Source organism: Carya illinoinensis, chromosome 13 (assembly GCF_018687715.1).
Source record: "Carya illinoinensis cultivar Pawnee chromosome 13, C.illinoinensisPawnee_v1, whole genome shotgun sequence".
Taxonomy (NCBI): domain Eukaryota; kingdom Viridiplantae; phylum Streptophyta; class Magnoliopsida; order Fagales; family Juglandaceae; genus Carya; species Carya illinoinensis.
The window spans coordinates 15,619,188-15,691,276 of NC_056764.1; the positions used below are offsets into that span (position 1 = coordinate 15,619,188).

Below are 72,089 nucleotides of genomic sequence, written 5' to 3' on the forward strand. Positions count from 1 at the left end.
AAAAGCGGGTCATCACATCCTCCCCCCTTAAAATAAATTTCGTTCTCGAAATTTGCAAGCTCAACCACCAACTTAAAACAAGCCACATTAAATCACATAAACCATCTATGACCAAGATTAAGATACGTACCTTCATTACTCAAACAAGTATGGGTATTGTTCCCTCATGTCCGCTACTCGCTCCCAAGAGAAGTCTTGAGCTAACGGATCTCCCCATGCCACTTTAACCAAAGGTATTGCCTTGGACCTCAACTGTTGCTTCTTCCAATCCATGATCTGCGACGGAACAACCTCATAAGTGAGATCCGGTTGCAACTAAATACTCTCTGGGATGACAAAGCGTGGCTCTTGTTATCCATAGCTCTTCTTCAAGGACGATACGTGGAAGACATCATGAATATCCCCAAAATACTCTGGCAAAGCAACTTTATAGGCGACGGACCCTACCTTCTCCAGAATCTGAAAAGGGCCGACATGCCTCTGATCCAGTTTCCTCTTCTTACCAAAACGCTTAACACCCCTCATGGGAGAGACTTTGAGATAAACCCAATCACTTTCTTCAAAAGATAACTCTCTCCTCCTGGTATCAGCGTAGCTTTTCTTCATTCCATCCCACCAGTAATTTTTCTTCAAGTCCCGGTACATCTTTGTACTGCCGGGATGAACTGAATAAGGGGTCGCATGAGCTTCTGCCATGATCCGCTCCTTGAATTCTGAATCTTTGGGGAACACTCTGCGATCTTGGAACCGAAGTATTCCATTTTTATCCATGCTATAATGCAACGGCCCTCGAGATTTTCTGACTATTTTTCTGATATTCAGCAGCTTCGGATCCTTCCTTTGAAGAGTCTTCAATTCCTCAAAATCAGTTACCCGAATGTCAAGAACTGAAGATAGAATCTCTTCTTGCTGTGAACTTTCAATAAGGAGCCTTCTCATCCCACAAAGCAAAGAATCCAATTCTGATGGCTCGGCTTCATCTTCCAAGTGCGATTTTCGGCTTAAAGCATCAGCAACTATATTGGCCTTCCCCAGATGGTACTTGATCTCACACTGGTAGTCACTGATTAGCTCTAGCCATCGCCTCTGCCTCATGTTCAGATTTTTCTAAGAAAACAAATGCTTCAAGCTCTTGTGATCATTGTATACCTCACATGCTTCCCCATACAAAAAGTGCCGCTAGATCTTGAGAGCAAAAACAATCGCAGCCAATTCCAAATCGTGCGTCGGATAATTCTTCTCATGGTCCTTTAGCTGACGAGATGCATAGGCAACAACCCGTCCTTCCTGCATAAGGACACAACCCAAACCGAATTTAGATGCATCACTGAAGACTACGAATGGCTTATGCGGCTCTGGAAGCGCTAACACTGGTGCCGTCGTCAACCTGTTCTTCAATTCTTGGAAGCTTCTGTCACACTTATCTGACCAAACAAATTCTGCATTCTTCCGAGTCAAAGCTGTGAGAGGTCCGGATAGGCGAGCAAATCCCTCCACAAATCTTCGATAATATCCGGCAAGCCCCAAGAAACTTCGGATCTCGCGCACTGTAGTCGGACGCTGCCATGACAAAATGGCTTCCACCTTACTAGGATCAACGGCCACTCCGTCTCGGGAAATCACATGCCCAAGAAATCTGACTTCCTCCAACCAGAATTCACACTTGCTGAGCTTGACATATAACTGGTGTTCTCTCAATTTCCCAAGTACCAGACGAAGGTGATACACATGCTCTTCAACATCTCGGGAATAAATCAGAATATCATCAATAAACACTACCACAAAGGAATCCAGATAAGGTCGAAATACTCGATTCATTAAATCCATGAAAGCCGCAGGGGCATTAGCTAACCCAAACGGCATCACCTTAAATTTATAATGCCCATATCTCGACCTGAAAGCAGTTTTGGGCACATCCTTGTCTCTGATCCTTAGCTGGTAGTATCCCAACCTCAAATCAATTTTCAAGAACACGGTTGCTCCTTGAAACTGATCAAATAAATCATCTATCCGCAGGAGAGAATATTTACTTTTGATGGTCACCTTATTTAATTCCCGATAATCGATGCACATACGGAGGGTTCCATCTTTCTTTTTAACAAACAAAACTGGCGCACCCCACGGCGACGTACTAGGTTGAATAAATCCCTTATCTACCAGCTCTTGCAACTGAGTCTTCAACTCTTTTAATTCAGCCGATGCCATGCGATAAGGAGCTTTATGCACAGGAGCCGCTCCAGGTTCCAAGTCTATAACAAACTCCATTTCTCGGACTGGAGTTAGTCCAGGCAAGTCATCCACAAACACATCGGGGAATTCTTCTACAACTGGAATGTCTACCAAAGACTTCTTCTCGGACGGCGTGGACACCATCTGGACTAAGAAGGCTTCCGCTCCCCATGCAATCTCTCTTCTTGCTTGAATTGTCGATATAATTACCGGCTTTTCTTTTAACTTACTCCCCGCAAATTCCAGACAATCACCATCTGGAAGCTGAAAGGTAATTACCCGACTTCTGCAATTAATACTCGTAGAATATCGGTATAGCCAATCCATCCTGAGGATGATATCAAAACCCAACAGCTTAAACACCACCAAATTAGCATCCAAGAACCTTCCATCAAAATTTAACGGGCATCCCAACGCAACCTTGGAGCACCACACCATTTCACCATCGGGTAAAGCCACTACCAATGACTTTGGTAAAGGTTCCGTGACCAAATTACACATCCGCGCAAAAGTGGAAGATACAAATGACTGTGAAGCACCCGAATCAAACAAAGTGCAAGCATAAAGCTCATACAAACAGACTCTCCCTGAACCAAACACATAACCCATGAAATCCAAAAAAAACAAAGGAGAAACCAAATACACCAAAAATTAAGTCCAACATAAAATTAAATTAAATTAATCCATACCTGTAATTATTCCAGCATCATGGGTCGCTGGTGCCTCATCATCCACATCTCCGGGTGTGACAGCATATACCCGGGCTTGCACTGCTTGCCTTGGAATTGTTCTTCCACCGCGTCTACCTCCACGGCTTCCTTGAACTGGTCTTGGACATTCTCGGGCAAAGTGACCCTGTTGGCCACAATTATAACATCGAGCCCCACCAGAAGGGGACTCACCCACATGGGCTCTATTACAAACTCCGCAAATAGGCACACGTCCTCCCATGCGAACACCTGAGGATACTTACGGTCGAGTTCTGATTTGTTGAACAAATTTCTGAGGCGAACCCGAGCTGCTTCCTTCACCAGAAAAACTCCGCCTCTTATGACCCGGAGGGGAGCCCATACTCAGATTATTCTCTCACTCCACAAGGGTGGCCACATCCACTAAGTCCTGAAAAGTGGATATCCGGTGGCTGACCACAATACGGCATATATCAGGGCGTAGTCCCTCCTGAAAATGCTCAGCTCGCATCTCCTCTGTGGCGATGAGGTGGGGAGCAAATCGCCCAAGTTCTATAAACCTTCGGGCGTACTGTTCCACTGTCATGCCTCCTTGGACCAACTTTGAGAACTCTCTTGCCTTTTGCTTCCTTACCGATGCGGGAAAGAAGCGGTCGTTAAATTCTTTCTTGAAGCGCTGCCGGGTTACAGCAGCGTATGATCCCAACTCTGCTTCTAGCATCACCCTCTTGGTATCCCACCAATCAAAAGCGGTGCCTTGCAAAAGATAACTGGTGTAGAGTACCTGTTGCGCTTCGGTGCAACCACACACCTCAAAAGTTCTTTCCAGGTCTTTGATCCACTTTCCAGCTTGAAGCGGATCCTCTTCTCCAGTGAAGTGTGGGGTCGTATGCGCCAGAAAGCGCTCATAGGTGCATCCGGCTTGCACCATGCTACTAGATCCTCCCGGGTAAAGCCAAGGCCCTCCCTGATGTGGCTAAGGACCTCCTGGTTGTGGCCAAAGTCCTTTTTGTTGCGGACAAGGCCCTCCTTGTGGCGGCCAGAGACCCCCTTGTTGTGGCCAAGGTCCTCTTGGTTGTGGCCAAGGCCCTGCCTGCTGTGGCCTAAAATTTTGCTGCATAAACTCCGTCATCTGCCGTATTGCTTGGGCTATGGAGTCATCTCTTGATGTATTGTCCCGTGGCTCCTGAGTAGATTTCCTTGGTCTCACCATTTTTCCTGCCACCACAACCTTTGACCCCCTTTAAGAAAACAAAAACAAATAAAACCAACAACAAACAAAAACAAAAACTAAAGACCAACATCACATAACAAGAAACAAAAAGAAACCAGCTTGCAAAACATAACTAAATAAATAAAAACAAGCAAACAAGTTCAAACAAATAAAACAAATTAAACAAACAAAACCAATCAAATAACAACTTTACTTAACATAATTTTTAAAACACAACCTTAAAAACATTCTGGTACTACCATGTGGTTTTACCCAGAGCCAAACCGCTCTGATACCACCTGTGACGCCCCCAAATCCCCACGCACGAACACGGGGAAATCGAGACGTCCGAATGATGACATCACGGGTCATCATCCTATCGACGTGTGCCAAGTGTGTGTATAAACGACGAATGTGCACGAGAAATACGCAGCGAAAAGCAAGTCAATAACTAAGTACCAGAATTTTTCTTGTTTAATACAAACCTATTCAACACATACTTAAATAAATATTACAAAACACAAACATAAATTTAAACCAAATACAAAGCATAACATCAGCATCCCGGCGGAGCCGCATCCTTGGGCTCAGCCTCCTCCTCCTCATCCTCGATCTCTGTACCAAAATCTACGGTACCAAAAATAGTGCCGCAGGTAAGTAAACTCCAAACACCACTAGATAAAAACATATAAAACTCAAACAATATGCATCAAAGGATGCCAATGCACAAAACCCATAAAATCATATTTTTCCACGCACGCCAAAAACCCATTTGGCCCACAAAAACATATCCTTAAAACCAAGCCTCGCCATTATCCCAGATAATGGCCCAAACTACCATTTTCCCATAAAATGGATCAAAAGCCTCAAAAACCAAACATCGCCATTTTCCCAGAAAATGGCCCACATCCGAAAACCATAAAAACAATCCGGTTATGCATGCACCATGATCTCCCCTAGGGATCACCCGCACACCCTGGCTCTATGCCAAACTGCAGGAAACGACTACGCATGTGACACCTAAACGAGCGATGCCTAGACTCACGCCCCGCGCGTACCTGGCCATGCCATCCTCTAGTCCCCGCCACTCTAGGGACCATAGAGTCGTCACGACAGCGTTATCGTATCGTGCAATCCGGTCGTCGCCCTGCGACAACCCAGGGGATGTCACTCAGTATTATCCACTCCCGAGTGACCAGAGGAGCTCCACCGAGATATTAACCCATCCCGGCTTGGGCTCGTGAGACACACGCACACAAAAGCATTTACGCCAATAAAACGGGATTTTCTCGATTAAAACAATATGCACTTAAACACGAAATGCAACTCACGCCTCATGGCTCAAATAATCAAGCAAACACAAACAAGTAAAACCAAGCACTCCGTCCTCAATCCATCCGACCCCCGAACTCCTCGGACTCAGTTCGGAATCAGCCAACCAACAACAATTAATTATTGAATGAGTAAAATATATTTAAATCTAAAAGTAGGGTTTGAAAAATACTTACAGCACTATATGGTATTTTTAGAAAACACGCGGCGTTGCAAACGGCAGAAGGAAAGCAACGTAACAGTGCAAATTCACTGTGGCCGTGGGTTGTAAAATATCCACTTTTGAACGGGGACAAATCAAAGCTTGGGATTCATAGAGAATGGTCTAAGGATGTTTATGAAGCTAGTGGAAGTGAAGTTTGGCCGTGGGTGGTGATGGAAATGGCGGTCGAAGGCCAAAAAGGGACTGAACGGATTTGAACTCGTGGGAGCTGCTCCGGCAACGGATTGAGGCTGGAAATGGGTGGTTTAAGTCAGCAAGAGGTAGGAGAAGAAGTTGTGAAGAGATGGTGGCTAGAGGTGGTGCGACGGCGCCGGAATCAGTGAAAAACCGTATGGCTTGGAGGAGCTCGTGGTGGCTAACGGTGGCTCGGATAGAGGTGAAACTTGGTGGGGATGTTCACTGGTAAGAGGTAAAGAAAACTGGGTTGGTGGTGTGCCGCACGGTGGCCGGCGGCGGTGGGTCTGGGCTGAAGATGGTTCCGGAGTGGGAGAGGAGAGAGAGAGAGACGAACGGGGAGGGTTACGCGCGGGAGAGAGAGGAGGAAAAAGGAAGAAGAAAAAAAGAAAAAGAAAAAAGAAAAGGAAAGAAAAGAGAAAAAGAGAAAAAGGAAAAAAGGGAAAATAAAAGATGTAGGAAAAAAATGAGGTCCAATTCTCACTCTGGAAAGCAAAACAAATCTGCCGAAAACGAGATTAAAAAACCCTAAAACGACTAATTAAATAAAACGCAACATCAAATAAATAAAAACCAACTAAAATACATTAATTTAAAATAAAGGAACCAATATATTAATTAAATTAAAAACAACCCTTCAGTGAAAATACACATAAAAGCAGGTCATCACAGCAGCAAAAGTAAACATATTAGGAAGGGAAAAGAGAAAGAACCTGAATGGGGTGAATGAGACCATCAAGAGATTTGATCTTCCTATGTGGCCAATGAGGAATACCTAATTCTCTACATTTCTTCTTGAGAACTGTAAGTCCAACTTTCAAATTTCTTGAAGCTTCTGTGATTGGAAGATCAAAATACTTGGTTAGATCTGATAGAGCAATGCTTGCAATGTGTTCACTGGCTACCCTCTTTTTCTTATTGTCTACAATACCTGCACTCTTCCATCCTATCTTTAAGATATCAAATCTGAAGAATTCAGTAAAATTCTGAAGTCAAAAGGAAGAATGAAATGAAACTTTCAAATTTTTGTTTTCAAGAGGAAACACTCTTTTCTTGCATAAGGTAGATCAAACAATATATCGTATACAATAACCATTTGTGATTTGCTTTCATAACAGGAACTGAATGGAGTCAACAACACCATTGCAACAACAAACTACGTTGTCAATATTATGACAGATATTGACATTATCAACCTACTCTCTCTCTCTCTCTCTCTCTCTCTCTCTCTCTCTCTCTCTTCATAATATTATTCTATTGAACATTAATCAAGTTCTAGCATTCTGATTTGAGTTGTTGCTGAGATGAAACCTTTTCTCTTTTGTATATAAGAATTGCCAAGATCAATGCTTGACTTCAGCTCCACGATATTGCAATGCTTTATACAGAGGGAAAAAAGAGATGGTCGGAAAATAAAACCAAGGATTTGACTCAATGTCTAAAAGTTATACAAAATAGATAGACAAGCATTAAACCTGTTGAACATTGCTCCTTATGTTGATCTTCAGATAATTTAGACATGCTCTCTCTATAAGGAAGGTAGTTAAGATCCTGATGAAGTATAAGTTAATATTATTAAATTACAGCAAATTCAAAGAGGAGAGATAGATAAAAGGTTAATAAACATGGACGTGTGTTAAAGCTTCACTGTATGAACATTGAAAGCAGCTAATAATTAGGTGCACTGTAGTATTTAAGGAACACACATATAATGCATGCATGCATGCAGCTTCATAATTAGGTGTCATATTTTGTTAAAGCTGGAAACATTACTTTTCATTATGTAACTTGTATTAGAAACATGATCTTTCTCCTAGCTAGGCCAAACATTCTTTTTTTTTTGGTAACGTGCAGAAACCTTTTTAAAATTAACCATGCACATGATGATCTCATGACTTATAAAGTGTTATACTCACCATCATATTTAGTTTATTTTTTTCTCAAGCATGACCAGGTGTCATCCTCATCACAATTTTTATTCTTATTACAAGATAATTAATAATATTGTATTTCATATTGTTTAATTGACTCTACAAATTGAAGTGAATGCACCACTAGAAGTAGTATTGATCAGGATCATGCATGATCATGATTAATTTCGAATTATGTATTAGTAGTCGTAGATCTGGCCCTCTGAGCATTTATATTATATATATAAATTTATTAAACAAACAAACAATATATTCCCACACTTAAATATTTGACCCATTAAATTACAATAAATAAAATGTTTTAAAAAATATTACCATGAAGCCATCAGATCATTTGTCTGTTGCATCACATGTAACTTGTCTATGTATCAATAATGATGATACATAGATAAATTCCAAGTCCTTCCATAGAAGATTTTTATATGAATTAATCGACTTATAATAGAATGTTTTAAATTATTGCAGAGAATAATGATTCAATTAATATTGGTATCTTTTTTTGGAATGTTTGAAAGTGAAAATATGTGAGATGTTGGAAAGTATACGAGAATTTTGAGAATAAGCTTAGTGAAGAAATTTTGTTCATTCATTATTTCATAGTAATGAAAAATAAGTTTGCATCTACATTAATGAGCTCTTTCGTATAGTTTTATTGATTTCAAGTCTGAACCGTTTGTGATGATATTTACTACAAGCGTTCATTTTGGGATGTATAAACCCACTATATTCAGTGTTCATATAAACTTAAAGGTACTCATTTTGTTCCATAAAACTTTGTCCCAAGGACCTGGAGCATTGGCTTATTTTCAACTTTGTATGTTTTCAAACTTGGCTTTACAATATGAAGTGGTTTGTTAGTGAAGGGAATAAACATTTTCAGCCCTTTAATTTTGCCTCCTTATTTTTTTATCTGTATTTTCTATATTGATTGTAGCGCATCCAATAATGCCAACCAAAACCTCCCTCAATTTTTAGAAGGGGGACATACTAGAAGATATTAATTTTATTTTTTTATTTTTTGGGTGGTAACATGCTAAAAGAATGTTAACTTTCATTTTTTATTTGGTTTAAAAAAAATCACTGCAATTGATGACTTTTTGCAATGTTTTATAACTCCTTGCCTTGCTTTCATTGCAATAGCCCACTTTAAAATAGGCGGTCACTTTTTTTGCTTGTGTTAGTTGCATAAGTTCTTTCCCCACAACAGATAATGTCTTTGCCCTTGGTTCTGACGAGTCAGACATATCACTCCAAACACTTTTTTACACTAGATACAATAACTGATTAAGATAAGTTGTACTCCACCAAATCCTTGGTCTTGATTTATGTCAAAATAACATAAATCCTTTACTTAACGGCAACAACCAAATCTGGAAATGAATATTTGCAAATCAATAACTAGAGTTTATATTTGTAAGGATGTTCTTATCTAGCAGATTAGTGTATATCCATGTATCATATCCAATCTCGTGTATGTCTATAAATTGAACCAATAGGACACAGTCTGTGTATCTGCCTGAAACTTTTTGTCTGAATTTGATATCTTCATTTAATTAACTATATTTGAGAACTATATATAGGCATATATATATGTATATAAGTAACCTTCATCAGATAGTACTTGAAATTATTACTAGGAATATTGACATAGATCAGATTCACACTCGGGCTTGGTGACGTACTTTAAATAATATACTTATATTGGATGAATATAAGTAAAAATATTCTGCTGTATAGCTAGGGTTGGGTGTTTACGTATAACTTAGTATGTATACTCGTGGATGTGTTAGCTGGTTTGATTTTCTTGGAGTTGGCATACCATCATTTGTTTTTAAAGTCTCTCCTTTCAAAATTTACATGAAGAGGTTTGAAGAAAAAGAGCCATGTTTGCTAGCTAGCTAAGTTGTGTATGTACAATTACATACACAATCTTAAATTTTGATTTGTTGTTTGTATATTTACCTTTTGTCTATGTGGTGCTCTGGATTTTGTCATTTATAATTATTTATTTCTTTTGCTTCTTAAGGCTGAAACACTTCCTTTTCCTTGTATAATTCACTGCCCCTTTCTTCTAACTTATATTCTGTAAGTATTTAATGATCAGGGATAATGCATATGGAAATGGAATTAGATTTTGGAATACCCATTGGTTATGTCCAAATCAGCTTAAAGTAATTTGAGCTGTTTTCCCAAGTATCTTATGGACCTTGAGCTATTCAAAAGGCCATATTCCTTTCCCTGTCCTTTCGATCAGCTGCAATTGAATTATGTATCTATCTCTCTTCAATTCTAAGTCTTAGAGTTGAGTCAAACCTCTAAGTACTTCTATCTATCTGTGATACTGCAAAGAAATTCTTTTCTGATTGCTTTCTAAAACTCTAGCAGTTTGATTTTATTTTATTTTTGTATTTGATAACCTTAGTTTGGTGATAACTAATTCTTATTTGTGTATGCAGGATTTGGTGATCTCTTGAGTCGTGGACCGAACTTTAGATAATTAGAGTGTGAAGGTTAGAGGTACAAAATGGGATCTGCAACAATTAACTAGCTTGGAACTATATTTGCAAATCCTGCACCATTAAAGTGAGTAAATGAGAAAGATAGGTCTCATCTAGATAGTGCATCTCTCATACTCTAGGCCTTAGTGTTCCACTAAAATAACTCTGGTTTAATCTGAGTTTGCTACATACTATAATGTGCTTAAGGGACTAATCCTTTTACTTGTAATATTATGCAATATTTATACCCAGTTATTATAAATTCAAGTGTTTATAAATAAAATCATAAAACTCAGACCAGAACATTGATAGGTCCAAATTTGAATGTTGTGATTATTAGATCGATCCCTATATATAAATCATTGTGAATTCAAGTCACAGTTTTTTGGGTTTTAGCAATATATAATCTCGTCCAACATGCACCTACATATAGAAGTCCAAATGAGTTAATCTCTCTTTCCAACTACGTACCTATATTTGTTTTTAATATGTTATAATGCTGAATCTCTCTCTGACAGGTACAAGACAGAATCCAAAAATACCTGCTATACTGGGTCTGTTACTGAATCTAATACTCAGGTAATCAATGTTTATTTTCTTTTATTCAATCCATTTTTCCCGGGAAAAGTCACAAATTTGACTGTCATTGATTTTGAAGGTGTTAAACAAAAGAAATGGAGCTTCTTTAGAATGCAGCATACATACATGTGTTTGAGTTATAACTTGCACCTTGATCTTGATTTGAGTATATAGATCATTAATAAATCAGCAGATACACATTTCTCATGAAATCAAGCTGGTTCATTAACCATATGTAAGATTCATTATACTAACTGCAATCTGATGTTAGTGGATTTTCTATGTGAGGAAACATTTGATCACCAATATCTACATAATTACTAACCATTGAAAACATGATAACCAATATCTAATTAATTACTAACTTTCATAGATTTAAAATAATCTATGACTAACAAGGAATGTTGAGAAGTAGTAAGACTTCCCTCTCCCCCAACCACAACCCCAATTTTGCTTATTTTCCCTTTTCTTTTTATGCTTTCTATTTCCTGCACAACTCGCGCGTAAACTTCGTGGTTAGAATGATCATTCATTGGCAGAAGAAAGATATGACGAACCCCTATAAACCAGTTACCTGTTGTGAAATACCTTATATGTTTCACCATTTTACTTAAGAAAATAAGTTGTTATCTTCTTGATCTATAAGAAATTTCTAAATACAAATATGGAGTTCATTTTAATTCATGTGTATCTAGTTAGGACGTTGGGTATGAAAGAGCATAATTTGTGACATATTGATCTAAATGCAAAAATTTTGTTAACGTATTTCCTTGTATGCAAACATATTATATTAAACCCAAGCAACCCTTTACATGAATTAGGACATGGTCCATGGCCACATGATACATCACAAAATGTATCACTGGAGCCTCGACAACTGAACTCAAACTGCACATCTATCTAGCCTCACATGAGGACATAGTACATGGATGAGATATACCTTGACCCCTAGAATGGTGGTTTCTTATTGACTTGAAATGGTGCTTGATGGTAATGGGTTTTTGCAATGTCAATGGTGTTTTGGCCTAAAAGTATAAATGAATGTACTGATCATGACCTTACATACTTTTAATGCAAATTTCTGCTTGACCTAATAGTACTTGATTAACAATTTCTTCCTCAGTTCTACCAACGAGAGGCTGCTGATCTGCGACATTAGATTCGGGTTGTTCAAGAAGGAAACAGGTAATATATACATTTATATATTAGTATCTCCCACAAGTCATTCTCATCATTCAGTAGTTTAATTTACATGAGTACATGCAATTTTTATGCAAATTGATGCTGTCATTCTCGTAAACTATAGCTGCTTGCATATGGAGTAGTTACATTGATCCCTCTCAAGTTTTAAGTCAAACATGCTGCTAAGTTTTTTACAGGAAAGTGACATCATTTGTCCTGCTTTTTTCAATTTGATAAGATAGTCCTGAACACTAGTTTTAAAACATGAAACGATTTTAAATAATTATTTCGTAATCCTATTCAAACTAAAATCTGTAGAACATATTAGTTTCAGAATACTAAATCATACTTATACTAGTATGCTTATCTGAATCCAATACTAAAATAGTTTGCAATTCTTACTCCTTAATTTTTATATGTAGAGCCTCCCCCTCAACTATACACACACGTCTCTCCTTTTACAATAGTTAGATAAGCATGAGTGGTTGATGCTTCACGTGTAGTGACTGGGGTGATTGGACCCTACCTATTCTTAATAAATGCTAAATTGCCTGAATATTTTGTCACCTACACTTGGGAAAAGAGCCCCTTCATGTAACACTACAAAAACAGCGAAATATTTGTCTTGGTGACAAAAAGAAATACTTGTCATAAGTATTTCTTTTTCTCACTAGGTACAATTGCATTGTGAAAATATGATTCTCCCAAAACATTTAAAATAACAAATACTATTCCTAAGTAAATAGGGGATATGAAAACCCCCTTGCACTACACATGGTGTCTAAGGGAGAACCCTAAAATCGTTATCAAAATAAGCTGCAAACCTGTAAAGGACAAATGTATTACTAACTCAAAAAAGTTAGTAACCAGTGAACAACAAGGCCCAGCATATAAATAAGACAACATTATACAAGACAACACAAATGTATTCTGCGTAAGCTAAATACACCTGGAACAACTTTTGGGCTTATAAAACATTATAAGCCAAAAATCTAGCATGTCCACATCATCAAATCCAACGTTGTCAATATCATAGAATCACAGTGGCTCATAATCACATAAATTGCGGAACAAAGTTATTAATCACGTTAAGAAATCACAGAATCACATTATTTACAAGTGTATTTCATATCAAGCTGACGCAATTTATGGGATTGTATCATTGTTTTTCTTATATGTAAATGATGGTACTTGAAGTATACCAACTACATGCTTTGATAACTTCCAAGCTACTTCCAACTCTTGTTAGCATCTTTATATGCATTAGTCTGCCATATACCAACAAATTTCCCAAATAGTACCATGTTTAACAAGATGACGTATTCTGCAGCACTACAATACTCTTGGCATAGACACACCAAACTGTTCAACACAACCTTCATCAATCCTCACCGATCTGCATGACAACCCCGGTTAGTATCATCACCTTCTTCTTCTCTTCTGATCCACTACATGTGGCTACGACTCATCAACTTATTTTTCTCACCAATTCACTTTCTCAAATTCTTTACCCATCTTTCGTATAGCTAAATTGAACCCTAAATACTATCTGATATCCTAATATGCCGATTTCAACTATTTTAGATGGACAAAAGCTGGATGAACTTGACCGATAGACTTCGCTTGCCTGCATACGCCGAGGGGGTTAACACTTTCCTTAACTTGGCACGAAACCATTCCCAAGGAAGTGATCGCATCCAATGTCCATGCCGTTCATGCTGTAATCTAATCTTCTTGCCAATATTTGATGTGGAGACTCACTTGTTCATGAAAGGGATCAATCCAAATTATACCCAGTGGATCTTTCATGGGGAGGAGGAAACATGAAGTTACAATGACGAAGACGATGATAGTATTGCTGATTATGCCGATGAGTACATTAATGATATGGACCATATGTTAGATGACATTTGGGCAGGCACATTTGCTGATGTTCCCCAAGATCCCCATAATCCATTGCCAACTGGTGGATCAATACCAGATCCCTCCGTAAGTTTATCTTTTGAGCAGCTACTAGAAGATGCCCTACGTCCACTTTTTGTTGGCTGTACAAAGTTCTCAAAACTTTCCTTCATTGTTAAGTTGTTACACATCAAGACACTCGGTGGCTGGTCAATAAAGTCGTTTGATATGCTACTTAACCTGTTGCGGTCTGCCTTTCCTGATACTGAATTGCCACATTCATATGAGGAGTCCTGATCATTGGAGCGGGGTTTGGGCATGAATTATCACAAAATTCATGCATGTACCAATGATTGCATCTTATTTTGGAAGGAAAATGCTGCTCTTAATGAATGTCCTATCTGCAAAGCTTCAAGGTGGGTGCCTAATACACACGGGGCTCGTCTTATCCCTCAAAAAGTGTTTAGGCATTTTCCTTTGAAGCCAAGATTGCAACGTCTCTTCATGTCTGCAAATATAGCACGTGATATGAGATGGCATAAAGAGCAACGACCAACTGATGAGTCATGTATGAGACATCCTGCAGACGCAGAGTCTTGGAAGAGATTTGATGACGACCATAGTTGGTTCGCACAGGATGCTCGCAATGTAAGACTTGGTTTGGCAAGTGATGGTTTCAATCCTTTCAACAATATGGCTAAACCGTATAGCATTTGGCCAGTAATCTTGGTTCCGTATAACTTGCCGCCGTGGTTGTGCATGAAGGACCAATTTTTCATGACATCTCTTATTATTCCTGGGCCAAGATCTGCAGGTAATGACATTGATGTGTTCTTGCAACTGTTAGTCGATGAATTGCTTGAATTTTGAGAACATGGGGTACCTACGTATGATGCCTCTGCAAAGGAAATGTTCATGTTGCACGCTGCTTTGATGTGGACTATCAATGACTTTCCAGCATATGGAATTCTTTCTGGGTGGTCAACAAAAGGAAAATTGGCTTGTCCATCTTGTAATGACGGCACATAATCACAGTGGTTGAAGAATGGCCGAAAACATTGTTACATGGGATGTCGTCGTTTCTTGCCTCCCGATCACATGTGGCTAACGAGAAAATATTTGTTTAATGGTAAAGAAGATCACCGACCACCACCAAGGAAATTAGAAGGATCTGAAGTTTTATCTCAGCTGCTGATGCTTGGGGATGTGCAATTTGGTAAATCTCATCGAAAGAGAAAACGCACTGTTGAAGAGTTGAACTGGACAAAATCTAGCATTTTCTTCAAGCTACCATATTGGGTAACCCTGCGCCTTCGACATAATTTAGATGTCATGCATATTGAAAAGAATGTTTTCGATAACATATTGTGCACTTTAATGAACATGCCTGGTAAAAGTAAAGATAATATCAATTCTTGACATGACTTGGAGATTTTTGGCTTCAAAAAAGAATTACATTTGAAGTATGACGGTGAACGTGTTACAATGCCACATGCATCGTATACATTACACGGTGACGAAAGGAAGCAATTTTGTTCATGGCTGGCCGATGTGAAATTTCTAGATGGCTTCGCTTCGAATATTTCGCATTGTGTTTCTGTACGAGATTGTAGAATCTCAGGGTTGAAAAGCCATGACTGTCAAGACTACTTCCTATTGCTGTTGGGGGGTTTTTACGAATAGATATTGCATTGGCCTTGACTGAATTGTGCTCCTTCTTCAAGGGGTTGTGTGCCCGAACCTTGGATGTGGACCAAATATCTTAGTTCCAAACTGATATTGCTACAATTTTATGCAAATTGGAGATGATATTTCCTCCATCATTTTTTGATATCATGGTCCACTTAGCTGCCCACTTACCTCGTGAGGCCCTACTTGGGGGTCCAGTACAATACAGGTGGATGTATCCATTTGATAGGTATCTCGGCAAGTTCAAGCGGTATGTTAAGAATAAAGCCTGCCCAGAAGGCTCAATAGCCGAAGCCTACATTCACATTGAATGCCTGACATTTTGCTCATTGTATTTACAAGATGTTGAGACGAAATTTTGTCGAACGGACCGCAACATTGATGGTGAAGCTGAGAATATAGATGGGTTCAAAGTCTTCAACCAGAAAGTTCATCCCATTGGTACAGCTTCTCACTGGTAATTATCAGATAAACTCCTAACGGAAGCAACTTGGTACGTCCTCAACAACTGCACTTAGATTGGACCCTACCTAGCGTAAGCATCCATTATCTCTCAACAGCAAACATAATTTTTTATGGCTTTATGGGGACAATCCATTTATGTTGTATGTCCTTAGTGTATCTTACATATAATGATCTAGAATTTTGTGATCTCCAAATGTAGGGAGCACTACGAGAAATGTAAGGTGCCTAGCCAAAATTCTATCGATCGAACACATCAATTTGAATTTCCAGCTTGGTTGAAGAAACGTGTAAGTTAGCTTCTTCCCTCCCTAGTTAGATGAACCCGATCCTTCCTGACTAAGTTGAAAAACAATAAGTGATGACATTACAACTATGTATTGTTGTAGGTTCAGGACCAACGTATCACTAACCCACTTAGTGTGATCGATGATCTATATGCGTTAGCTTGCGGTCCTGAATGGTGGGTTGCATCCTATGCTGCTTGCATTATAAATGGCAACAGGTTCCATACGAAACAATGTGAACTTCGGCGGCGTACACAAAATTCAGGGGTGTTGGTAACTGGAGATGAAAGTACTAATAATGTGGACTTCTACGGTGTTATTAATGAGATCGTAGAGTTACACTACATGGGTTGGCGTAGGGTGTACTTGTTCATGTGTGATTGGTTTGACATTGGTGATCCAAGACGAGGGGTATGAGTTGATAACCATATAAGCAGTATCAACATGGACAGGATTTGGTATAAGAACGAACCATTTGTGTTGGCATGCCAGGCTGCCCAGTGTTTTTACATCAGAGATATCAGGGCAAAAGGGAGATGGTTTGTGGTGCAAAAGTATACGAATAGGAATGTATATGACATTCCATCGGTGCCAAGAGTGTCAAAAGACAATGAATCATCATCATCAAGTGATGATGATGCATATCAAGAAACTGAGGAGTCATATGATTATGCACCATTGCAATGCGATGCATGTCCAGTGTCAGCTCCAATGAATAGGAATGATAGAGAACCTATTTTGATTGATGCACGAGAACTGACAAGTTCGGCATGTCATAGCGAAAGGCCTATAGAGTTTATTGACGATGGCATGAGTGCTTCTGGTTCAGGAGATTATTCTGGTGATGGGGAATATTCAGATGAGGAGGACCTTTCCACAGATGAGGAGTCGCTATCAGCCTATTCAACCAGCTAAAATAGTTGCTTTGTTTGCAGTATTGAGTTTACCTTTTTTGTAATGTATATAACTGCAATATAAAGTATTTCGTGAGACATGTATGTTTCAGGTCAACTAAGTTATAATGACCCAGTTAGTTTTGATTCACCATTTGGACCAAGTAATGGAATATTTGATATTTGGGTTTTTTGTTAGATCGCCTACAGATGCGTAATGCCTACACTATGAATGATCAGGGGCATATATAATGAAAGAATTATTAGCAATGCATTATTGTAATTTGTAATTACTAGCTTGTGCATGGATGTGTATGGAATGATGTTGTGTAGGTTAAATAGGAATTTAACAGCTATTGGTTTTGTTTCCTCTCAAACCTTTGTATATGCTTATTTTGTTAATCAATTTGTATATTTTAATTGATATCATATATTTTTCTCAGCTGTTGTATTTTTTAACTAGCTCCAATTCCATAGCAAAATTAATTATAAATCAAGCATACTACATATATATATACATGATTTTGTCCATGACAATGTGAGCTTATTGTTGTTCTATGACCAGTAACCAGGTCTTAAGAACCACTCAGACGATAACTGTAAAAAGTTTGACTATTCCCAACTTCAGTCTGCAAGGAATGAGGAGGATCAACCCAGGAGGTAAATATCTCGACAATTGTGTACTTTCTTATAGTTGGCAAAGAAGGCCCTTTTCCATGCATGGCATCTTCATTTGAAGTGTTTGTGGGAAAAATATTCAACAATTGAACATTCATGCATCATTAATATTCAATAGTTTTTGAATAATGGATTACTATATGTGTGTATTACACAAAATATAGCAATAGAATATATGTAGTAGATATTAGTCGTATAAAAATTACTTGGCATTAGAGTGCCTTTTTATTTAATGTGGATCCCATGCAACTAATATGTCAGTTGGATATTCGTCCTAACTTAAATTTTGTCTTGTAAATAAATGCAGGTGACACGATGGAAGGTAGTTCCCGAGGAAGAGGGGCTGGCCGAGGTTTCCGTGGCCATCGATTTGGACCATACTCATCTAGAGCACGCCATCTCCCACGGGGCTGTCGTATTGCTTCATACCATAGCCCTTCAAATGAAGATCAATCAGGCTCAGATGATTCAACTCAGCCTCCCAGTCATCCATGGGAGCCTCCTTGTCCCATTCAAACGCCCCCACCCGAGCTGAGCCGAGTTCTGTCACCCGTAAGAGAACCCCCACCTAACGGGGACAATCTTGTTTCGGTTGTCACCCCACCTAACGGAGACAATGTGGGTACGGTTGTCACTCCACCGAACGGAGAGAATATCGGTACGATGACTACATTTCTATTCTATTTTCACAAAAAAACTGCTAGGACATGTATAAACAACAAAAGCTGCATGAAGACTCATTTTGTTATCTTCTTGTAATACAGATGCGGTTGCCCCCACAATGCCCGCAACAAACTTGGAATAGACAAGACAGAGATGTGGGCTCGCTAAATGTATTGAGTTCAAGAAGATGAGAAGGCAAAGAAAATTGATTTTGAAGATTAATGATGGCGAAACGGCACCATGTTGTACCAACTCATCCATATTCACGGCACATGTTACGTAACTAATAAAACAGCATTGCGACATGAGCTATGCGAGATGGACTGATGTGCCACAAGCACAAAAGGATGAGCTGGCTGACCGTGTGAAGGTAACGTATGATGCCTTTCATAGTGGTTAATTGGAGTGGGCGTACAATACAAGATGATGTTAACGTGATGTGTATTCATCTAGGGTGATTTTGTGTTGGATTGGGATCGGGAGAATCAAAGGTTGACCATCTTCAAGAAGCTGCGTAAGAGGTTCAATGCATTCCATCACCAATTACACAAAAATATGAATCATATAACAGCCACGAAGAAGCATTGGCTTCTGGATGTTCGATGGTCGACTTGAATGTTTGGGTTACCTTGTGTCGGAGGTGGGGAAGCGACGAATTTAAGGTATATAATGGTTATTCAAAAAATAAACTGGAGGCACATTTCTCCCAAAATTTTACATGGTCTGTATATTATGTGGTATTGGGTAAGCTGACATTGGGTTTTAATGGCAGAAAATGTCAAGACAAAATCGGGAGAATAGAAAGGCGTTAACCATCAACCACATAGCAGGCCGGAAATCCTTTGTTAGGATTTTGGAGGAGAAGGTATGCAACTGATTTCAGCCTAGTTTGATGTCACAACCCATTCTCCAATAATCTTTCTATCACAATTCATTTGGTGATACTATTACTTATCCACGAATTCCAAAGTTCTATTTGTAAGGGTTATATATAAAATGTATAAACATGTTAGGTACCCCCTTCTCTAGTACTTGTAATGCATTAAAGGTAGTTTCATAGAAAAGCTACAACATTGCTGGTACAAATTTGAGGTCCATGCCGTATTCACGTTTCTGTTAAAGTATGATAAATTAGAATATGGCATACTCCAGTGGGGGACAAACTTATTTGTATATACGATCTTGAGGTATGGTTAATATGTTGCTTAAAAAAAAATCTGAATTTGTTAGTGAGGCACAGGAGTGGCCAAAAATGAACCCATTATGTCCATTTTTTTTGGTAGACATACAAAATGGATAAATGACAATTGCACCCATTAAGAAATGTACATGTTGATTCAACATGTCATGCTTTTGTTTCGTATTGATGTGTATGTGTGGTTGACCAAACATATGACCATCTAGTATTTAGGATATATGTTAAATGTTCCTTATTGAACATATACCTGACAAAATTACTAACTTTGTAGCGGGCTGGGAATGCGAACTTGGTAGAGTTCTATAAGGAGACTCATTGGTCAAAGAAGAGCGGTAAATTTGTCACTGCAGCAACTGAAGCCACATATGTGAGTATTTCCCAATTGTGTTAGGCTATTTTTATGGTAGAAAAGGATGGTTTCCAACTTGGTATTTGAACATGGTTTATTCATATGTCACAACACAACTTAACGATAACGATTTTAAAATTTACACGTGCAGAACGAGATGGTTGGGAAGCTGGATGGTCTCGCGCCTGAGGAATGCACCAACGAAGCAGCTGCAATTGTATTTAGGGAGGTCCTTGGCTCTAGACCAGGATACTCAAGGGGCTAGGAGAGATGGTCATCCCGGAGTCAACAAGACAACGGGACATCCAAAGAGAAAAAGAGTACCTTGCATTGGTTGAGAAACATAGACAAGATGCCGATAATTACAAGAAAGATGCTGAGAATTACTGGAAAGATGTTGAGAAGTACAAGACGCAGCTTGATGCCATTCAGGATGAAGTGCAAAGACTTCTTGAGAGGCAAAATGAAACAGATAAGTTGATGCAGTCATTTTTCCAGAATTTTCCATCCTACACGGAGTCTCTCCAGTCTCGTAGAGAGACTCCGTGAGCATCGATGTCAAAATAATTACAAAGAATTTTTTGAGTAGTTTGGGCACTTTTTGGTAGTGGGAGATGTTGGGTGGTATATAAATATATTTTGACACACATATATTATATAATCACATATAATATATATATATATATATATATATGGAGCTAAGATCACTACTTTTGCGTTGTGGGAGGCATTGGGCACTTGAGGGGGTTTATGGGATTGTGACTGGTAGTTTCGATAGCAGAATGTTGCAGCACCCCTCAACAAGAAGTATCTTCAAGATTATTGTCAGTGCAGTAGATGCAACTAATTCTTGAAGTTAAGTAAGCATTTCATTCCTTGTCATACATTATATTTTACACTAGTTGCCAACTAGTGGCTATCAATTAGCATAGTTGTTTTGGTGTTATTTAAGGTACAATAATATGCATTTTACATTTTTCTTTATGTGCAACCTTGCAACATTAATTCTTCTTGTATATCACACAGCCTTCATTAAGGCTACCATCGTTCTCACTTTATTAATGATAGTGATTTGGGCATAATTCCAAAATTCTAGGTACACTATGTTCAAATCCATAACTTGTTGTCAGGAAAGTGCTGCATTCTGTAATTAGTTTTCAATATATTTATAGTAGAGAGGTTGTGGCTTATCTTTTCATGTATTTTTGTTTTGCAATAGGAAAGATGATGCTTGGTTTGCAGCACATGGATAGGATCTTGCATCCATATTAGTTGGAGTGACCGGGGTCTCATATCTCTTGAGGTATGGTAAACGCACAAGAATTGATCCTTTATCATATTACTGTTTACATGTCAACTTGGTTCACATGACTTTGTTATTGATTTCACTAAAATCTCAATAATATACACTAGATATGTCATATGTGTAATTACACATTATCTGCATATTAGCAGTTGTGTTTTCGATGATGTTTATAATTTAATTTTGTTAGAAACTATAGGGGCCAAATATGAGAAGATCGGGGAATCAGTGAAATGGATGGGCAAGCTACACAAGGTGATGAAATCACATTGTTCTCCTCCATCATCTTTATAATTGATTTTGGGTCCATTTCCTAATTACACTTTCTGTGCATGAAGTAGGCAAAGATGGTATATAGATAACTCCATCTTCAATGTGTATTTCCTCACAATCTCTCTTACCATATAACCCCCATATGGAAATGGAAAATTGGCTTGGAGATTGACTCAAGTCACTTCATTATGATAGATTGTATTAAGATAAAGTATATTGTTCTGAGATGTGACCATAGCAAAACCACTTTTTGTTATAATTATTTTCAGCTAAATTATATTTAGCAATAAGATTACTATCTGAGTTCTGATGTATAGGCATGGATACATCATTTGTTATTAGAAGTTTGAAAAGGCACTACAAATTTCTACTCGTGTAAGTGGTTTCTTAGAGTTATTTACCTATTCTTACCTAGCTGTATTTTTTCAAATAATTGCTTTGTAAACACTCCAGCTGTAAGCTTCTCGGTGTTATTAATGAGAATATATATATATATATATGTGTGTGTGTGTGTGTGTGTGTGTGTGTGTGTGTGTGGATGTCATAATTATGTTCAGCTGGAGATTTCCCTCATGCAGTATATATTAACTATAGACCGGCTTAATGATTCCAAATTTGAAATGAACTAATTGTGTGATAGAGTATCCAATAATAAGGTAGATTAGACAATGGAGCTTCTTGATAATGAGGGTAGTAAATAATTACTACTACAGGTTTTTTAGATAATGATCATGCTTTTTATATTAGATTGAACATCAAATATAAATGCAGTGTGGGAAATCAACTTTTATATACCCTCCTTTAGTCCAAATTGGGTGGGGGCTTCTCCAACTCTTTAGTGTAATGAAAGATTTTAATTGTCAGCATGACTCAGTCACATAGAAGATGCCTTTAAACTAGTTATAGCTTCCATAAGGAAGGCTTGATATCAGCAGGTTAATTCAAGTGTTACTAAGAAGGTGAAATTTGAGGCTATAAACTTTTACTCAAAACTCTGGAAATCTGGGAGGTTGGACTCTAATACTAGATAACAGTTTCCATCTACTAAATTGGTGAAATATGGGTGTAATCTAATTTCTGTTTTGTAACATAAAGATTCTTGGAATGTTTACTGATCTTGATCTGGGAGGACACTCATGTCCCAAAAATTAGAAATTTGAGTTTACCCTTCTAAAAAACAAGAAGAACAACAATAGCAGTTATTTGTCCATCTTTGTGCACCTTTACAATTTACATGAGTTTTAAGGTTGATATTTTATGGCATTTAATGGATATTTAATGAAAGAGCATCAAAGTTAGTGAACTGGTAGGCGCATTATTGTCTTTGATTTAATAGATTGTATGCTCTATTGAATGAAGTCCAAATCAGGACATAAATTGTGGATCAATTGCAGATTTTAGAACTTAAAAAGAGATGAAGCACTAAAATCTGCATGCGAAGAGGTATGTCCATATCAAACAGAAATCTGGCATTGTACCTATATTTGAGAAATACATATTATTTAGAATTTCCAGCATCTTAGAGTTGAACAAATATTGCAATATTTGTGAACTGTGTATTGAAGTGGTGTTCTGTATTGTGTATATGTGAATGTGGATGAGGGTTGCTAGCGAAGTATTAGATGTTTTGTGGAGTTCAAATTGTGGAAAATAATTAATAAGGATGTTGGTGTTTTGTGTAGAACAAGTAGTTAGCTATTCAACTGTCTAAGTTGGGTTCCTTAGATCTCTCTTGACATGTGTAAAGCCTTGCTAACATACAAACCTTAATAAGTTGTTATATACTTACATGTGTTTCTTTAATATTTCGCATAGCACTTGTATGAATATAGAGGTGAGTCTTTCAACTGTGCAGAATCCAATAAATAAAGACACGTTGCAATATTATGGTACCTTTATGGCTTTTATTGGAGACTAGTGGATGAACTGCAAGTGAAGGAAACACATATATCAAACTTAGTACCTAGTTTGGCCAAATCTATTAAGGAAATTACCAAAATTGGCTAAAAATTCTATTGAGATATATTGCATGTATCTCTCTCCATCTCTCTCCCTAGGTCTATCTCTCTTATAAAATCAAGTGGGCAGCATTAACAGAAAATGTTTATTATACCAATATTCAGTGGGTAGAAATTGAATATTGGTTACAAAATCCAATATTCAGTTTTGCTTTGGGTCTTTGGTAGTGCATGTATGAAGAGTTGATTATGGCTATATGCTAATTAAATTACTTGTCTATGTGGTGAAGTTGTGATGGATGTTGTTCAGAATCACGTCTTGATTTATAGTAGTATCACCATGCGTAGATACTACTTTAGAATACCGGTTACGATGGCAAAATAGAGTTCACTGGGTCTTGCATTTACTTTTGGCCTTTAGATGTGGCTGTATGCTAAACAAGTCCAAAACCATTCTTTGTGAAGTAGATTTTCTCTTTTGATAGTGCAGGTTACAACAGGCCTCTGTGATTTACATGCTAAATTGCAGTAACCTTCAATATCTGAGTTTGAGTTCTCAGCTATTGAAAAAAACCAAACTAATACCCATTTTAGAAGGATCAAGAACTTAGAGTTTCAGTAGAATGCTTAATTGAATCTTCTAAATTACAACAGTTATTTAGAAGGGTCTAGGTTTATTATAACTGAATTGTTAACTACTAAACCATGATTAAAAAGAAAGAAGGAGAATCTATGGGCTGTTTTTGGGTAATGCAGAGGCAACAATGGTCTATTTTGGCTCAGGTTCTGCTGCATATAATTTGGCTGAAAGAAAGGGAAGAGGCCTTTCTGTCACAGCTAAGTAGATACATGTTACCTCACAATATTCAAGGGATATTGTGAGGTATTCCACGGAGATCAGTAATGCTGATTTGCTAACGGATACTTATATTAGAGCATCCACATTGGACTATGTATATGCATATGCAAAGTCACTTTTGCATAATATTAACATAAATTAGTCTACATTGGATTCTCTATCTCTAAAATTTTAGCTAACTATAAACAGTGTTTTTACAATTTTCCATAGCCACTATTTACTCTCCAAGTTTTATTTTAATGTTTATTTCTCTCTCCTCCCATACTCTCTCTCCCCGAGTAATGTGTTGGCTTTTAATAGAATGTTTAAATAAAGGATATTATTGATATCAAGATTATAAAGTCATATATATATATATAAATATATATTCATTCTACAGGTTCGGTTTTAATGCATTCCATGTACTGGGTGCTGATTGCATGTATAAACCAGTACATGGAAATTGTACTCTAAAAAAAAAATGTAGTTAAAAAAAAAATAATAAAATATGCATAAACCAATGTGGAAGTTTTGTTGAAATGACAAAGTGGATATGCAAAAGAGGTGAATTTGCATATGCATATCTATAGACCAATGTGAATGCTCTTAGATTCCAAGGCAGGCTTTTTGTACTTACTCAACAGGTACATATCACTTCTCTGTCAAAGAAGATACATGGTTCTTCAAAAGAAGTGATAAGTAATTTAGATCATTTGTTAGGGTAGGACTTAGGTTCTATATATCTTGTAAGTATTTTATGTTGTTAGAGGCCATGGAAGCAATGATATCTCCGACACTAGAATTCCTTAAATCCTCTCTGTGGCAAAGATAAGAATATAAACAGAGCCATTGTCTTTATACATATGCTGCGGGTTATAATGGCTTTTCACAGAAATATATCAAACACATTTATTGCACCAATTAGGAATGTTTAACATATTAAGAACATAGTCAATGAGATATCATTGAGAAGATCCCTTACAATGAGATATCTATTTGTGAGGCGAATAGCATGGTTTGTTCCTCAAATATCAACAGAATATTAGTCAAGGCATATAATTGATGTTAATTATTTATGTCGACAGTAATTACCTCAAAAGGGCCCTTGTGATCAAGATAATAAGAAGATGCTTGCGTGGAAAGCTCCAACTATTGCAGTTCACCTCATACTTCAAATTTTCCTACTTACAAACACAATGATGGCATTTGTTTAGGAAACAACTATGCGTAATAACAAAAAGGGAAGACTGCAATTCATTAAAACCTAGAGATAAATAAATCATATCAAGAGATTTAGTATGTGGTCGAGAGAGAGCGAGAGAATTTAATCCTTCATAGCAAAATAGAGTTGGTCCTCCACATAATGCTAGAATAACACAAATTTGAATCTATTTTGAAAGCCACAAGCAACAAAAGCACATATTGTAAGTTTAAGGGTTCTGTTCAATTTAAAGTAGAGAAGTTAATGATCTCATTGGTGATTCTAAGGTAGCAACTGTTTGATTAAAGTTTAAAGAAGAGATTATTAGACAGTTTTGGATATCCTTCTGTTTTTGTATGTATAGTCAAACTTTGCAAACAAGTATTTTGTGCCCTCATACCACAACTTGACGATGCTTTCCAAATAAACACAAGGTTGGGGCAACAAAAATTTGACAGGAACTTTCGTTATTATGTTACAGCACAATATAAAAAGGTGTGGCTGTGTGTGTATGTTTGTTGAAGTTGCATCACTCATCAATAATAATAGTTGATCTTCTAAACAAAATAATTAGGAATTTAACTAAATTCACATGTAGGATTGGATAATATCCTACTCCTGCATGGAGACTTTTGCCAAATTCTATATAAGAATTCAAATAATTATGAGATATATCATAAAAACCATCTCAGTCCTTTAAAGCTCACTACTCATGAACGTAAATAAATTGTTGGAAGAAAAAGCAGCAAAAGTATTGTAGTAGAATAATTGATGTTAGGTGGGAATTAATATATGCTTTTAAATTAGGAAGATACCAGATTCATAACAGAAAAACATAATAAAGTTTTTCATGTCTAAACCGTACTTAACTTTCTCAGCAAATAAATTTAGATCAGCCCTTTGTTGCAATTTACTAGCAAAGGAGATTTAATTATATCCTCTACTTATCTACTTAGCAAAGATTTTAATCAAATGAAAAAATACTAAATGAAATCCCCCCCCCCCCCCCAAAAAAAAACTAAATTAATAATTATATTTGTAATAAGTAAAAAAGAATGAATATCCCAAAGATGGCACTCAGATATCCAGATATTTTTTAAAATCAATATTCAGTATAATGTGTGGAGAGGGATTATATAATTCAAGTTCTGTTTTTGGAAGGCTGACATTTGTGAGGCATGATTATAATATAGCTTGTATACTTTTAAAGCTATATCCAAAATAGTGAAAACTTTAAGATGCAAGATTAATGCATCATCAGTAATTTCATCAGTGGTATATGCCCTATGTGAAGCTACCCAACCCGGTCACTACTTTCTAGGCACAACAGAATGGCTAGCAGCTCTTAAGTGCACTAGATAGATTTAACTACTTTATCGCTGAATAAATAATAGTTAAGGGGCCATCACCATTAAATCATATATCGACATGAAGATGATCCATGAGTTATATAATAACACTCAAAGAGTTACATATCACAGTGATTTTAAACACAACCAAATAAAAGTAAAGGAAAAAGATTATGTATGTAGTATAATTATTAACCTGGTTACAAAAAGAATTCTTGCAGAGTAGATGTCATGGTGGGCTTTATGACAATATTAAGAAGCTGGTGTGCTGATTTTATCAGTGAAATTATGTTTCTTAACAGGGAAAATGTGTCAGAAGGAAAAGGAGATAATACCAGAGAGAGGGAAAGAGAAAGGCATCACTGCATAGGGTTTTAAATTATCATACTCACTCCCCAACACTTATTATCACCAATCAATGTTAGACTTATATGAAAGCATTAAAACATTATACAATACAAGAAACCCGTGTGAATAATTAATATAAGACCAACATAGCAAGAGTACTTCAGTATTACTTATGCTATGTATAAGTACCAAGGTGACCATTTCGTCCCCATTGTGCATGTCACGGCACAATGGGCTAGAGGAAGCTCAACCAGGTTAAATATATAATTCAAGGTGGTGGCCATTACTGGAAATTGATCATTCAGAAAAATGATCTTCATCATGATCTCTTGCTTCTAGATGAAACATTGTTTATGTGTAGATCTCTATATATATCCTTTTGGGCTGGTTTGTTATGGAAGGTAACTTTTAATGACATACATGTATATACAGGTTCAAAGAATGGGAATCACATTTCGTTGCAACTACAAGTGTAAAACCTCGTCACAATTTATATGATATTTCCAGGGCCTGAACAATATATGCCCTTGAAGATGATAGACTTATTGACAAAATTACCAAAGAGACACCATACAACACTACAATCCACTGGTAAAAACCCTAAATATTTCGAGGCTCTCAGTTTTAGGAAATGACATACAATGTAAGACAGTAGTACTACGCCCTGGATAATGTATAAAAGTAGGTGATTGCTATCCATCTCTTTTTTGTTTTCTTTTGTTATTCATATTCTAAAAATACATTTGGATAAGCAAAGACTTTCCTGCTGGACCTTATGCAACACCGTACATTATGCCAAAGACCTATTTATTATGGCTGGACAGTCTTTCACGTACCTCTTCACATAGTATAAGTGAAAAAGGGAAATGCAATGTTTCTTGGCACAAGGCTACAGTTTAACAAGTTTGTTTGTGGTATATCAAACAAACTAGGGTTCCTTTCCCATTTAAGAGTCAAGGATTATGAGGAGCATATCATAATCTTAGGTAATTAGATATTATAGGTTGATATGTTGTCAGTCATATTTTTCAGGTTTTCCATATTCCAGAGTTTAGTGTTGAATGAAACCTGCTTCTAAAGAATATTCTTATTTAGCATGTATGGATAAATTCCATATGTTCGAGTTCGTTTGAACCATAAGGGAATATTGGAAAAAATGCCATGGTACAACTTGAGCACACCACCTGTCGCAAGCGGGGTCAGACCTCCGGTGGCAGATCAAGCTTATACAATTAATGGTGGCCGTGGCCCCAATTTAATCTATGAGGACATGGTGACAAAAGTTTTGAATAGCAAGCATAGAATTCACTTATAACTAACTTTTATCACAGAATCTAGTGTCATGTACACTGAATTAAAATATATTTGAATGAGCTTTAGATTCACATAGCCATGTGAATCTAAAGCTCATCACGTCAGTTAGCATACAAAGATATTTAAGTAAATGAGTACATAGTATATTTTGTAATGAACACTTATATAATAAGTGGTGTGCTTGATACCCATCAACATGTACAAAAGCATAACTCTTTCACGCATAGAGTTGCAGTATAAGTATTTCACAACACATACAATAGCAGCAAAACAGAAAACAACTTTCAGGATAGTCTTTTTTTTTTTTTTTTGACTTCATGAACTATATTATTGTGACCATGTGAATGTACAGTAAAGTAGAGAATCACGCCCAGTTAAAACAAAGGAAGTGGAAAAAGCTCTCCACTTCCTTTGTAAGAAGATCTAGTCCTTGTAAAAGTTTCTCAGCTCTCCTTCCTAAATCTGAAACATAATTCTTGAATGCTTCCACTTCAACAGGGTCGACACCATCTTGGATCATGGGATACAATTTTTGACACTTGTATCAACTGCTTCAAGTTCAATCAAAACTGAAAATCATCCACGGGACAATATATTTCTAATTTCCCCATTCACACTAGTCTGCAGGCCAGTAAAAGCTTGTGCCCATATAAATTTGTTAGCAACATCTAAATCTAGCAACTTTTTACCAGAACCAGAGAAAGCTGCAGCAAAGACGCTACAGACAAATATTGTCTCCACCTAAACTCCATACAGAGCACTCATTAAATCCTTATCTTTGGGGCTGAGTTATTAACCTTGGGAAGATCTAGTAGTGACTTCACAAGCTTGTCCAAAATGGTGCAACAGTTTTCAACTCTAGGGTTCTTTGAACTGACATGCTATCTCCAACCATCAAGTGAAGATCACGTAATGAGTAGATCACGTACGTACTCATTAGTGGATTTCCATAGATAGCTGATCAGTGCTCATGATCCTCTATAGGAGAACCAAAACTACCACGGTCCACCCCTGCTGGGTGGGTGGGTGCTGGGAGTGCAAGAAGCTAAGGCTCCATATTTGGCAGCTCTGGTAATGGATTGCAATAAATAAAAAATAGAAAAATCTAAATGGGCAATGGGCATTTGTAGGATTTAAAATGTTTGAAATCAAATCTCAGTTACCACTGTGGTAACCGAGAATCTCAGGACCAATTCTGTTGCACATAAAGAAACATTCCCCCAAAAATGATGGGGGCAAATTGAGGACACAAGGCTACAAAGATGCTTTAATGGAACCTAGAAAGGATGGTCCAGCAAAAATTAATCTATATCTGTATTGCTTGAACATTGTCTGATGTTCACTTAGCATAAGGCACTAGTGATTAGGTTGTAAGTATAAACAAATATAATGCATCAAAAAAAGTGGATGGAATCCTTGTTAAGTAGTCATGTGATCATTGGTGCATTTCAGCAAGAACCAAGAAAAATAGTTGCTAGAGTTGGAATACTACAAAAACATGTGGGAGATGAGAAAATGAAAGAAATCTAATTTTATAAGTATTTAACTGTCTTATGCACACATTTGTTCTGCTCTTTTTTCAGTATGAGGATAGTGGGAAAAAAGGTTCAAATCGGGAGGTTTGTAGGCAACATTATTGGGTGTAATTCAGTTTTTAATATAGTAACTTACCCATCCATGAAATATTTTAAGAAATGCTCCCTAGAATATATATAAATACCAATATAATTGCAATATTGACTTATGTCAGCAAGGTATTATTATTGTAATAATAATAAGACAGCAAAGCTAGAGGGGGGAAAAAGGAAATACTATTATGTGAGCTAATCTATGCCCTTGCATCTTAAAACAAAGCCAACTAATTATTTAAACAGTTAAAACAAATAGTGATGAAGAAAATAAACAAATAGTAAATCCAAAAGCTAGGCTTGAGAGTATGATAGGCAGAATACCATCTAATCTCAGTCTCCATGCGCTCACAGTAGCATCCATGATCTCACAGTGGATAGAAACAGATGATGAAGCTTTCTTATAACAATTTTGGTTATAAGAAAGCAGCTTTGTTTGACAGATCTATATGCCATTTGTATAACTAGTTTTGCTGAATCAACATAAAAGGGTAACTATCCAATGGTGACTAAAAAGAAAGGAGGAAATAGAAAGAACTAGTTTCTAACATATAGAACCACTGTTTAATTACATCCTAATGAATATATTTATAGATATATATATAGACTGATCAAATATATTTCTAAACCAAATTAATAAGTTGCTGCTGCCTCTTTCACTGCCATAAATGTTTTCAGCCTCTATTCTCTCTCTCTCTCTCCCCTAAATTATTGCTACAGTCTTGGACTAGCACTACAATGCAAATACTTTATATGAAAGGCAAAGAGGTGAGAGCTTGCTATATTTATATAGAATGGAAACTATACTAGAGAAAATTAATTAGGTTAAGATTCTGGGTTTGGCTCCTCTAAATTAGGTATCAACTGCAAACATTGCACCCACCGGCAGTCAGGTGGGTAGTTCTGCGCATACTATCATATTTCAAGTGATGGGCCAATGCAGTATAACTTCTCACCTGAATTACTTAAATTAACCTAGACCCCACTTTAAATTCAAACTAAAACAAGTAATCTTTGCAAGAAAAGGATAGAAAACTCTGGATCATTCAATTTAGGGACATAAGCTAGCTATGGAGTGTCTGTCTCCCGTTAATTCTATATCCTCTATCACACAATTAGTCTCTCCGCTCTCTATCACAAAACATGATACTGTATTTGAGTAACAAAAAATAGATGTTTTGTTTCTAAAATCTAATAAAAGATACTGCATAATGTGCAAATACTTTAGATTTTCATGCCTCCAAGCATTCATGTTGGAATCAGCAAACTTTTGATGCAATTTTAATTGAACCTAATATACACTTTCTTCCAATTTTTCTAGGCTATTGAAAACTTAACTTCATATGGGATAATTAGTCATAGAATTAGGGATTTGAAGAAAAAATAGTCAATCAGAGGACACGCTACAAATTTAAACTACCACTGCCAAATTATGAACAGCAAATACCCAAAAGCACACGTAGCCAAAATGCAGATATAAAAAAAATTAAATTTCAATAAAAATGGTGAAAGAAAGGAGATGCTGATAGATTCAAACATCTAACATAATGTCTACAAATAAAAAGCTCCCATTTTTGTAAAGCATCGAGTGCAAATGAAGGGGGAGAGAGAGACAAATGAGTTGCAAAGATACCTGTGGTGGCGGAAGGTAGAACGAGAGAGTTAGGTTCGACAATGTCAATGTCCGCTACAAAGAGAAATCGGTGTCAGAAAATCACTCCGACAGTAATGATGGAGGAACAGAGCGGGATGGGGAGGAAGCGATGACCGTAGCTTCCGCAGAAGGGAAATGAAGTGGAGGAGAATCTAGGGTTCTAGTGTAGTCGACAATGGAGGTAGATTTCCAGTCGTGTGTATCAAGTTGGTCTCACTCACACTGGTAGGAGAAATGGGCAAGAACGTCGAAGTGGAGAAGGGCTACGGGGTAACAGAGTGGTTTCAGGGGGAAAAATAAAATTTCTGTGAGATTTGGTGCCCAGAACCAATAGCAACGACATTACCCCGCTGTAACAACTTATTTATTATTGCAAGGCACATTTTCGCCGTAGCTGATGAAAAATTTGCTGCAAAAATTAAAGCAAAGCGCCCGCCTTCTCGAAACAGTATATTGATGTCAAAATATTGCAACAATAATAATATTCACTGCAACAGATTACTTATTGCAATGTTTTCAATTGCAACAAAATAAAATCGCTGCAATAGGCCAAATTTCTTGTAGTGCCACTAGGATTTTTTCTCTCAACAAACAATTGCTCTCTAGCCAAAATAAAATGTCAACTGCACACCTTCGACCACAAATTTTCCATTAAAGCTAGATTTATAGTATTAATGGTTAAAAACAAACTCAATAGAGGAAATAGGGTGCGAGATGGGATTTGAGGGAGGGGAGACAAAAATAGATTTGAAAACATCCAATGTTATTTCTTTGTATTTCTTGTTTTTCTATCTTTCTTTCTTTTTTCTTTTAATAAAAAAGTACCGACATGAGCAGGCCATGTTAGGTTGGTACACGACTTCATCCCCAATTCATCTATACGTTGACGAACTCCCTTGACCTTGCCTGTTGTGACCACATTAATACAACAGGCAAGGACGAAATTAGAATTCTTTTATAGGGGGCTAAATATCTATAAAAGTTTGTACAGTGCAAAAATTAAAATTTAATGAAAAGCGTACCTAAGTATATATTTGATGAGTTGCAAGTTTGAATGCAAAATAACAAATAAACTTAATGTAAGGGGGTAAAATATCATAATGTCCAAAATGGTTCTCAAGCCTAACTCATTAAAGGTCAATCACTAGAGGACAAAAGAAGAGAGAAGTAGAGGGTATAAAGAGGTAAAAGAAGGTGTTAAGGTGTCAGGATGTCAAGAGGAGAGGAGACATAAAGTAGGGGTGATGTGACATAAAGTAAAAGGAGTACAGGAGATAAAAGGCAGAGGAGCTTACAACTTCGAGGGACTTTTTGGCCAAGCTTCTCATGGAAGGCTTCTTCAACCTCAAGACAGGGGTTCCAGTGATGTCGTTTGGACCAGGAAGAGAGACCTTCGAAATCTATTATATAGTGATGATGAGAGACCTTGAGAGACTGTAAAAAAAATCTTATTATAGCTAATTCTCTCCCCGAACCCCTATGGACGTAGGCTCAGTGCCGAATTATGTAAATCTATGTATTCATCTCTTTTTACTTTCATTGCATTTATTTACCATTATCACTATAGATGTATACATCAACACCGTACAACCATACCGGACCACTGTTGAGGCCCCGCACAACCCTGATTTTCTAGCACAACCTTAACAGGGCCGGAAATTTCAGGTTTGTTGTGCCATTTTTAAGCTTTAATACTTAAACATTAATCTTGTCTTAACAATGTTCATTTCAAGAAAAACTCGTTTCGTTTATTTTATTCAAAATATTGTATTAATGATATTTATGATGTAAGGTTTTTGATTGACTTGCCCATATTGTTTAACATAAGTTTTCAAAAGAAAAAAAAAGGGTCTTGATCAACTTAAAAAATCATGTGCAACTAATTTAACCATACATGTAACAGAATTAATCGAAAAAAGTAATTTATGTTTACATAAATTACTGAACAAGAATAGAGTATAATATGCCATGACTACCATGTAACATTAATGTATAAACACTAATATATAAATTTATAATAACATGTAATACTATTGTATAATAACATAAGTATAATGTAATTGTAACGTATAATAACTAATGTAAAACTAATGTATAATAACACTAGTATAATAACATATAATACTAAGTCTAGTATATAATTACGTTAGAAATAAGTTAGAAATTAATATAATAACTTGTAATACTTTAAGTTTAGTATAATAACATCATATTAAACACTATAGTATAAGTCTATAATAGGAATAAGTTAGACATGAGTATAAAATATTGTAGGGAGTGGCATGCTTAGAGGATTGTTGTGAACGGATAGTTGGGAATTGCCATATTTACGTTTATGAATTTTGTTGATGTATTGGGCTATGTCTTTTTGGAATTTTTGGCATCTGAGGTATACCTCAAGTGTGATGGATTGTTTTTCATGGTATTCCTTCGTCACAAGTGAGGGTTTTTTTATTAATAAAATCGAGAAGAGGTCACTATTGGACATGTGATCTTCGCTCCTCATAAAAAAAAAGTATAAAATATTATATTAAGTTAATAACATGTAATTAGATAGTTAAATAGTAATTGTTAGTAATAAATACTAAGAATTAAAATAGTGATAAGAAAATTATAAAAATCATAAATAAAAAACTTATGGCTAAAACAAAGATTAAAATTGGTTTAGGGCTTAGGGTAAAAAAGAACCCAATACAAGCTTTAGGGAAAGAAAAAGGGTTTAGAAGCCCAAAAGACCAAAACAAAGTCAAAATAGCATGACTCTGTATACTTCAACATAGCTGCACTAGTATGTAAAACGAAGTTGTTTTTAGATGGTAAAACGATGCAGTTTTACGTGCTTAGGAACTTTAACTCGGGCTGAGCAACCTGGTACCGGACCGGGTATCTGGATATACCCGGTTCGGAACCCGGATTCCAGCCCGGATATAGCCGGGTTATGACTCGGGCTGGAACCCAGATTGATCCGGATTTTTACAACCCGGAAATCAGGGTTTCGGCCTATACCCGGGGTTTTTTTTTCTTTTTTTTTTTTTTTTTTTTTTTTTTTTTTTTTTTAACGAAGCCTATATTATTAATTTTTTTTCAGTAAAAGCTATTTTAGCTTGGATGGTGTTGAAACAAAAAGTGTTGGAGAACTTCATCTTTTGCATTGTTTCAATCATTTTGGACTGAAAAAAGTTGTTAGGTGCATGCATTAAACTTGCTGAAAAACATGGTGGCATTCTGGATAACTGAAAAGAAACTTTGAAAGTCCTTCTAGATCCAGATCATGAAAAAGGCAAAAGCAATATAAATTAAAAACAAATGATGATAATTAGTAAAACCCAGTTAACATATTCATCAGCCTCATCTAATTAATTATGAATCTGGACATCTAACACTTGGGTAGATGTGCTGAGACCAACCAGTCATATCAAGAGATCTCTCAATAGATCATTGGGCAATGGTTCAGACAGGCATGGAATCAATTGTATCATGTCAAGTCCTTCTCGATCCAGATCATGAAAAAGGCAAAAACAATATAAATTAAAAGCAAATGATGATAATTAGTACAACCCAGTTAACATGTTCATCAGCCTCATCTAATTAATTATGAATCTGGACATCTAACACTCGGGTAGATGTGCTGAGACCAACCAGTCATATCAAGAGATCACTCAATAGATCATTGGGCAATTGTTCAGACAGGCATGGAATCAATTGTATCATGTCAAGTCCTTCTCGATCCAGATCATGGAAAAGGCAAAAACAATATAAATTAAAAACAAATGATGATAATTAGTACAACCCAGTTAACATATTCATCAGCCTCATCTACTTAATTATGAATTTGGACATTGTCGTATTTCATGTCAAACAAAATCGGGTGGGTCATGTCTAGAAGAAAATGAAAAGAGCCAAGAATCACACAAGTTCCCATACCCACATCACTTTAGAAATGATTCCAAAGCAATACAGAGCCACTTACTCCATACAGATTGGGAATAACTGCACATTCCATGGATCAATTATTTTATCAAAAACCATAATAACACCTACATAATATACAAACAAGTACTTAACAAAGCTAAAGAGCACTCACTGCCCAGTTAGGAAGTAACGCCAGCACTCACTGCCCACTTAACAAATACAACTACCACGTTTCTCAATTAAATTCATACACCAAAAAAGTCAATCCAGTGAAGCCTCAAAGGCTATGGTTCTATCAATATGCAGAACTAGGTCTTCAAATATCTGAGATATGGGGGCCCCTAGAACCAGCAAACAAGCACAAAATATGCAGAACCTGCATGATAAAACCAAATCAATAAACTCTTTGGAACTCAACCAAGGACAAGCACAAAATTTCTTACCTCCATTGAAGATTAACCAAGGATAAACTTTTCAGCATGAATGGGAATGGAGACTCACATCAGCCTCAGTTGAAGATGAAGCTAGATGATCGTCTAAAAAAAAATTAAAAATTGAGTTAGATAAATAATAAACTGAATTAGATAGATATTAAAAAAAATATTTCACGTTTCAAACTTACCTTCAAGGTCCATCGACTGTATGTATTCTTCCAAATCCTGAATGTTAATTGGTTTGGTCCTTAACCATTTTTTTTGGATTTCTTGGGTAAAGGTGGGATGGAACTGGTAGGTTCTTGTGTATGTGTGGATGGAGAAGGGGTTGGAAGAGTCCTAAGCTCCTCTACATCCAATGGAATAGAAGAGGAGTCGCCAACCCCTTGGGTTATACCGACATTACAACTCACAGAATCTTCTTCCATCTGTTAAAGTTACAAAAAAAAAAACAAAGAAAAAAAGAAAAGGAAATTAAAACACAAGTATGACAAAGAAACTCTTGAAACTCAAAAGGAGGTGAGTTTGAAGGCATAACAACTAATAGATACTGGCACACGTACATTACATTAACACCAGGACAAAAATACAGCAACTCTATAGTCCATATAAAAGAGCTATTGACTCAAAACTTCCCCTTTGATATAACTTTTATAAGAACCCTTGACCTTGTTGATTATCTTAATTGACAAAAACTTCTGTGTATAGGTGAAAATGGATGAGACCCACATTTCAAATGGATATCACCAATTGTAGTTTATCCCATTTTTTAATACACCAGATATTTTACATGAGCACTTAAAATTATATAGATAACTGCCATTTCATTTGGAAAATTCCACCAATACATGGAAAGACCAGCAAAGGAGCACAATTTATGAGGCACTTACTCACACTGCAGCGTGTTGAAGAGCTCAAACTAATGTGTTGAAGAGCTCAAGTTGTCTTCACTTAAACTAATGTGTTTCATTGTTTTCAATCAATGACTTAAATATATATGACAGTTAGATGCCTCTCAAAGCCTGTGGATTTACTTCACTTGAGGAATATTGTGTGGGAGAGTGTGTGCGTGCCAGGGGGGAGAGAGAATTACTTACTGCCCCTACTGACCATTGAATAGATTTGAGCTCATTGCGTTCAAGAATGCTTCTACAAAGATCATTAAGGACCACAACTTCAAAAAAGAATCACATATATACAACAAACCCTTAAGAACGTTCACATATATACTCAGTCCAGGTGCCAAGAGTTTTAATTTTGAAGTATGATGTATTATAAACAGGGGAAAAGGGATGAAGTGGTCATGTGGATATCCTTCAGAAATGGAGCCTGTCCACTTAGTCTAAAGAAATATTATATTGTCTTCTTAAAACACTCTACAGAATTTTGGTAAGATATAGGTACAATATGTCAATTTTGTTGTAATAAATGTTGAGTTAGAAGGGTTCATGAAGCATTATTTATTTTCATTAATCCATATATAATCCCACTTTATATTAGAACATAGATTTCTTCAATATACATGATATTTTAATCAGAACAACATACACTACACTTCGGCCATGCATGCATATAATGTATATGAGCCTATTTCACTATATATTATTTAGGGATTAAAGAAGTTACAGTTCATCCAGCTGAGATACAGCACTGTTATGATACATAAGGCTCGCTATAATCTTGTGGTTTAAAAGAACAAAGAATACATACAGTACGTATTCGTGTTTGAGAGTTGGTATCTCTAAAATGAAGGGGAGGCTTATATAAATTAAGAATCTAACCAGTACGTATACACTAGACATGAATAAAATAGCAGCAAAATTTGTACAAATCACACCCAAAATTAGAAACCCTAAACAAATCACACCCAAATCAGAAACCCAAAACAAATCACACCCAAAATTAGAAACCACACCAAGAAAATCACACCCACTAAAAAAACCACACCATAAACTAAAGAAACCGAAATGGAAGAAGAGTTTATCAAAAACTAACCTGACACGATGATAGGATGACGGCGACGATGGGATGACGGCGATGACGGGATGACGGTGGCGACGGGATGAGTGGATGACGGCGATGGGATGATTTGTAGGGTTTCGGGAAGATTCTTTGAGAGAGAGAGAGAGAGAGAGAGAGAGAGAGAGAGAGAGAGAGAGAGAGAGAGAGAGAGAGAGAGAGAGAGAGAGAGAGAGTCAGATTGGGGGGGGAATCGAGATGCTGAAGGCTGGAAGGGTTATTAACCCAGTGCCAAAACTGCGTCGTTTTGGAACTGGGTTTGGATTTTTAAAAAACCCGGGTACTGACTCGTGGTGTAATGTGCTCCCAAGTGTAGAAGTGTCAAGTTGTATCAAGGATAAGTCCAGAATCATATTCCACAGGGACAATGGATTATAAAAGCGTATAAGAGATTTGTGAGTAACAAATGAATCAAGTATGAGAGATGAAAATAAAATTCAAATGCAATGCAAAAAGATAATCGAAGTTGAAATTAGAGTTTCTAAAAAAAAAACAAAATAACGAACACTTGGGTTGGGTATGAGGCTCTCTTTAGTTTGGATTCTATATAATTTTCTCGATTAACAACCCAATCAAGGCATTGATAATCGGAAGATAAAAAGATAAGCTCAAGATTTGCAATATTTTCCTAAGGGATTTTCTACTTTACTAGCCGAACACACATTAACAAACAACTGAGAGAGGCCTTGATAGTTTTCAAGCTTTTGTAGTGCCTTACGTCAACAACAAAACAAGAGCAAGAGCCGCAATCTATTTTCAATTTAAATCCGACTAGTAACATAGTGAAATCAATAATTATCAACAAAATATTGCATCGATCTAGAATTCAAAACAAATTACGTCCCATTCCACAACCCAAGCTTAAGAAATTAGCTACGCATAATATTTCTAGCAATAAAAAGTAATCTAAGTAAACTCATATTAAAAATTAAAGAAAACACTAACATAGAATAAATCTTAAAATGCAAAATAGATGATCTATAAAATACCCAACAGTTCAAACGGTCAAAGCTCAAGTAAATAAAACAAATCAAAACTAAATAAATGAATAAAACTTAAGAAAATTAAATGAAGCTTAACGCTGCCCAAAGGAAATGAAAAGAACAACAAGCCAAATTTACTAACAAACCAAATAAAATGAATCCGTAAATAAAATTTTCATCTAATCCAAAGAAAATGAAAAGTAGAGGTTGAAACAGCCGCCACAAGAAATGAAATAAAATAAAAACAAATAAAAACAAGAGAGAGTTCCACCGTCTGAAATGAAAGAAGATTGAAGAAAAATGAATATCTACCAACCAAGAACTTAAACGAACAGAAGACGTCGACTCAAATCTGTCTGTAAAACGTAAACCGTAAAACGTAAGAAAGTAAACTTAAGAACTCTTCTACCACCGAACGAGGAAAAAAAGTAAAACTAAAAAAACAAGTTATGAAAATAAAAACAATCAACCAAAGTCTAGAAAGAAAACCACCGAAAGAAAATAAATTAATCTAGCCAACTTCACACCAAACGAAAAGGGTAAAGAAGTAAAACTAAGCTACTCCACTGCTACTGCCTCTGTCTAAAAATGAAAAAGAAAGAAAGAAAAATAAATTACTTTGCTACCTCTAGCTAAACGGAAAAGAAAAGAGATCATCATCTACTATACTGTGTTGCCGAATGTAAACCAAAAGAAAGCTATGAAAATCTGCTGCTAACGTCCAAAATAACAAGCAAGAATGAAATAAATAAACTAGATACCAGCCGCCTCTCTTAACGAGAAGAAAAGAAATAAACTTCAAGACTACCTACTGTTATGAACGAAAGACTCCAACGAAAAAAAACTTCCAAGCTCAACTACTGAACTGTCCCTCCTCCCATTCGATGCTGCTGCTTCCAGCTAAATAAATAGCAGATTCCCTGCTATTGCTGCTTCCCGTCCACATGAAAAAGAAAAAGAAATAAAAAGCTCTGCTGCTGCACGTTCAACTTCCATGTGCAGAAGCAAGAAAGGTGAAGTGAACAACTTGTCTTCTAGCCATGTGCTTGGTTCTATTTATCTTGCAATGGTCAGCACGTGTGGTGTGCTGCTGTCCGAAGGCTGCTGTCTGCTATAATTTGCTGCGTGTGTGAGCTGGTGTTTTGTCTGAAAGCTGCTGTCTGCTGTAACATGCTACGTGTGTGAGTCTACTGCATGTGTGAATCCAAATGAGTTTGTGGGTTTGCATGTGTATTGCATGTTGGTCTACATGTGTGAGCTAGTCCCACATTTTCAATGTGTGCATTTCGAATGAGTGCTGTCCGAAGTGGTCTTTTTTTGCATGTGTGATTTCTCTTCTCCTGCTGTAGCAGCTGCTGCACATCCGAGTGATCTTGTTGTTGCATGTGCTACGTCCATTTCTTCTCCTGCTACTCTGCGTCTGCATGTGTGCATGTGTGAGTCCGAATGAGTGGTTGCTATCCAAATGATCTTTTTTCTGCATGTGTGAGTTGGTGTGATCTGAATGATGTTGCATTTGATCTCTATTAGATGAGATTCCATAAAACCATAATCAATTTATCTATTTTCTCATAGGTCCCATTCTTTCTTTCCTTCCATAAATGCCCTACAATATATAAATGAAATGATATTATAGTTTAAGTATTTCAAGGGCAAATATGAGACTTTGAGGTGCAAAAAATATTGGCATCAATTAATTTGACATTCAATATTAGAAGTTGATGCATAATTAAGTGTTCAATCCTTATTTGATAAAATAAATCACTCATTTAAACAACTTAATTATGCAATTCCAACCCTTTATCACACGCCCCAACTAGCTTTTTGCTAGACTCTAGCAAATAAAGTGAACGAATTCATGCGAAGGTGAGATTTCCAACTACAATTTCAAAAGAAGTTCGAGGATCACATGCCATGAAATAGACTTGTTGAGTTTAAGAACACTGGATATAAATTAATATGAATTTTGTATCAACTGAGAGATTTATGCACCATTTAGTTAATCAACCAAGGGAATTACATGTAACAAAGCTTGCTTTCTTTCAAGTGCATGGAAATGGGGTTAGAATTCCAAGATCGACTACCAAGAGATATTAACAATTTCAATCACAACAACCAATCTGAGAAAATCACATGGTCTTACTCTAATTCAAAACCATTGTAGTGGCGGCTTTCACGCTATTACACTTTGAAAGGCGCTTACTTTTTTTTTTTTTTTTGTAAGGACCCCGGTAATAGGCGGCCTTTTCCACTACACAAATGTAATTTTTGTTTTTTTATGTTTTTAGATTTCCTAGTGGGGTAATTGGACCTATAAATGTGTGCCTACCCACACTTTCACAAGTCAGCCCTTACAACTAGTCTACCTAAAGGATTTTTTTTTTTTTTTTGGATCCCTGGCTTGTCCCTTTTCTCATTTAATTCATTTCAGATTTCTTCCTAAGCCATTAGGATATGGTTCATTAGAGTCTCAAACAATTGAAGTGTAAATCAACCAACAATGACTCAATGTAGTCTTTCTAGGCCTTCCTTGTGTGTGTTTTAGCAAAACTTTTAACATCTTTCCCTTGGTTTAACAACTAAATAAAATGGATAAATACCTCTTTTGACATATACTCTTTTTTGCACTACATTCCATATGTCCCATGACCTCAACAAATCTAGTGGACCAAAATATGTCTAAGGCATGCAAACAGAGAAATAAATTCTCTTTTACCCCCCAACTAGATTGTAGCATTGTCCTCAATGATGCAAGAGAAACGAAAGAATTTACACAAAGAGAGCAGTTAAGGGGCAAAATAACTAAAAGAAGAACTGAAAATTCATAGAAAAACTAAAGGAAAGAGGAAAAGGAAGTACCTGGATAGCTTTGAAAGGAATGCAGCCAAAATAAAAAAATAAAAACTGAAGAACAAAAGAAAACAATGAAAAGATATGGATAGATCAAGAACCATCAATTAGGATCAAGCAAATGTAGAGTAGATTCCTCAGGTGCAAAGTTAGAAATAAAAGGCTTGAGCCATTGACCATTCACCTTAAAAATGTTACCATTGATAGGATTCATTATCTCTATAGCACCATGAGGAAAAACAGTTTGTACCACATAAGGCCCACTCCATCGAGACCTTAACTTACCAGGGAACAAGTGTAACCGAGAGTTGTACAAGAACACTTTTTGATTAGGCTCAAAAGTCTTACGTTGGATGTGTTTGTCATGGAAGTTCTTCATTCTTTCTTTGGACAACTTAGAGTTGTTGTAGGCATCCTTCCTCAACTCATCCAACTCAGACAACTGCAATTTTCTCACACAACCAGCTTTATCAATGTTAAAATTGCATTGCTTAATGGCTCAATACGCTCTATGTTCCAACTCTACAGGCAAATGGCAAGCCTTACCATACACTAGTCTATATGGAGACATGCCCAAAATGATTTTAAAGGCTGTTCTATAAGCCCACAAGGCATCAGACAATCTCAAAGACCAATCCTTCCTGTTTGGGTTAATTGTTTTTTCAAGAATGTTTTTAATCTCCCTATTTGCTAGTTCAGCTTGTCCATTGGTTTGAGGATGATATGGAGTAGAGATTTTGTGATGGATACCATACTTCTTCATTAAGGCCGAGAAATGCTTGTTACAAAAGTGGGTGCCATTATCACTGATTATGGCTTTGGGCATGCCAAACCTTGCAAAAATGTTTTCTTTCAAAAATTTTAAAACAACTTGATGATCATTAGATTTGCAAGGGACTGCCTCAACCCACTTAGAAACATAGTCAACAGCAAGCAAAATGTATAAATAGCCATAAGAAGAAGGAAATGGTCCCATAAAATCTATCCCCCAACAATCAAAAATTTCAATCACTAGTATGGGTTGCGTAGGCATCATATTTCTCCTAATGATTCCTCCTAATTTCTGACAAGGTTCACAAGTTTTACAAAAACTAAAGGCATCCTTGAACATAGTTGGCCAATAAAATCCGCTTTGAAGAATTTTGGCCACTGTTTTGTGGGCTGAAAAATGCCCACCACAAGCTTCCGTATGGCAAAAATTTAAGACACCAGAAATTTCATCATTGGGCACACACTTCCTAATGATTTGATCTGAACAATACTTGAAAAGGTAAGGATCATCATAGAAGAACAATCTCACCTCATGCATGAATTTCCGTATATCTTGAGCGCTCCAATGAGGCAGTGTTTGTCTTGTCACCAAGAAATTTACTATATCAGCAAACCAAGGTAAATTTTCAACTAACATAAGATGGTCATCAGGAAAAGAATCAAGAACAGGTGTCGGTTGTTCAGTTTCAGCAACTGTGAGCCTGGACAAATGGTCGGCTACAACATTCTCTACTCCTTTCTTGTCCTTGATGATAATATTGAACTCCTGGAGTAAAAGTATCCATCTAATCAACCTTGGTTTTGCATCTTTCTTTGTCAATAAATACTTGAGAGTTGCATGGTCAGTAAAGATGACTATAGGAGAACCAAGAATATATGCACGAAAACTTCTTTAAAGCAAATACCACAGCAAGTAATTCTTTTTCAGTAGTAGAATAATTTTTTTGAGCAAAATTCAAAATTTTACTTGCATAGTAAATGACATAAGGAAGTTTGTTCCTACGCTGTCCAAGAATAGCTCCTATAGCAAAATCACTTGCATCACACATGATTTCAAAAGAAAGTGACCAATCAGGAGGTTGAAGAATAGGAGCAGTGGTTAGCAAAGTTTTAAGCCGACAAAAAGCTTCTTGACACTCAGGTGTCCAATTAAATTTTACATCATTCATCAATAGCTTACATAGAGGCTTAGAAGTAGAGCTAAAGTCTTTGATAAATCTCTTATAAAAACCCGCATGCCCAAGAAAAGATCTTATGTCTTTTATTGACTTAGGTGTAGGAAGTTTAGAAATCAACTCAATTTTTACTCTATCTACTTCAAGTCCTCTAGATGAAACAATATGTCCCAGAACAATGCCCTGTTGTACCATGAAATGGCACTTCTCCTAATTAAGTAGCAATTGCTTCTCTTCACACCTGGCCAAAACAGCTTGTAAATTGGTTAAGCAACTCTCAAATGAATCACCAAATATAGAAAAATTATTCATAAACACTTCTAGGGTGTTCTCAATCATGTCACTAAAAATGCTAAGCATGCATCTTTGAAAAGTTGCTGGTGCATTGCATAAACCAAAAGGCATTCTCCTAAAAGCAAAAGTACCAAAAGGACAAGTAAAGGTGGTCTTTTCTTGATCCTCTGGTGCTATTTCTAATTGATAGTAACCGGAGAATTCATCTAAGAAACAATAAAAGGCATGTCCAGCAACTTTTTCTAACACTTGATCAAGAAAAGGCAAAGGAAAATGATCTTTCCTAGTGGCGGCATTCAACTTCCTATAATCTATACACATGCGCCAACCAGTAGGAATCCTCGTAGGAATCGATTCACTTTGTTCATTTTTAACAATGGTAAGCCCGGATTTTTTTGGAACTACATGAATAGGACTTACCCACTTGCAATCCGAGATGGGGTAAATGATACCCACATCAAGCAATTTCAACACCTCACCTTTAACCACTTCCTTCATTGTGGGATTCAACCTTCTTTGCATTTCCCTAGAAGGCTTTGCATCATCTTCTAAATAAATCCTATGGGTACACTCTAAGGGACTTATACCTTTTATATCAGCCATTGTCCAACCAATAGATTTTTTATGCTTCTTAAGCACATCTAGCAATTTATCTTCTTGTTCACTAGTTAAGTGAGAAGAAATTACCACAGGGAAGGTGCTTTGTGGTCCTAAGAAAGCATACTTCAACTCCAATGGAAGAGGTTTGAAGTCCAAAGTTGGGGATTGCTCCTCCGAAGGCTTGAGGGTTGATGTCAATGGTGGAAGTTGCTCAAATTTTGGCCTCCATGGTGGTGTAACTTGCTGACCTATTGAGGAAACAAGAGATGAGTTATTATCAAATATTTTCAAATCTTCTTCAAATTCCTCTAAAGAATCAATAAGTTGAAAGTAATGTGCAGAATTTTCATCAATGAAATTTTCCAGCAAATTCACTTCATGAACTTCTTCAACTTCTTGTAGTTGCCTGCAAAGATTAAAAATATTTAGCTCCAGGGTCATATTTCCAAAACTCAACTTTAAAATTCCACTTCTACAATTTATGAGTGCATTAGAAGTAGCCAAGAAAGGTCTTCCTAAGATAACAGGTGCTTGGAAAGTAGAATGATTAGTCAATTGCATGTCGAGTACGACAAAGTCTACTGGATAGTAGAATTTGTCTACTTGAACCAAAACATCTTCCACAACACCCCTAGGAATCTTAATAGACCTATCAGCCAACTGCAATGTGATAGAAATAGATTTCAACTCACCCAATCCAAGCTGAACATAAACATTATAAGGCAATAAGTTCACACTTGAAGCTAAGTCTAATAATGCTTGGCCTATTTTTGAGCTCCCTATCATGCAAGCTATGGTAGGGGATCCTGGGTCCTTGTATTTGGGAGGAGTGTTGGTTTGGATAATAGCACTAACCTGCTCAGTAAGAAAAGCTTTCTTTTGCACATTCAATTTTCTTTTTACGGTACATAAATCCTTTAAAAATTTAGCATAGGTAGGAATATGTTGAATAGCATCTAACAATGGTATATTAATCCTAACTTGCTTAAAAATTTCAAGAATTTTCGTGTGATGCTTATCTTTGTGCAAAGGGGCTAACCTTTGAGGAAAAGGTGCAAGTGTAGTGCTTGGGACACTTTCAGATTTCAAAGGATCATGTTCCTCATTTTTAGAAGGAGGTTTAGAAGTGTTACCATTCTTTTCTACCTCTTGAGCTGGAATGCCAATCACCTTACCACTTCTCAAGGTTGTAATAGCCTTGACTTGCTTGACATTTGAATCTCCTGCCATATTTTGAAATTGGTGGTTTTGACCTTGGGGATTAAGCTGAGATTGTGCAGGAAACTTCCCTTTCTCTTGAGCACTCATGGTTGTAGTCAACCTTGTGACTGACCCACGAATCTCAGCAATGGCTTGTGAATTTTGATTGCTGATAGCAGCTTGGCTTTGCATGAATTGCTGAAAATTAGTGGACAGCTGCTAGAAGTTGGTGGATAATTGCTGGAAATTGTCTTCAAGGTTCTTTTTTTGGGCTGGCACCATGTGGTTGGCATATTGAGATGGTCCTGGACCTCCTGGGGTAGTGTAGGGTACAATTTGTGAAGGACTAGCTATGTTGGGTGCAGGTAAAGCAGCTTGATCACCTCTCCAACTGAAATTAGGATGATTTCTCCATCCCGAATTGTAGGTGTTGGAATAAGGACCTGAAAAAGATTTAGCAACCATATTAACAGCATTAGATTGATCCAAAAGAACTTCTTTAAAAGCTGGAATGGTTGGGCAATCATTAGTTGAATGCCCTTGGCTTTCACAAATATTACAGTTCAAGGTAATCTGAGGTACAGCTTGTACTTCATTCACTTTCTTCAGTTCTATGGTTTCTAATTTCTTAGAAATCATAGCCAACCTAGCATTCAAATCATCTACTTCTCTCAGATTATATTTCCCACCCCCTGAAATTGTCCTTGAACTTTCCGACCTATTATAAACATCAGATGTATCCCATGATTGTGCATTTTCAGCTAGATAATCAAAATATTCAAAGGCTTCCTCAGGTTCTTTGTTAGCTCCATTACACATGGTCTCCACAAATTGTCTCATTTTTTGCTGCAATCCCTCATAAAATCAGTTTGCATGGGAAAAAATTTCTTTAAAAAATCAGTTTGCATTTCTTGCCAAGTCCCAATGGATCTTGGTCTTAAGGAATTCAACCATGTCTTAGCCTTGTCTTTTAAGGAAAATGGAAACAGTTTCAATCTTATGACCTCATCAGTGCATGTTCTATCCACGAATGTGGAACACACTTCTTCAAACTCTTTGATATGCAAATAGGGGTTTTCAGATTCTGTACCATGAAAGTGTGGTAACAATGGAATCATCCCGGGTTTGAAATTAAAAGCATTTGCATTAATAGGTAAAATGATGCAAGAAGGTGTGCTAGTCCTAATAGGCTGCAGATATTCTCTAAGAGTCCTGTTTGGATTATCCAGTTCCCTATCATGATGCTCATTTTCAGCCCTGATACTATCAGTGTCTGATGATGATTCAATAGAAGATGATGCAGAGCTAAAAGATGTCAATGATTCTGTCCTAAATAGTCGAGATGTATGGTCTCTAGTCCAACCAGTCAAACAAACAAGAGCAGATAATCAAAGAACACGAAAAATAAACAGAGAGAAGGGGAAAAGATTAGATGTCACCCAGGCTGTGAAAAGGTTCAAAGCTTCACAATATCCTCTCAGCAGTAGAGGAATGCTCTAATAAGCACCAGTTGTCCCCGGCAACGGCACAAAAAATTGGACTCGTGGTGTAATGTGCTCCCAAGTGTAGAAGTGTCAAGTTGTATCAAGGATAAGTCCAGAATCGTATTCCATAGGGACAATGGGTTATCAAAATGTATAAGAGATTTGTGAGTAACAAATGAATTAAGTATGAGAGATGAAAATAAAATTCAAATGCAATGCAAAAAGATAATCGAAGTTGAAATTAGAGTTTCTAAAAAGAAAAACAAATTAACGAACACTTGGGTTGGGTATGAGGCTCTCTTTATTTTGGATTCTAAATAATTTTCTCGATTAACAACCCAATCAAGGCATTGATAATCGGAAGATAAAAAGATAAGCTCAAGATTTGCAATATTTTCCTAAGGGATTTTCTACTTTACTAGCCGAACACACATTAACAAACAACTGAGAGAGGCCTTGATATTTCTAGCAATAAAAAGTAATCTAAGTAAACTCATATTAAAAATTAAAGAAAACACTAACATAGAATAAATCTTAAAATGCAAAATAGATGATCTATAAAATACCCAACAGTTCAAACTGTCAAAGCTCAAGTAAATAAAACAAATCAAAACTAAATAAATGAATAAAACTTAAGAAAATTAAATGAAGCTTAACGCTGCCCAACTGAAATGAAAAGAACAACAAGCCAAATTTACTAACAAACCAAATAAAATGAATCTGTATATAAAAGTTTTATCTAATCCAAAGAAAATGAAAAGTAAAGGTTGAAACAGCCGCCACAAAAAATGAAATAAAATAAAAACAAATAAAAATAAAAGAGAGTTCCACCGTCTGAAATGAAAGAAGATTGAAGAAAAATGAATATCTACCAACCAAGAACTTAAACGAACAGAAGACGCCGACTCAAATCTGTCCGTAAAACGTAAACTGTAAAACGTAAGAAAGTAAACTTAAGAACTCTTCTACCACCGAACGAGAAAAAAAACTAAAACTAAAAAAACAAGTTATGAAAAAAAAAAAAACAATCAACCATAGTCTAGAAAGAAAACCACCGAAAGAAAATAAATTAATCTAGCCGACTTCACTCCAAACGAAAAGGGTAAAGAAGTAAAACTAAGCTACTCCACTGCTACTACCTCTGTCTAAAAATGAAAAAGAAAGAAAGAAAAATAAATTACTCTGCTGCCTCTAGCTAAATGGAAAAGAAAAGAGATCATCATCTACTATACTATGCTGCCGAATGTAAACCAAAAGAAAGCTATGAAAATCTACTGCTAACATCCAAAATAACAAGCAAGCATAAAATAAATAAACTAGATACCAGTCGCCTCTCTTAACGAGAAGAAAAGAAATAAACTTCAAGACTACCTACTGCAATGAACGAAAGACTCCAACGAAAAAAAACTTCCAAGCTCAGCTACTGAACTGTCCCTCCTCCCCTTCGGTGCTGCTGCTTCCAGCTAAATAAATAGCTGATTCCCTGCTGTTGTTGCTTCCTGTCCACATGAAAAAGAAAAAGAAATAAAAAGCTCTGCTGCTGCACGTTCAACTTCCATGTGCAGAAGCAAGAAAGGTGAAGTGAACAGCTTGTCTTCCAGCCATGTGCTTGGTTCTATTTATCTTGCAATGGTCAGCACGTGTGGTGTGCTGCTATCCGAAGGCTGCTGTCTGCTATAACTTGCTGCGTGTGTGAGCTGGTGTTTTGTCCAAAAGCTGCTGACTGCTGTAACGTGTTGCGTGTGTGAGTCTACTGCATGTGTGAATCCGAATGAGTTTGTGGGTTTGCATTTGTATTGCATGTTGCTCTGCATGTGTGAGTTGGTCCCACGTTTTCTGCATGTGTGCATTTTGAATGAGTGATGTCCAAAGTGGTCTTTTTCTGCATGTGTGATTTCTCTTCTCCTGCTGTAGCAGCTGCTGCACATCCGAGTGATCTTGTTGCTGCATGTGCTATGTCCATTTCTTCTCTTGCTGCTCTGCGTTTGCATGTGTGCATGTGTGAGTCCGAATGAGTGGTTGCTGTCCGAATGATCTTTTTTCTGCATGTGTGAGTTGGTGTGATCTAAATGATGTTGCATTTGATCTCTATTAGATCAGATTCCATAAAACCATAATCAATTTCTCTATTTTTTCATAGGTCCCATTCTTTCTTTCCTTCCATAAATGCCCTACAATATATAAATGAAATGATATTATAGTTTAATTATTTCAAGGGCAAATATGAGACTTTGATGTGCAAAAAATATTGGCATCAATTAATTTGACATTCAATATTAGAATTTGATGCATAATTAAGTGTTCAATCCTTATTTGATAAAATAAATCAGTCATTTAAACAACTTAATTATGCAATTCTAACCCTTTATTAGGTACCGGGTCTTAAATCTGGTACCCGAATCAGGTTCACCCGGGTTTTAGAAACCGGGCACCGGCCCGGATGTTTTCCGGGCCGGTGCCCATAACCGAAACCCGGTTATCCGGGTTCCGGACCGGTTGCCCAGCCCTGACTTTAACCCCTCGATCAATCTCATCACTTTGGCACTTCATTATAATCTCCCATTGATCTCTCTATTCTAGGAAAACCTAACCCTAAAGTCCCCAGCTCGTCGCCGCCTCTCTCCCTCTTCTTTTGTCGGTGTAGCCTCTCTCTCTCTCTCTGTGTGTTCTCGTGTCTCTTCCGTTCGTGACCTCACCCTCGTCGTTGCTGTCCTTGTGTGTGCCTCTACCACTCATTGCCGGCTCCTTCTCCTAAGTCCCTCACCCTCTGCCTCTTACCCTCTACCTCTTGGTCTCTATCTTTCATAAGTCCCTCACTGATCTCCAAATTCGATGGTGTCTTTGCTTCTAGATTTTGGGTGATTTTGTTTCTAGATCTTTGGTTTGCTTCCAGATTTTGGGGTTTGTGATTTCGGTCATTTTGCTTGTTGGGTTATTTGGTTGTAAGTTTGTTATTTGATGGTTGTGGATTTGATTTTGCTCTGACCTCGACAAAGTCAAAGCAGAGTCTACAGTGGTCAAAGTCGAAGTTGGAATTAGGGATTTCCAACTCCAATTGGGTCAGTGCTTAGCCCTATCTTAAGGTACGCAAGATCATCCGAACATAAGGGTACTACTACTACCCTACTATGAAAGGAAGTACCACTAGAACAAAAGGGTAAGAAATTGTTATTTGGCTTACTACGCTTCTATCGTTAGGATCATGAATGTATCCTACAGGTCCTAGGATGGGTTATAAAATGTTTATTTTCAGGTAATGGCAAAGCTAAATAAAGACAGGGCCCAACTTGTTTATTTTGAACCTATATTTTGGAACTTTCAAAAAGTGAAGTTTTAAATTTCGTTTTGGTGATCAGTTTGATTTAAGCACTAAAACAAAATATTTTGACACAAATATATTCCAATGTACCGTTTTGGCATATTATATATATATACATATTTTCTAGCTAGATGTAAATGTGCATATAATACATATTATATATGTATATATATATGTAGAATAATTGATGATTTATAAAAATGAATAATAAAAAGGTAAATATATTAATGGTATTCTAAGATAATAATAAAATAGTCACAAACTTAAGTTGAGATACGTACACATAAAAGAAACAAAAGTCACAATCTTAAGTTAAAGTGAAGTGAAACATGAGATAATAATAAAAAAGTTACAAACTTAAGTAAAGAGCATGAGAGCTCACTTTATGAGTTAGATGTATTAATTGCTCATGTAATGAATGTATCGATATTACATCCAACTAGGACTGTTCATCCGGGCCAGATTTTTTTGGGGCCCGGTCCGGAAACCGGTTAATCAAGTTCCAACCCGAATTTGATTCAAGTCGAAACCCGCATTACAAAAGTCTGGACCAAGCCGGTCTCGGTGGTTATGAAACCCTGGTTCCAGATTTAAAATTCGGTACCCAGGTTCTATATATATATATATAACCCATTAAACAAGCCCTAACTCTCTCTCTCTCTCTCTCTCTCTCTCTCTCTCTCTCTCTCTCTCTCTCGCATCGAAACAGCAACCATCGCCGCCGGTGTTATTTGAGGCCACCGTCCACAACTCCATAGAAGCGTTTTCGCAACTCTCGGTACGTTCCTCTCTCTCTCTCTCTCTCTCTCTCTCTCTCTTGAGCATTTAGATCTTTTCTCCATGGGGGGAGGTTTCTTTCGTATCAAGAGTGTGTTGGGGAAGCTGAAACCCTAGCCATCGTTACCGGTGACTAGCAGAGGCTGCCGTTTGGCTATATCTACTCTTTTCTTTTTGGGTTTTATTTTTTCGCCCAGATCTATAACTTGTTATGTTGTGGTAGTGCGTGAGTAGTGTTTTGGTTGGCTAGATCGGCTCTTTTCTTTTTGGGTTTTATTTGTTAGAGTTTTGTTTAGCTTAGATTCTTTGTTGTTATTATTTTGTTAGTTGTAATTGTTTGGCTAGATCTGCTTTACCGGTTTGAAGGGTTGGGAGATGGGGAAATGGGCATTCTTTAAGGAGGCACGTATTTATGGACCCAAGTTCAAAACGAGTTTGATAAATCAAATATTATAGATCCTCCTGTCCATATAGCTGCCTTTATGTTAGGGAAATTGTATTTACACCCTAAAGGAGCTGACTGTTGTGCATGCCTACTACTTGTAGAAACCTATTATTTTTGTTCTTTCCAACCCAACTTCACAGTCTGAATGCATTGCCGAGGAGGCTTATACATGGAGTTAGGTAACACAAGCATGCTTGAGTGTTTTCATGTTATTCATGCCATATATCATATGTGCAACTTCTTTTTTCTTATATAAAGAATCTTCGATTGTTTTGCTTGAGATCGTTAAGCTATTGTTTCTCCTCTAGATAACCAATAATGACCTTTTTTATGTTTATTCATCTATTTTTCCTCTTGAGTTTTCTTCATTTTCATGGGTCCTACAGTAAGATAGGACTATTAGATATGTAATTTTCATAAATTGTAATTTTGTATTTTGTAATGTAATGTATAAATACCAAATAATGTAATATGTAGGGAATTACATTATATGTTGCATGCATTTTACATGATAAATATCGATTTTTTTTTTCATACATGCCAATTAGTTGTTTCTAATTTTAGTTATTTTTTACATAAAATTTATTTTCCCATTTTGATATATTTAATTATATTTTGGTTTTATATATTTAAAGAATTATGCTTTTCAGTATTTCTTTTAGAAAAATTGTGGTAGAATATATGCTTTTAGATTAAAAAAGGATGGGTTTGGGACAATGGATAAGACATAAAATTCTCATCTAATTTCATTTTATCTTATTTAAATTATTTTATTATTATTAACAAAATTTTCATTTTGTCCCACTTTTTAAACCTGCCTTGGAGACTTTAGGATACATGATATTGCAACATTTTCATGGTTTAATCTGTACCTTATAGTGGGCCGGGTAATAATTAGGGGCCCAAAAATGAATTTTCTCCGTCGAGAGTATCGTCGTCAACAGTTTCAGTCGACTGAATCAAAAGATAGAGCTGTAGTAGGGACGTCTTATTACATGTTGTTATAGAAAACACATTTTTTATATTGATGATACGACAAGATTTGATTTATAGGAGATTGTTTAAATTTCTAACTCGCACAAATGATCAAATATTGTGACATTAGCTAGGAGGCCTGTGGCGTTGATCAACTGCATGCAAGGTTTGCAAGCATAATTGTTTTTAATCTGGACAATGCTATGTCCACATACTATTCTTACAGAGAATCGTCACGATAAAGCTTTTTTTTTCTTTTTTTTTTAATTTTTTAAAAATATTTAACATTTAAAAAAAAAGTCAAAAATTTATTTAAAATATTTTCTTAATCATTAAATAAAAAAATAAAATGTGATTCGATATAAACTTTCGGTTTAAATGGAGTAGTATTTTCCTTTTAATTTCAGGACCTTGCTATGTCCACATATCATTTTTATAGATAATTTTTACTGATCACTTTAAATTTTTTTAGTTTTTATTTCTTATATTTTATTTCACCATTTTTAAAATTATTTAGATATTTTTAAAAAATAAAAATAATTACAAATTCATTAAAAAAATGTCTACTTAATCACTAAATAAAAATAAAAAATAAAAAACATTTTCGATAGATGATTTCGGTAGAAATCTTACGTGAATATAATGTTTTCCTTAATTCTATCATGTACGTTCGAGCCGTACATACATTAATTGAGAACTTTGTCGGCTCATGTCAGATAACTCAGACTTCTTTGTTTTTGAAAGGAAAGACAAATTCATTACTAAGATTGAATTAGTTCGTTACACACTAACTCATCCATAATGGATCTTCTAACCTCACTTGGGCCATCCTCCAGCCATACACTTTCACAAGAAAAATTTACTGCTAACTTAGCTGCTACATGAGCACTAGCATTTACAGATCTTCGGACAAAAACCAGTTTCCACACAGGATAGGCTGCCTTAAGCTGTCGAATGTCTTCAATTAGCTGGCCATCCCAAGAGTTGTCTTCTGTTTCTGAATTTACAGCATCAACCACAACTTTTGCATCCCCTTCAAAACATACATGCATCAAACCCAGTTCAGTACAGAAGACCATTGCTCTATGAAGAGCATGACACTCTGCTTGGAAAGCCGAGGTGACATTCCTCTTCGGTGCAACCAGACTCCCAATCAAAGCCCCCTCCGAATCCCTTACAACCACCCCTATCCCCATTCTTCCCCTATCTCTATCAAAACCTACATCAAAATTTGCCTTGTACCAAGGCCATACAGGAGGATTCCAAACCTGCCTGGAGTCACTAATATGAATTCTAGCTGCTGCCCCAGGAACTCCTTCCTGCACCTCCCTATACACAAAGTAATCAGCTTGTGCCTTAGCTATGACTGCATTCGGAGCCTAAAAATTACCATTGAAAACCATTTCATTTCTCCTCAACCAGATGCTATGTATGACAGTAGCAGCCAGCTCTAGCTCCTCCTGTTTTAGTTTCGTTCCCATCTCCTCCCACAGGGCCTGAAAATCATAGAAGTCTCTTCTCCATTTCCTGAACACGGAAATCCCACCCCACACATCTGCTGCAGCAGAACACCCCCAGCACACATGCACCACAGTTTTGGGTTCACTCAAGCAAACAGGGCAGGTATTGTCCTTCAAAATATTTTTCCTGAAGAGGTTATCTCTAGTTGGAAGAATCTTATTTGCACACTTCCATACCATCATCTTTACTTTGCCTGGTACCTTAAGATCCCAAATTCTTTTCCACTGCCTATTAGCAACCCCGCTGAAAGATGTACCACCCTCGTTCCTTTTCTGTAGAGTACACTCCAGCGCATATGCACTTTTGACTGAAAAAACCCCTCTAGCTGAGGCAGTCCATATTCTTCTGTCACTTGCTCCTCTATTGCTCAAAGGAATTGACATGATCACTCGTGCTTCCTCTTCTCTAAAAACAGCAGCAACAACCTCTTCTTTCCATGATTTTGTACCTTCATCAATCAGCACTTCCACTTTGATTTCTACATCAAACATGTTCATAGGGTTTTGAACCTGATAAGTCAGTGGACAAGGTATCCACTTATCTTTCCAGATGTTAATATTCTTTCCATTCCCCACCCTCCAAACCATACCTGCCTTTATCAACCCCAAGCTGCCCCATAGACTTCTCCACACATAAGAGGGTGAACCTCTTAGCTTAGCTTCCATTAGGTCACTTTGCTGAAAATACTTTTGCTTGAAGATTTGAGAGACTAACAAGTTCGGTTCCTTCAAAATTCTCCACAGTTGTTTTGCTAGAAGGGCTTTATTAAAACAGTTAAGGTCCCTGAAACCTAAGCCCCCCTGATTTTTAAAAGACCCCAAGAACTTCCATATTTTCCAGTGTATGCCTCTCCCTTCTCGTTTGTTATTCCACCAGAATTTGGCTAATAAAGCTTCAATTTCCTTTAGCAAAATATCTGGTAGCTTAAAAACACTCATGGCATATGCTGGTATTGCCTGAAGAACACTTTTAATCAAGACTTCCTTGCTTGCTGTTGATAGAAAACTTGTCTTCCAGCTAGTTATTTTCTTCCATATCCTATCCTTCAGACCTCTAAAAGAGTTGTATCTTGATCTTCCAACCACTGTAGGTAGGCCCAAGTACTTATTATAATTGTTGCACCTCAAGCCATTAACTTGTTGTAAGATAAAGTCCCTTGTTTCCCCTCTTGTGTTGGAGCTGAAAAATACACTAGTTTTTTCCTTGTTTAAAGTCTGACCTGAAGCTTTTTCATACCGAACCAGCATATCATAGATTATGTACCATTCTACTATCCTTGCCCTGCAGAATATCACACAATCATCTACAAACAGAAGATGATTAATCCTGGAACCACCCCTTGCTACTGCCACCCCCCTAATCTGTCCTCTACTTTCAGCATGATGAAACAAGGCACTTAGTCCTTCCACACAAAACAAGAATAGATAAGGTGATAAGGGATCACCTTGCCTTAGACCTCTTGATGGTATAAAAGACTCTCCCGGAGTTCCATTTATGATTATTGAATATGAGAAAGATTTTACACATTTCATCAATAAATCTGTCCATCTCTGTCCAAAACCCAGCCTTAGTAACATAGCCTCCAGAAAATCCCACTCCACCCTATCATAGGCTTTTGACATATCTAGCTTTATTGCCATAGATCCTTCTCTACCCTTCTGTTTTGTCTGCATTGAATGAAGAACCTCATAAGCCACCATAATATTATCTGTTATCAGCCTTCTAGGAATGAATGCACTTTGGTTCCCCGAAATCACCTTATCTAGCATACCTTTCATTCTATTAGCTAAGACCTTGGAGATGAGCTTGTAAACCACATTGCAAAGAGAAATTGGCCTAAAATCATGTACTGAGATAGGTGAGCTAGACTTCGGAATTAGAGCCAAATGTGTGTGGTTTAAATCCCTTGGTAAGTGACCTGATCTGAAGTAATCTAGGACAGCTTTTGAGATCTCAGGACCCACTATCTCCCAATGATCTTGAAAAAACCCTGCGCTGAATCCATCTGGACCTGGAGACTTGAAAGGAGACATCTGTTTTAGGGCTACCTCCACTTCCCTTTTTGTAAAATCCCTTTCCAACCCTTGTTTCATATCACCTGTAACTCTCGGTTCAATTCCCTGGATACATTGCTCAATACAAGCTGAACTAGGAGCTGTTGACTTATAGATTGCTATGAAGAGATCCTTAAAACCTGCAGCTATATCTTCCCTTTTACTCAACTCTGTCCCTTCCCCATCTCTTATTTTTGTGATGTTGTTCTTCTTTCTTCTCTGATTGACACAAGCATGATAGAATTTTGTATTTCTATCTCCCCCCATCAACCAATGCCTCTTTGCCCTCTGCCTCCATCTTGTGTCTTCTTGCTCCAACAAAAAATCCAGCTCTTTCTGTATACTTTTTTGTTCATTCATAGTACTGGAATCTGCTCAGCTCTGCAATTCACCCAAAAGCTGAGTTTTTTCCTTAATAGCTGTGTTTCTATCTCTAACCATATTTTTGCTCCAACTTTGAAGCCCCCTTCTTGTTCTATCCAGCTTTTTTAAAATCCTGGTCAAACCAGTCTCTCCTCCACTACTACCATGCCAAGCTGCCCCAACAGTCTCACTACACCCCTCTTCCTTACTCCAATTGGCTTCATATTTAAAAGGAAAGAAGTATCTGGCTTCTAAACACCTCTCAATACTACAATCAAATAGTATTGGGCTGTGGTATGAGCAGATAGTTGGAAGTGTTTCCACTGAAACCTTTGAGTAAAAAGCTTTCCACCTCGAATTGGCAAGGACTCTATCTAATCTTTCATTGGTAAAAGACTCATCTTCATGATGGTTGCACCACGTGAACTTGTTTCTTTTCCACCCTAAATCAAACAGGTTTCCCTCCTCTAGAACCTTTTTGAAACTTCTCATGAGATATTCACTTCTGTAATTTCCCCCTGCCTTCTCATTGTTATATAAAATCTCATTAAAGTCACCAATCACCACCCACCCCTCCTCACCAGGTTTGAAAGAAGAGAGTAGGCTCCAAGTATATTTTCTTAAAGAAGCATTCGGATGCCCATAAAAACATGTCAACAACCAACTAAAACTACTGAAACCATCTTTAACCATCACATTAAAATGATATCTTGAGAAATTTACTAACTCAAGTAAGTCTTTTTGTTTCCACATCAGAATGAGCCCTCCACTTCTACCAACGGCCTCGCTGACACAACACCCTTCAAAATTCAAAGACTTTGCAATCCTATTTGATCTCACATAGTTTAGTTTAGTTTCCATAATAAAAACCACATCGGGTAACTTCTCCTTCACTAGTAATCGAAGGATTTGAACTGTTCGGGGGTTCCCAAGCCCCCGATAGTTCCAGCTTATGATTTTCATTGCTTCTGTTGGGGCTGACTCGCAGCCACCACCTTCTCAGAATAATCATTATTCAAATTCAACAGGTCCACCACACCATATTTCTTTGCTTTCTTTTGAGAGATAGTGTTTGAAAGACTTACCTCTATACCTCGTTTGACTCCTTGGGATCTTGTAGAAATGGAAGTAGCTACTGGCCTTTGCTGCTCTCTGGCCTTCCGTTTCCATCTACGTGCTTCTCTCGGTATTAACAGCTTGTGCCTAGAGTTCGACCTTTCCTCCAATTCATTTTCATCCGAAATGACTGACTCCCGCAGGTTGGGCCCTTTTTGGTTTGATGTTAGGCCTAACGTTTCGTGAGGCCCATTCTCTATTTCTGGCCCAGTCTGGTCTTCAGTTTCCTTCTCATCTTCCCGCCTAATTTCTTCCCTCCTCAACTTTGACTGATCTTGTCCCCCCTGAACAGAGAGAAAATCTGCTTCCATCACATCTGTATGATTCTCACGATCTGCAGGCACCAAACCCTGATCGCTAGAGTCTATCCTGTCGCATCTAGTTACTCCGATTGTTTCCTGTACCTGATCTGAAAGAGGAATTGCCGGGCCTTTTCCCCGAGCCTCTGCCGGCCACTCTCTTGTTGCGCTGCCCTCAGGTGTTCCCTCCCTTCCCCATTCGCCATTTCTCCTTCTTTCTTTCGTCCCCTCACAACTTGAAAATCGCTGCTGGCTCATCCTACGCCTGAGACCTCTTTCAGCCCTAAGCCACGATCCGAATTGTGGTTTACCATCATTCTCATCTTCTCGATGTTCTCCTCTATTCACATTACAGCCCTGTTCTCCATGGAGTATCCACCCACATTGGTAACATATTTTTGGTAACATTTCGTATCTGAAATGAACCCAGTGTTTTGCACCTTCTAAATTTATAAAACGACCCCTTGCTATCGGTTTTCTGAGTCGAACCTCCACTTTAACCCGTAAGAAATTCCCCCATCCGGTGCCATCTTCCTCCACATCAACTTCCATTACTTTTCCCACAGAACTCCCTATTTGGTTGCCCCACTCCTTCGACATACATCCCAGAGGTAAATTGTGTATTTGTATCCAGAAAACTTATGTTCAAACACTATGTTCCTGGGTCTCATGACTCCCTCGTAGAGCCTAAGTAGAAACATGGAATTATCAAAAAACCATGGTTTGCCTTCCAAAATTCTATATAAGTCTGCATGTGTCCCAAAGGTAATGACATATGTGTTTTTACCGACTTCCTGGAAAGAAGCCTTTTTGCTTATCTTCCATATCTTGGCCATCTTGTTACCAATCGATTCCTTACTAACCACTCGGTCGGTACAAACCCTTCCAATTAGACTCTTCTCTCCTTTCCTATGTATACCTTCATTCCCACCCTCATCCACTTCCAACATCAACTCCTCCTCCTTTGTAAGTTTTAGATTCCTCCATAGCTCCTCTATGCCTTCAGTTCTGGGATTCTCACCCCCATTCATGGCTGTACTTTTTTTAAAATTGTTCCGAAACACCGACTAAGGAAGAGCTGAAAAAACTGGGTAACTTCACCTCTATTTTCGCTCGGAAGCTAACTTAGAGAGAAGACTAATAACTCAGACTTCTAAAGTAGCTAGATCTTTGATTTTTCTAACATATATTAGTAGTCTAAAGAAAACACATTAAACTTTTTTGAATTGTCCTGCAGTGGATAGACCCAACCACTTGCACAGTTACAGAAGCATTAATTAATATAGAAAGTATTAATTAATATTTTACATACAACGAGATCAGATATTTTAAATTTTTATTTCAGTCAGAATAGTCTGAACTAACAGAACATAATTCAAAACTATGAAAAAAGATTTCTTCACAATTTGCTGCTCCATAATCAATATTGAAGAGCTAATATTGGTCTCACCCAAATCAAGGTCTAAGGCCCATAATCATGTAAGGATAACTATTTAAGAAAGTCATACTGATTAATATAGGCTTGGGTGCCCTGCTTGTTAGGGGAGAATCCTCAACTCAGGGATATTCATAACATGATGATTAGATAACTATGATACATTAGGAATAAGCCAACTAATGTTTAAGCATTGCACGAACTTAGTCTGTTTATGGCATTTATCCAGTGGATCCCTAGGCCTATATATAAGAGTAACAAATAACTCTCTAAACATCTTATTGCATACTCTTGAATTATTATCCACAATTGTTACTGATTTAAACATCAGAGTTGTTACAAGCATAGTGCCACCTACATAGCGGCTTGCAGGTTAGCGATAATGTTCAGTAGTGGGACATGTCTTTTACAGTGGCATCGTATGTAGGATTTCGTGATCTTTGATTTCAGTTTTTCATTAGATGTCAACGTGGTTCCCTTATGTCGACTTTGATATGTTCTCAAGCAACTTGCGAACTAGAAACAATGCCTACTAATATGGAGACACGATTAGCAACAATAGAGGAGAAGCTAAAGATGGTGTTAGACGCTATGGAAAACTTGAGGAAAGAGAATGAAGAGCTGAAATGCAGCAACCTCGAGCTTAGTGACACTACCTAGCCCAGCCACAACGAGCAGGCAGAAGGAGAGGTGCATAGCAACATAAGATTGCATGTGGAAGATATGAAGAAGAAAAAGCTGCATGATGAACTATATAATCTTACTAAAAAGTATGAGGAGATGGCAAAAAAGATGGGGGGATCTTTCTCATGGAGCAACTATTGAGTCCGACAGATTTACCTTACAATGCAGAAATCATGGCCATGCTGCTTTGCCCAAATTTAAAGTGTTGTAGATAGAAATGTACGATAGATCAAAGGATCTCGTGGATCACTTGGAAAAATTCAAAGCGTTTATCAAGCCCCATGGATTCCAAGGAGAAATTGCTTGCTAGGCTTTTCCCTTAACTCTAAGAGGAATGGGGAGAAGATGGTTTGGCACACTTTGACCCAGATCTATCAAAAGTTTTGAAGAGCTGGCTAGGCAGTTATTGACACAATTTATGCCTAGTAGGAGGCACTGGCACCTAGTGTCGTACCTCCTAGTACTGGTCAAACAAAGGGATGACGCAAACCTAAAGATGTACCTTACTAGCTTTAATAAGGAGAGATTGACGATAGATGATCAAGATGAGAAGATTACTCTGGCTGGCTTGTTTTGTGGAATCTGGCCACGTAATCCGTTCATAGACAAGTTGGCTAGAAAGACCAACTATACCATAAAAGAGTTTATAGATAGGGCACACGACTTCGTCAACGCCAAAGATACGTTGTAGGCCCATGTGGAACCAATGAAAGTGGAACCTAAAGATAGAATGCAAAGCCAGTTCAGGGGACAAGAACTCTACATCATACCACGAAGACAGAAGGCATTAAAGGCGACAAGTGCATAACACTAGACTTATTCACAACAATTTGAATGTACAAGAAAAAGAGGAGCCAGAAAGAGAACATTGCCAGCCTAGAACCAACAACCTCTACTGCAAGTATCATCAGACGAACTCACACTGTATAGAAGACTGCACGATTATGAAGAAGACGGTAATTGAATTGGCAGGCCCTGGAGAGTTAGAGCGAATGTGCACAAAGTGTTCAAAGCCCAAAAAATGGTATGAAAAAGAACATGATGAGTGCGCTAAAGTGCACTCTAAATACCTTATTATTGTATTAAAAATGCTAAAATGTGAATAGAAATCATAATAATTAATATATATTCTTGAATTGAGTTTCTATATACGTTAGAATACTCTTAAATAGTTTTTTATATTTAATTTTAGAGTTTATAAAAGAGCAAGTCAAAACCTAGTCAAATTCAAATGAGGACTTTCATAGGACTTGAGAGTAATTTGGATCAAGAAAAAAAATGAAAAAAAAATCATAAAAAGAAACTACAAGAAGTCCAAGTTTGAAATTTGCTAGGAGACAGCCTGGATATACTTTAATATTTTGACTGTAACTTTCTAATCACATATCGAATTGATGCGATTCTTAATTTGTTAGAAAACTATATTAAAATTATTTTTTGTTCTCCATTAATCATTTAATATTTTTCTTTAGTTTCTTCATTCCTTCTGCTATTTTTTTTTAATTTTTCTCTATGTGGATTCGACACTCCAAACCTGTGCTACAAATACCGTTATTCTTTGGACGTAATCAAATTTTGAAGCCATTGCCGGGGAGACGGTAGGGGAATTGCTAGATAGTTTTTCTTTTTAGCAGTTTCTGACAGTGGTAATTCTGTTCCCTCTTTTAGCTTGCTACATATTTATTTTATTTTATTTTTATTTTTGTAGTTTTTTTTTAGTGTAGCATTTTTCTCTACCTTGCATACACAGGTATGTAGATGCATTTAGTTAGTTTACTTGTAGACCTATGTTAGAGTTAGAGTCAAAGTCTAATTTTTCTAATAATTTATTTGATAATTCTTCTAATTTTGAGGAAATGAGTAAACATGGAGATCAACCCACTAGGACCTTTCAGGATTACCTCCACCCTATACTCACAACCACACTATCACGCATAATGTTTCCAGCTAATACTTGCCAACTAAATTTTAAAACAGGGATGATATAGTTACTCCCTACTTTTTATGGCTTGAAAAATAAAAATCCATATGTGCACATTATAGAGTTTGAGGAAATAGTTGCGACTTTTCATAGTCAAAATGCAATTGATGACATTGTGAGACTTAAATTCTTTCATTTCTCTTTGAAGGATAGAGCTAAGAGTTGGCTATACTTGCTGAGACCACGATCTGTTGGGTTATGGAATGAGATGAATCGGGTCTTTTTTAATAAATACTTTTCCCAACATAAGACCAATGCTTTAAAAAGGTAAATCTCCACCTTTGCACAAAAGGACAGTGAGATTTTGTATCAGTTTTGAAAAAAATTTAGGAAGTTGTTGAGTATGTGTTCTCACCATGACTATGAAAATTGGCTCTTAGTGAGCTATTTTTATGAGGGACTTATACCTAGATAGTGCCAATTTGTGAAGATTATGTGTAATGGTAAGTTCTTACAAAAAGATCCTGATGGGGCCATAGAATACCTCAATGAGTTTGTTGAAAAAGCTCACACTTGGACTGAACCTAGTGCTACTGAGAGTACAAATAGGTTACGATCTGTAGGAAACCCAAATGGTGGTAGAATTTGGGACGCTCCCAAATCCCCACGCACGAACACGGGGAAATCGAGACGTCTGGATGATGACATCACGGGTCATCATCCTATCGACGTGTGCCAAGTGTGTGAAAAAGCGACGAATGTGCACGAGAAATGCGCAGCGAAAAGCAAGTCAATAACTAAGTACCAGAATTTTTCTTGTTTAATACAAAGCTATTCAAAACATACATAAATAAATATTACGAAGCACAAACATAATATTTAACTAAATACCAAACTTCAGCATCCCGGCGGAGCCGCATCCTCGGGCTCAGCCTCCTCCTCCTCATCCTCGATCTCTGCACCAAAATCTACGGTACCAAAAATGGTACCGCAGGTAAGTAAATTCCAAACACCACTAGATAAAAACATATAAAACTCAAACAATATGCATGAAATAAAAACCGATGCACATGCGCCATAAAACATGATTTTTTCCACGCACGCCAAAAACCCATTTGGCCCACAAAAACATGTCTTTAAAACCAAGTCTGGCCATTATCCCAGTTAATGGCCCAAACCACCATTTTCCCAGAAAATGGATCAGAAGCCTCGAAAACCAACATCGCCATTTTCCCAGAAAATGGCCCACATCCGAAAACCATAAAAACAATCCGATTATGCATGCACCATGATCTCCCCTAGGGATCACCGCATACCCTGGCTCTGTGTCACATCACAGGTAATGATTACGCATGTGACACCTAAACAGGAGGTAATCCGGGCAAGTCATCCACAAACACATCGGGAAATTCTTCCACAACTGGAATGTCTGCCAAAGACTTCTTCTCAGATGGCGTAGACACCATCTGAACTAAGAATGCATCTGCTCCCCATGCAATCTCTCTTCTTGCTTGAATTGCTGATATAATTACCGGCTTTTCTTTTAACTTACTCCCCGCAAATTCCAGACAATCACCATCTGGAAGCTGAAAGGTAATTACCCGACTTCTGCAATTAATACTCGCAGAATATCGGTATAGCCAATCCATCCCGAGGATGATATCAAAACTCAACAGCTTAAACACCACCAAATCAGCATCCAAGAACCTTCCATCAAAATTTAACGGGCATCCCAATGCAACCTTGGAGCACCACAATTTCACTATCGGGTAAAGCCACTACCAAAGACTTTGGCAAAGGTTCCGTGACCAAATTACACATCCGCGCAAATGTGGAAGATACAAATGATTGTGAGGCACCTGAATCAAACAAAGTGCAAGCATAAAACTCATACATACGGACTCTCCCTGAACCAAACACACAACCCATGAAATCCAAAAAAAAAAAAAAACAAAGGAGAAACTAAATACACCAAAATTAAATCCAACATAAAATTAAATTAATCCATACCTGTAATTACTCCAGCATCATGGGTCGCTGGCGCCTCATCATCCACATCTCCGGGTGTGACAGCATAAACCCGGGCTTGCACTGCTTGCCTTGTATTTATTTTTCCACCGCGTCTAGCTCCACGGTTTCCTTGAACTGGTCTTGGACACTCTCGGGCAAAGTGACATTGCTGGCCACAATTATAACATCGAGCCCTACCAGAAGGGCACTCATCCACATGAGCTCTATTACAAATTCCGCAAACAGGCACACGTCCTCTCATGCGAACACCTGATGATGCTTGCGGTCGAGCTCCGGTCCACTGAACAAATTTCTGAGGCGAACCCGAGCTGTTTCCTTCACCAGAAAAACTCCGCCTCTTATGCCCTGGAGCTCAGGTTATTCTCTCGCTCCACAAGGGTGGCCACATCCACTAAGTCCTGAAAAGTGGATATTCGATAGCTGACCACCATACGACATATATCAGGGCGTAGTCTCTCCTGAAAACGCTCAGCTCGCATCTCCTCTGTGGCGATAAGGTGGGGAGCAACTCGCCCAAGTTCTATAAACCTTCAGGCGTACTGTTCCACTGTCATGCCTCCTTGGACCAAATTTGAGAATTCTCTTACCTTTTGCTTCCTTACCGATGCGGGAAAGAAGCGGTCGTTAAATTCTTTCTTGAAGCGTTGCTAGGTTACAGCGGCGAATGATCCCAACTTTGCTTCTAACATCACCCTCTTGGTATTCTACTAATCAAAAGCGGTGCCTTGCAACAGATAGCTGGCGTAGAGTACCTGTTGCACCTCGGTGCAACCACACACCTCAAAAGTTATTTCCAGGTCTTTGATCCACTTTTCAGCTTGAAGCGGATCCTCTTCTCCAGTGAATTGTGGGGTCCTATGTGCCAGAAAGCGCTCATAGGTGCATCCGACTTGCACCATACTGCTAGATCCTCCCGGGTAAAGCCAAGGCCCTCCCTGATATGGCCAAGGACCTCCTGGTTGAGGCCAAAGTCCTTCTTGTTGCGGACAAGGCCCTCCTTGTGGCGGCCAGAGACCCCCTTGTTGTGGCCAAGGTCCCCCTGGTTGTGGCCAAGGCCCTGTCTGCTGTGGCCTAAAATTCTGCTGCATAAACTCTGTCATCTGCCGTATTGCTTGGGTTATGGAGTCATCTCTTGATGTATTGTCCCGTGGCTCCTGAGTAGATATCTTTGGCCTCCCCATTTTCCTGCCACCGCAACCTTTGACCCCCTTTAAGAAAACAAAAACAAATAAAACCAACAAAAAAAAAAAACATAACTAAAGACCAACACTATATCGCACAAAACAAAAGAAACCAGCTTGCAAAAACATAACTAAATAAATAAAAACAAACAAACAAGTTCAAACAAATAAAACAGATAAAACCAATCAAATAACAACTTTACTTAACATAATTTTTAAAACACAACCCTAAAAAAAACATTCTGGTACTACCTACGGGACATGTGGTTTTACCCAGAGCCAAACCGCTCTGATACCACCTGTGACGCCCCCAAATCCCCACGCACGAACACGAAGAAATCGAGACGTCCAGATGATGACATCACGGGTCATCATCCTATTGACGTGTGCCAAGTGTGTGAAAAAGCAACGAATGTGCACGAGAAATGCACAGGGAAAAGCAAGTCAATAACTAAGTACCGGAATTTTTCTTGTTTAATACAAAGCTATTCAAAACATACATAAATAAATATTACAAAGCACAAACATAATATTTAACTAAATACAAAGCATAAACTTCAGCATCCCGGCAGAGCCGCATCCTCGGGCTCAGCCTCCTCCTCCTCATCCTCGCTCTCTGCACCAAAATCTACGGTACCAAAAATGGTGCCGTAGGTAAGTAAGCTCCAAACACCACTAGATAAAAACATATAAAACTCAAACAATATGCATGAAATAAAAACCGATGCACATGCGCCATAAAACATGATTTTTTCCACGCACGCCAAAAACCCATTTGGCCCACAAAAACATGTCCTTAAAACCAAGTCTCGCCATTATCCCAGATAATGGCCCAAACCACCATTTTCCCAGAAAATGGATCAGAAGCCTCGAAAACCAACATCGCCATTTTTCCAGAAAATGGCCCACATCCGAAAACCATAAAAACAATCTGGTTATGCATGCACCATGATCTCCCATAGGGATCACCTGCATACCCTGGCTCTATGCTACACCGCAGGTAACGACTACGCATGTAACACCTAAACGAGCGATGCCCAGACTCGTGCCTCGCGCGTACCTGGCTAGGCCATCCTTTCATCCCTGCCACTCTAGGGACCACGGAGTCGACACGATAGCGTTACCGTATCGTGCGATCCGGTCGTCGCCTTGTGACAACCCAATGGATGTCACTCAGTTTTATCCACTCCTGAGTGACCAGAGGAGCTCCACCGAGATAATAACCCATCCCAGCTTGGGCTCGTGAGACACACGCACCCAAAAACCATTTACGCCAATAAGACGGGATTTTTCCGATTAAAACAATATGCACATAAACACAATATGCAACTCACGCCTCATGGCTCAAATAATCAAGCAAACACAAACAAGCAAAACCAAGCACTCCGTCCTCAATCCATCCGACCCCTGAACTCCTCGGACTCAGTCCGGAATCAGCCAACCAACAACAATTAATTTATTGAATGAGAAAAATATATTTAAATCTAAAATTAGGGTTTGAAAAATACTTACAGCGCTATATGGTATTTTTAGAAAACACGCGGTGTTGCAAACGACGGAAGGAAAGCAACGTAACAGTGAAAATTCACTGTGGCCGTGGGTTGTAAAATACCCACTTTTGAACGGGGATAAACCAAGGCTCGGGATTGATAGGGAACGGTCTAAGGATGTTTATGAAGTTAATAGAAGTGAAGTTTGGCCGTGGGTGGCGGCGAAAATGGCGGAATAAGGCCGGATTTCCCAAAATGGAAAGTTAGCTCGTGGGAGCTGTTCCGGTGGCTGTTAGAGGCCGAAAATGGGTGGGTTAGGACGGCAAGGAGCTAGTGATGAAGTGGTGAAGAGACGGTGGCTGGAGGTGGAGCGACGGCGGTGGATCGGGGCAAAATCCGTGAGACTTGTTGGGCATTTTTCGGCCAAACGGCGGCTCCGTTGGCAGTGAAAATTGGTGGGGTGGTTCACCGGAGGAAGGGGAAGATTTTGGTAGGGGTGGTATGCCGCATGGTGGCCGGCGGCTGTAGTTCTGGGTTGAAGATGGTTCTGGTGTGGGAGAGGAGAGAGAGAGAGACCAACGGGAGGGTGGGTTACGCGCGGGAGAGAGGGGAGGAAAAAGAAGAAGAAAAAAAAGAAAAAGAAAAAAGAAGAAAAAGGAAAGAAAAGAGAAAAAGAGAAAAAGGAAAAAGGGAAAAGAAAAGATGTAGGAAAGAAATGAGGTCCAATCCTCACTCTGGAAAGCAAAACAAAACTGCCGAAAACGAGATTAAAAACCCGTAAAACGACTAATTAAATAAAACACATCCTCAAATAAATAAAAGCCAATTAAAAAAAAATTAATTTAAAATAAATAAACTAATATATTAATTAAATTAAAAACAACTCCTTAGTGAAAATACACGTAAAAACGGGTCATTATAAAATTTACTATTTTAGGGAAGAAAATAATCTAAAGGCTAAAGTTGAAATGCTTACTAGGGAGTTAGAGATGTTAAAGGCTAAGGACTTAAAGCTAATACATGTGGCTAATCATGCAGAGTATTTTAGACCATGTCTTGTGAGTAGCGAGGTACATCACCTCGCCCAAGAGTGTCCCACATTTGTTAGATGAGAGGGATGTATGAGGAATAATGCAATGCCTTAGATATGTACAAGTAGTCTTTTACACATTTCTCTAATGCCTATAATCTGGGGTGGCACAATCACCCCAATTTTAGTTGGAAGTCTGAAAACCAGCCACTTACACAACCCCCTAGATCATATCCTGCACCATACCATGCACCTTATTCTAGGAGTCATGTATAAGACACTTTACATGCTTTTATTGAGGCACATGGTAAGACTAATCAAAAGTTTGAATATTTGATTACGTAGGTTGTTGAAGAAAACAAAAAGATAATGAGTCATATGTCCAAATTGATGAACTTTTTGAGTGTGAATGAGCAAAGTAAGTTCCCTTATTAAGCTCAATCCGCACCCTATGGTCAACATATGGCACAAGAGAATTTAAAGGATGTGAATGCCATTGTGATACGAAGTGGTAAGTCATTACACATCCCAATAATGAACAAATAAGAGGATGTGGAAGATGATCAAAACAATAGTGATGCTAAGCTGTCCAAAGAATCCGAGATAATAAAGAGCCAAGTTATTGTACCATTTCCTTAAGCTTTAAAACTAAATAAGCGAACTTTAGATCCTAACAATGAAATCTTGGAGAACCTCAAGCAGGTAAAAATTAACCTTCATCTTTTGCATGTTATTAAACAAGTTCATATTTATGCAAAAGTTATTAAAGATTTGTGTATAGTTAAGAGGAAGCACCATGTATGTGAAGAAGACAACGTTCTTGATAGAGTAAGTTAGTGTTCTAATTGAGTAATGGATTCCTTCCAAATACAAGGATCTTGGGGAAGCAAGGGTTTATGGTGTGTTTTGTTAGGCCATAAGAGAGTCACAAAGAGAGAGAAAAAATGAGAGGAAATGAGAGAGTTGCAGAGAGAGTAAGAGGCCGTAATAGTGGAATTCTAGAAAGTAAAGATAGAAAGAAGAAACTAGGGAGAAAAGGAAAATTAAAAGGAGTAGGGAAATGAAGGGGTAGGGATAATGGCATATCTCATCATTACCTGACTAGGTGATGCGATTGAATGGAATGTGGCAATGGTTAGTGGGTAACGTACGCACGTCTCTCGAAGTTTGAAATTCCTGCCTCTTGGTAAGTGGAGACAACAAAATTAAACAATAAATGGGCTAGCCCATAGGTTCAAAACACTAGCGGGATGACTTATAGTTATAAATACCCTTATGAAATTAAATCAAAGTATGTACGGGCCTTAAATTGATAAATTCCTCAATTTACATGTGAGAGGAATTAGTAGAGTAACTGGACGGGTTAATATTGGTTTGGCCCAAATTATGGCTCAAGACCCATAACCATGTAAGGATTACTACACAAGGAAGTCGTACAAATTAAGATATGCTTAGACGCCATGCTTATTAGGAGGGAATAAATCCTCATCCACATGCTTAGAGGCCTTGCTTATTAGGAGGGAAAGAATCCTCAGCCCATGGATATTTACAACGTGGTGATTAAATTACTCTAATATATTAGAGATAAGCCTTCCAATGGCTAAGCATTGCATGAGCCTAATCTATTCATGGCATTTATCCAGTGGATCTCGAAGCGTATATATAAGGGTAACAAGTAACTCTCTAAGCATCTAATTACACATTCTTGAATTATTATCCACCACCATCGGAATTGTCAAAGGCACATAGTGCCACCTACATAACGGCTTGCAAGTTAATGATCATGTTTGATGTTAAGTCACGTGCTTTACAAATATATACGATGTGTAGAAGAATTTCAAGCATTTCAAAGCATGCTTGTCTTGTTCATGGAAGGTAGATATATATAGATGTATATAAATCCTCTGTGGTAAATTTACTCATATAAATGCTCTCGAAGAATAAACAATGTATAACAAAGGAAATAAATTTAATACATCATGTATATGTAATTCGTCCCAAGTTCTAAGCCTCAATTCTATCCTATGTTCCATCAACACCATAAAAAGAAATTAATACTAAGTCACAAACTGACAGTGACTGAAAACACGCAATCTCATAGCTAGGTTGATGGCTGCATTATTCGTGCTGTGCATAAAATGATGAGAGTTTAATCTTCCACTTCACTTGGTCTATACAGATGCACTGAGCGCATATTTAGTGGTTGTAGTGGTCTTGCGTTTGTGTCTGAGTCCTGCAAAAAATAAGGAACAACCATCTTTAATTACTCGATGAATATATACAATGCCCTCTTGAATTTAATTTGTTGCATTCGAACACTTATACGGATTATAAATTGATATATTATAGTAGAGAGATAAAACATGTACGATCAGTTCTATCCCGTTGTCTTCCCTTTAGGCTAATCAATTAGCCCTTGATCTATTGAATAAAATGCTGTATTTTTTTAGAAGGATTATCCTTATTTTTTCCAATTTGTATTTTAAATTACCAAAATTGGTGTATGCGCTAGCTTGACATCTTAAACTATCAAATTGTAATAATTAAGCTGCGCTCGCTTTCAATTAAATCCGTTGTTAAAATTCATGAATAAAAAATGGGATATGAGGGACATTCTTAACAAACTCTGACAAAATTGACATGAATGACTTGATGTGATATGTCGTCCAATTAAAGTATAACTCGAAACCATTTTAATTTTTTAGTTTACTTTTATAAAAAATTTCTTTTAGGTCTGTAACACTTCTCGTTCAAAAATATTTCTCCCTTGACAAAGAAATTGAAACTTTGGATATGACATGTACATGTTTGATATATATAAAGGAATGATCGAGTGTGAGTGGATATACTCACATCATGAACGGCCACGCGAAGCAACCTAACTTGTTCTCGTGTAACAGTCCTCACCTGATCGTGTGTTAACTTGATCAGAATTATTTACATTTTTAATAACAATACATGAAGAGTTTGCAAAAAATAGAAACAAATTACATACCTTTCTCACGATGGTCCATATAACATTTTGAGTACAAGGGGGAATTGTAAGGGACCCAATATATCTATAATACTTTCTACTGCCTATCTTTATCTTCTTTGGGTCGACGATTCCCATCGCTGTCACTGCTTCACTGTTACCGGCGACGGCTGACAACTGAGGCCTCATCTGTACGTAGACATACACAACACCAGCAATTAGAGAGAGAGAGAGAGAGAGAGAGAGAGTCTTTGATTTTTTTTACCGATGACAAGAAAGAATCAGGGCGTCCAATCGTGTACATAATTCCAACCACAGCAACTTTTCCATCTGAACTCTCATGGACCATGTGCACCTCTAGATCAAACTTCCGGCCATTGATAGTGTGTTCAGAGGGTGAGTGCCAATGGCTTTGCTTGAGTACATATTGAGTACCATTTATTTCAATATATCCTGCGCCGCCTTCCCATTCCACCTGCATTCACAAACATTAATTAATCAAGAAGAAGAATGGTTGCTTACTTCAAAGAAATCTTGAGGAAGGAAAAATAATTTGCAGAGTTATAATTTGCAGAGTTTTCAAGACTGGCGCATGCTTTTTACCAGAAAATCTCGCCAAACCCAACAGCTAGATCCTTGCATTGTTTGTTCTTTAGTGATAATTATTATAATATTTGGAAAGAGATATTACTATATATCGCTATCAATCCCATGA

The 72,089-nt window shown here is 37.4% G+C and overlaps 2 protein-coding genes, 1 long non-coding RNA gene and 1 pseudogene across 4 annotated transcripts in view; all 4 read right to left on the minus strand.

Moving 5' to 3' along the window:
- Window positions 1–193, minus strand: part of LOC122292965 — a 19,173-nt gene extending 18,980 nt beyond the window's left edge. The window contains exon 1 of the long non-coding RNA XR_006237081.1: window positions 131–193. This is a non-coding gene — a long non-coding RNA (uncharacterized LOC122292965). The remainder of the gene's footprint in view (window positions 1–130) is intronic.
- Window positions 194–29,082: 28,889 nt separating this feature from the next.
- Window positions 29,083–57,210, minus strand: LOC122290988 (annotated as a pseudogene).
- Window positions 57,211–57,225: 15 nt separating this feature from the next.
- On the minus strand, window positions 57,226–58,176 carry LOC122290989. Its single transcript, XM_043098644.1, has one exon. The coding sequence runs from the start codon at window positions 58,174–58,176 to the stop codon at window positions 57,226–57,228; it is 951 nt and encodes a 316-aa protein (XP_042954578.1).
- Window positions 58,177–70,292: 12,116 nt separating this feature from the next.
- LOC122291477 (alpha carbonic anhydrase 7-like) overlaps window positions 70,293–72,089 on the minus strand; it is a 2,687-nt gene continuing 890 nt past the window's right edge. The window contains exons 3-6 of one of the 2 annotated variants that reach the window (XM_043099210.1): window positions 71,640–71,849; window positions 71,396–71,563; window positions 71,254–71,307; window positions 70,293–70,633 (exon numbers count right to left, since the gene is read on the minus strand). In XM_043099210.1, the coding sequence (XP_042955144.1) occupies window positions 70,550–70,633; window positions 71,254–71,307; window positions 71,396–71,563; window positions 71,640–71,849 (516 nt within the window). In that variant the 3' untranslated portion in view covers window positions 70,293–70,549. The remainder of the gene's footprint in view (window positions 70,634–71,253; window positions 71,308–71,395; window positions 71,564–71,639; window positions 71,850–72,089) is intronic. The other variant, XM_043099211.1, reaches the window with a different exon arrangement.

Bases quoted from the DNA above. Each gene is read 5' to 3' on its own strand.
- LOC122290989 (XM_043098644.1), bottom strand. From the start codon at position 58,176: ATGAAAATCATAAGCTGGAACTATCGGGGGCTTGGGAACCCCCGAACA.